Genomic DNA, 72,089 nt, shown 5'->3' on the forward strand with positions numbered 1-72,089 from the left:
TGCCGTCGAAACATGCACTGTCTAGCTTTAAATTCAGTGATTCAGAACACACACACACACACACACATAGGGAGCAATGCAGTGTGGTGTCTGGCTGCATTACTGACACACTCTCAAGATAAGGATGTGAATGGAGCCCAGGAAAGGAAGGAGCTGATATCGCCTGTCTAACAGCAAGACTCGTATTCTGAAACGTTTTGCTCTCTCATGACTATTTTCCAAGGCCACAGAGATGATTAGCCAAGTTCTCAAGAGTGTTTCAGCTACTAATAATGTAGAAATCTTGTTAATTCGTTACTTGAATCATAAAAACACCCTTAAAACCCGCATCAATTCAACTATAGCCTTTTGAATGTGATGTAGGTGCAGCGCAGACGTGTCTGCTTAGACTCGTATCCTGTTTGACATTATACCACGTCATTTCATAGTAACTCTCTTCAGGAGCCACAGGGATGACCAGTTAGGTTTTGATAGGTATTTATCTCACTAATGGCGTACAACCCTTGATAAACTACCACTACAATCATTAAACCTTCAAAGCATTGTTCTGGTAAGTGCACGGTTGTTATGTCATTAGCCTGTGTTCCTTGTACTGCTGTCTGGACCTTCACCGTTAAATGAAACTTTTCTCTTACAGCTTCGTGTGAGATGACTGTTAACGAGATTTCTGTGAGGCGACGCTGATACCGAAGCACGCAAAGTTACAAGCTCAAGCTCAAGGGAATGCTGCTAAAGCTGCACAGCCGTGGCTGTTGAGATGCATGCACAGGTGCAGACTTGTGTCTAGTCCAGCCACTGATCGATCTCACCTCAGACTCTCACGCATCACTCTCCCAGAATCCACAGACCACGTATCCACACATCCACCTTATAAACTTCCCTCCCCCATCCACTCTGCCTCTCTCTCTCTCTCTCTCTCTCTCTCTCTCTCTCTCTCTCTCTCTCTCTCTCTCTCTCTCTCTCTCTCTCTCTCTCTCTCTCTCTTTCCCTCTTCTTTCCTGCTTGCTTATCTGTTTTCCTGTTCACCTCCTTCATGATTTCTTCCTCCCGTTTCTCTCTGTTTCTCTGTGTATCCTTCCTTCATGTGTCCTTCCTGTTTCTCTCTCTTTCCTTGCGATCTCCCACGTGGTGCATCTTCCTGTGTCACCCTGCGGTACCTCCTATGATCCCACTCCTCCTCTCTCGTTCCCACGCCTCCTCCCATGTTCTCAAACCCCTCTCCCATTGTTTTTTCCCTCTCTTTCATGTTCCTACGCCCTCTCCCGTGTCACCACTATCTCCCATGCCCCGATTCCATGTTCCCACGCCCCCTCCCTTGTTCCCACGCCCCCCCTCCCAGTTAATTAGCGCGCGTAAGACAGGTGGCGGGTAACAGGATTAATGTTGGTGAAGCAGCCCCCTGGTGTTATTTTATTAATGACCTCTCGGTGATTACTGAGTGGGTAAAAACAATCATGATGGTTCCCGCTTCAGTATTAATTACACGTTGACCTCCCCACCCTCCCCCCACGCCCACCCCACTCGTAAGCCTCGCGAGGGTGTTTACTGTTTCACTTGTGTCTTCATTGCCCTTCGGTACTGATTGACGTATTCGCTGCAACCTCATGTACGTGTAGCGCTTAGAACCTTATTCCACAATACTTGAGCGCCGCACCTACACCACTTTTAAATGGGTGTGCTATATTTAAAGCTTCACAGGTTCTTGAGGGTGTTTTTACGGTGCTAGTGACAGATGAACAAAGTTTTCCCATTATCAACGGGAGGAACAATCTTGAGAACCTGCCTAGTCATCTCTGTGGCCTTTGAAAATAGTCGTGGTGAGAGAACAAAGCGTTTCTGAATACGGGGAAGGTCCTGTCCCTGGCATGGAATAGACGGGTAAGTCACAGAAACAGGAGAAAAGTTGAGGATTTTTTTTTTCTTTTTTGTTCTGGTGTAGGCTTAAGGGGTGGTAATGCTGATAGGATAATGCAGCAAGGGTGTGTGTGTGTGTGTGTGTTGCAAGAGATGCTGCGGCGCCTTGATTGCCTCGCCAGTGCAACACACAGGTGGGGCCGGCCGGTGTCTCGCTCAGGTGTTCGGTGCAGCCTCGCTTTACTACCTGAAGCGTGAAGCGTGAAGCGTGAAGCCTTTTTATGAGGACACGTCGCGCTTACGAATCAGCGAAGCCATCAAGGGGTATTTTCCTACCTCTCTCATCCGCTTCTCCCTCTACCCCCTCTTCGTCCCCTTCTCCCTCCCTCCTTCTTCCCCTCCCATCTCCCTCGTCTTCTCCTTGTCCCCTCCTCCCTCCTTTCTTTTTTCCCTCCTACCTCCCTCGTTCTCTCCTTGTCCCCTCCTCCCTCCTTCCTTTTTCCCTCCTACGTCCCTCGTTCTCTCCTTGTCCCCTCCTCCCTCCCTCTCTCCTTCCCTTCCTCGTTCCCTCGTTCCTCCTACCTCCCTCGACTCCGTTCTTCCCTCACCTGTTCCTCTCCCACTCCTCCCTCCCTCCTTCTAGTGGACGCGATAACGGCCGTGTCGGGAAAACTGTGGTGCGGGGAAAGGGAAAACGTGAATGAAAAAAAAAGTGACAGATGATAAAAAAAAAAAGTTTGGGGGAAATGGTGAGATTACGATATTGTTAGTGAGCATGCCTCGGGTTAATAAAGGGTTTTAAAGGTGTTTGAAGGTGTTTTAAGGATGTTTTAGGGTCATTTGGCATGATTCAAGGGTGTTTTTGGGTGTCGTGAGGTGTTTAAGGATGTTTTAAACACTAAGGGTGTTTTAGGTGTTTTGAGGGTTTTGGTGTTTCAAGATAGTTTTTGGCATGTTTTTAAGGTGTTTAAGGGTGTTTTAGGGTCGTTTGGCATGAGTTAAGGGTGTTTTAAGGATGTTTTAGGATGCCTTAGGGTGTTTTTGAGTGTTTTAAGGATGTTTTAAGGTTTTGGCATGATTTAAGGGTGTTTTCAGGGTGTTTAAGGATGCTTATGGGTGTTTTAAGGTGTTTAAAGGTGTTTTTAGGGTGTCTTAGCACTCGATCTGGTAACTGAGGGTAATAAAGACGGGACAGAGAGACAGAGACAGAGAGAGAGACACACAGGGACAGACAGTAGGCGAGTGAGGAGGAAATGAAAAAAAGATAAGCCAGATAAAGATTAGCCAAGGTAATTAGTCTTGTGATGAGTCATGATTGTCTAGACTGATCCATCTGTGTCCTGTTCTAACCTGCCTTATCCTACGTCATCCTAACCCAACTTAATGTAAGCTTAACCTTATCTCACCTAACCTAACCTTATCTGACCTAACCTTACCTAACCTAACTTGTCTTATCCTACGTCATACTAATCCAATTTAATGTAAGCTTAACCTTATCTCACCTAACCTAACCTTATCTGACATAACCTTACCTAGTCTAACCTTATCTGACCTAACCTGCAACATCTCTGCGCCGCACCTCCACTACTTTCAAAATTCTTTAGTTCAAATGACACGGGTTTTCAAAGGTACCTTTTTATTATTCTAGCGACACGTTAACATGATTTCTACATTATTAAAACACCCTTGAAAACACAGCTAAGTGTCTCTGTCGTGTTGGAAAACACTAGTGAGGGAGCAGAGCGCTTCTAAACACGGGTATAAGGAGAAAGGGCGTCAGCGTGTCCTTGCGTCCTTCTTTTTTAACTTACACTGCTGAATATTTGACGCTGGTGGGTGACAGTCGCTGCGAGGGGTGTGTGTGTGTGTGTGTGTGTGTGTGTGTGTGTGTGTGTGTGGGTGGGTGGTTGTGTGTGTGTGGCGGGGGTGGGTGTGGATGTAGAGGATATTACTGCCACTGACCTTGACTTCAATACCAGAAAACCCTGTATTCGTACTTTACTGTCTCATTAGTTTTTTTTATTTATTTATTTATTTTTTTTTTTTTTTGAAAGGCCAGGGGATGGTTAATCGGATTCTTAAAGCGTGTTTTTCTCATTAGTGGTATTGAATGCTTGTTTAACTATTACTAGAATCGTGAAAACACTCTAATAACTTCCTTGTTAAACCGCCATTAGAAGCTTGAGGACACCTTTAAAAATTCTTAGTTGAACTGTTATCACAATCATGAAAACGTCCTTGAAAACTAATAACTCCCTCTGGATTCTTGATAAATTGTCACTAGAATCATGAAAAGCCCTTGAAAACTTATAACTTCCTTGAATCATAAAAAAACCCATGAAAACCAATGATATCTTTTCAATCTTACTAAACTATCACTATAATCATAAAAACACCCTTGAAAACTCCAGTAAGGTCCTTTAAAGCCTGGCAAAAGTAACTGACTAAACATACTAAACACCTAAGTCTACAGAACTAAAACCCCCAGTGGTGACTCCCTCCACACGTGAGAGAAGCAAACGAATCAAGTCAGTGGTATTCATTACATTTTACGCTAAGTCCAAATTGCAAGGGTTTACCGGCGTCAGTTGGACCAGTGCGGTGTGCTCACTCGTGCGGAGGAGATACTGAGGCTTAGGACGGCTTGAAAATCGTGTAATTTTGGCAGCTTAATCCTTTCACAATGCTTGAGTCTCCCCCGCCAAGTAATCCACTCCTGCAAATCGGCTTGGGTCGTGGTGCTCCAAAGACTCCACTACTCCGCACTCCACACTGCTCCCCCGTCCCTCCCGCCAATAGAATCACGGGCTGAGGAAACCACACTGCAAGGTGAGATGAAAGGCTGATCTTAAAGATGCCAGTGTTCCTCCCACCCCCACCCCCACCCCACCCTTCCCGCGCGCGCTGCGAGGTGTGGGCTGCACCGCTGAATGGAAATGGTACCTTCTGATATTCAACTCGCTAACTGTGCATGTCTGGCTAGTTTGACCTGACATACATACATACATACATACATACATAGGTAGATAAACAGACACAGACAGGCAGATAGATAGACAAACAGACAGACAAACAGACTGGAGGACAGACAGAAAGGCAGGATAAACAGATATAGATCAATATGCAGACACAGATAGATAGATAGATAGATAGATAGATAGATAGACAGACAAACAAACAAACAAACAAACAAACAGGTATCAGGTGCAATCATATACTGAACTAACACCCCCCCAAAAAAAAAAAGAAAGAAAAGAAAAGAAAAAAAATTACAAACTTGTGCCTTGTAGGAGAAGAAAACGTATTATTTATTTGACTTCTCCACCGGCGGGACGTGACGGAGGAGACAATGTGCCGTCCATGGGATGCTGGTGCCGAGTAGAGGGCGCCTTTGTGTAAATCCTCTCTAGACAATCATTTATCCTATCATCTATACGTTCCTTGGCTTCTGTTTAGCCGAAACCCCTTGAATTATTACCGTTGTTGTTTCTTGTTTACCTGAAGAATTCCAAGCAGCGGCTGAGAAGTGTATTAAAAAGATGCTAATTTTGTCAGGTTTTAAATGTTCTTTCTCCAAAATGTGTAAGTATAAATGTGTTCCAAATAAATGTTATGCAAGTTTTTTTTTTTTTTTCTTAGGTATTTTTCCTTCACCACACCACAACACCACAACACAACCCAGCCTGTGAGGTCCAACCTTCGCTCAGCCCCTCACTCCTGCACCCCAGTATTTCCCATTCATCCGAGGTTCATTTGCAGCCTTGATGATGGACGGGACAAAGTCATTACCGTAAGTGTGTGCCACTAACAGGGACAGTATCAGCAGTCTGTCACTGGTATAACGCCTGTCTATCGCCCTTTGCTCTCTATTTCTCTCTCACCACGACTATTTTCAAAGGCCAGAGATGATTAGCTTAGCCTGGTTCTCAAGAATATTTCACCTTTAAAAATGTAGAAACCTTATTAATGAGTAGTTAATGGCCCAGGAGGAGGAGGACATCTGGTTTGAGAAATCTGAGTTACACTGGACACGTTTCGTTAAGCACAGCAAGGTTGGGTGAACGGAGGAAGGCTACCCCGCGTCTCCAACAAGCTGCCAAGTAGAGAGGTAGTTTTGGTGGTGTATTCTTAGGCACAAAGTAAAACCAGCTCGTGTTTCTCGGTTTTCAGTGCCAAGGAATAGAGATTGCAGCCCAAAGTGGAAAGTGAAACCGGTTTTATACTTCTCTATTTTCAAAACTAAAGAATAGAGGAGATTATGAAGCTGCAATCTACGGTCTCAAAGTGGAACCAGCTTCATGTCCCCCCCTCTATTTTCAGCGCTAAAGAACAGAGGTAAAATAGAACCGGCCCCACGTTTCTCTACTTTCACTGGTAATAAAATGGATTAATTCACTATTACATTCCTAACTGTAAACAGTGGCTGGCTTTATATTTCCACATATTCAATCAAAGCTGATTTTGTGTCGCCCATTTTGCTGCTGTTACTCTTAAACACACACACACACACACACACACACACACACACACACACACACACACGGTAATCTCTTTAAAAAACAGATCCTGTGAGAGAAATGTGTTTAAGAGTACCGGCGTCAGTGTTTGATGCGTGGAGATGGCCTGGAACAGACAGACAGACAGACAGACAGACAGACAGACAGAGGAAGAAGACAGACTGAATGGAGAAGGCCGGAGTGGAGTCACATGAATGAGGAGAGTAATAATAATGAAGACGGTAATATAAAAACGCAACATTATACCACATTTACCGTAGGATAACCATTATATAATCCTATTTCCTATAAATGACGTTCTTTGTCAAGCATCGTCTGCCCCCACTCACCTGCTGCCACGATTTACGGAGGAGGAGGAGGAGGTGGGGGGCGGAAGCAGCGAGTTGGCCTCTTATCGAAAATTTGTCAGTTCCCCATTAAATTTTATTATTGGGGAACGAGTGGCGGAGGAGCAGCAGGAGGAAGGGAGGTAGTGGTGGTCGTGGTGGTGGTTATTCCAAGGCTCAGTTCGGAAAGTTCAGATTGCCTCTCTCTCTCTCTCTCTCTCTCTCTCTCTCTCTCTCTCTCTCTCTCTCTCTCTTCCTGCGCCTTCTCTCACTGTATCATCGCACGTTTCTTCTTTCCTTCCTCTCTCTCTCTCTCTCTCTCTCTCTCTCTCTCTCTCTCTCTCTCTCTCTCTCTCTCTCTCTCTCTCTCTCTCTCTCTCTCCTTCCTCTCTTCCTCCTTCAATTCCTTCTTTTTCCTCTTTCTGGTTCCCGTCTTCCTTCTGTCACTACTTCCTTCTTAATCTATCTTCCCCTCCTCCCTTCCATTCCTCCATCTCTCCTTATCTAACTCTTTCATCCTTTCTTCCTTCTTTCCCTCTCTCTCCTTCAGTTCCTTCATTACATCCTTTCCTTCACTCCCTTCTACCGTTCATCGAACTTCCCTTTCTCTCCCAACGTTCATTCATTTTGTGGTGGTGGTGGTGGTGGTGGTTTGACGTATGAGAATGGTAGGTTGAAATTATGATGATGGTGGTAGTGATGGCGGTGGTGATGATAGTGATAGATCTCGTGAGTGATGGTTGTAGTAGTAGTAGTAGTAGTAGTAGTAGTAGTAGTAGTAGTAGTAGTAGTAGTAACAGCAGTAGTAGTAGTAGTAGTGAAGATGGTAGTGGTATAGGTGATGACGATAATAGTTGTTAGTGGTGGTGTTGCAGTAGTAATAGTGGTTGTTAAAGTACTATGTTTTTGCTGTGGTGGTGGTGGTGGTGGTGGTGGTGGTGCTGCATGACCTGCAGTGTTTGTTTAGACAGACGAGTCAAGGTGAGGGAGGATGGACTTTCTCACCTCCAGCTCCTCCTCCACCACTTCCTCTTCCTTCTCCTCCTCCTTCTCCACCACCACCACCACCACCTCCTCCTCCTCCTCCTCCTCCTCCTCCTCCTCCTCCACCTCTTCCTCCTTCTCCTCCTCCTCCTCCACCACCACCAACACCACAACCACTGTGTGTGTGTGTGTGTGTGTGTGACCTGACAACTCTCTCTCTCTCTCTCTCTCTCTCTCTCTCTCTCTCTCTCTCTCTCTCTCTCTCTCTCTCTCTCTCTCTCTCTCTCTCTCTCTCTCTCTGTATGTGGTATGTTTAACATAAACCATACTAAAAAGGAAATAAAGTTGAGAGAGAGAGAGAGAGAGAGAGACTGCCTGCCTGCCTGCCTGCCTGCCTGCCTTCCCACGGTACCTGGCAAGATCCAGGAGACCAAAGACAAGGACATGAGAGTTACGTTTCTATATCGGACACATTATTTATTTTCAGACTGAGATCCACACACACTCCTATGGTTTTGTTGTCACGGCCTTGAGTGATGTTGAGTCATAGAGTAATGGATTAATGACAACATCAGCATTTTCCTCTAAATCCTTCGTGTGTCGTGCAAGCGAAGTAAGCGTCAAAATTCACCTCCTCTTACAACCAGTAGGACAACTTGGACTGTACGTCAGCCGTTCAGACATGACACCAACTCGTCACGGTGGTCAGATAGAAATGAAAATTCATTGTGTGTTATTCACCTGCAAGATGGCAGTATGTAACAATAAGTTCATAAATCTCCCACCAGACGGCAGAATACTCACTAAGATAATTTGCAAGGCTATATATCACTCCAGCTAACAGATGGCATGACAAACCGATACACCGTCTGATTCACTAATTGACTGGCTGACTACCTAGCTGAGGAACCAAACAGGTACTACACATAATAAGATCATTAACCAACGAGCCAATGGGCAAATAAAACAGAGCTACTTCAAAACTTAAAAATAAGACACTCAGAATGAAAAATATGTGAAATATCAATAAAACTGGAAGAGAGACTACTTCAAGTCACCATCTATGAGAAAGAAAGCATATCTAGTACATACCTGCAGCCACACTAATGACCAAGCCACACCTGTCCTTCGCTTACCTGTGGAGAGGCGGAAATTAATTACTGAAGAAGGGGAGCACTTCATGAGGGGGAGAAGGGAGGGAGGGAAGGTGGGAGGAGGGTTGGGAAGGAGGTAAGCACCAGTCTGTTTAGAGGTCTCTCTCTCTCTCTCTCTCTCTCTCTCTCTCTCTCTCTCTCTCTCTCTCTCTCTCTCTCTCTCTCTCTGTCTCAACACAAAAAGGTCACAGCAATAAACTTAACAAGAGAAAAAGGAGATAAGGACATGCAGAAACAATTTTCCAAATAGACCAACAGATCAGTGGAGTTCATTACCATATATATATATATATATATATATATATATATATATATATATATATATATATATATATATATATATATATATATATATATATATATATATATATATATATATATATATATATATATATATATATATATATATATATATATTACAGCATAGTCATCCCTGTTATCCATGATTTCAGCCTCCATGGTTTCACTGTACATGGATTCCTGCAAAGCACAAATTCAAATAACAGAGGAGGAGATGAGAGGCAACTTACCAGTGTTAATTGTCTTTCTCTATCTATTTAGTTAATTGATAAATAAAATGTTTGTAAGCATGTACATGCAGTTTTTCTTTACTTAAACAAGGTTTTCATGGCTCAGGGGTGTTAACTAGTTTTCCTTAGTTAGAATGACTACTGCTTCCATGTACAAGACTTGCCTCTGTGAGCTGAACACACAGCAGGGGTGAGGATGTCTGTCTTCATGTCTGTCTTTCTCTCACCCTAAACCTTCCAAACCTTGGTTTTTGTGTTATACATGATAGAGAGGTGGCCCATAAAATGTACTTCAGCCTTCCATCACCTGAATCTAATGCACTTTATATTTCTGTCCAGAATTATGCCAAGTCTGTCCTCCAACTAGCCAAAACCTCCTTCATCAGGCAGTAATAGCCCCCTTATTTGTCTTCCAGGGCCACCCACACCATTTTTTAGTTTCAGACAGCACAATTCCCTTCCTCCCTGAACCACCTTGACCAATGCTTCACTTGTCCTGGATGCTGCAACTGTTCACTTATTTCTTTAACTCAATTATACACATACACATTCTTACTCCCCTATAAATATTGCAACACACAAAATGACAAAAGAAAAGAAAAAAAAAAATGCACAGAAAGTAGAGAATCGGAATGATACGAGCTACACTGCAGGTCACTGGTTAAAATTACAAGTGCTTTCAAGTGTGTGTTTAAGGTTCCAGTGGCAGATTAACAACATGTCTACAGTATTTGCAGAAGAAGCACTAAAAATACAATATTTCCCATATTATGCATACATAATGGTGTTTTTGTATGTGTGTGTGTGTGTGTGTGTGTATGTGTGTGTGTGTGTGTGTGTGTGTGTTTGTTATATATATGTTGTAATAGATTGAGCTTGGGTAATTTATGTAATATCAACGCCAATAAATAATTAGAGTCGATTCATATAACAGTAAATGTTAACACTATCGTAAAACTGCTATAATTTATTAATAGTTAGATTATATCAATTTTTTTTTTTTTTAGTTGGCTAAAATAAAAAAAAAAAAAAAACGTTTTTTCTAATGCTTAAATTTCCAAGATGGCCGCCGTTCACTCCCTGGAAATCATGGGATCGAAAGTCTTGCAAATATACGTGTTAATGGCATTCATATTGATCTTACCTATATAAATTAGTTTTCTCTTTTTCCTCTTTTCTTTAACTTCTTGCACTAAAAACTGACAATTAATAAAACAAAACATTACGAAATAATAGATACAATGGAAGAGACGCTTACACTATCCTAAAAACTATTTAGAAATAGTAGTAGAGATTAATTCAATTTTTTAGTTTATGTTAATTTTTTTTTCGTTTTCTCTAATGCAAGACATCCGCCGTTCTCTTTTATCTCCCTAATTTACAAAGAGTAAGGTCAAATTTTTGCAAGTTTACGTGTTTACATAGACCTTATTGACATTACACGTATTGCTAGACAGAGAGAGAGAGAGAGAGAGGAGAGAGAGAATGCTAACGAAAATAAGAGGAGGAAGAGGAGGAGGAAGAAGAAAAGAAGAGGAAGAAGAAAAAGAAGAAGAAAAGAGAAGAAAGAGGAGGAGGAGGAGGAACAAACAAACAACAATAACCTCTTCCACCTCCTCCTCCTCCCCCTTTATACCCTTCTCTCTCTCTCTCTCTCTCTCTCTCTCTCTCTCTCTCTCTCTCTCTCTCTCTCTCTCTCTCTCTCTTTCTCTCTACTACTACTACTACTACTACTACTACTACTACTACTACTACAACAACTACTACTACTACTACTAACCTTGCAGTTGGGCAGGTCCAATTGGATAACACCGTCCCCAACACCAAAATGGCCGCCGGGGTAAGCCTTCCCCACGCCCCCTTCATAACCCATGCTTCTACACGCCACCTCAGACAGACAGAGAGAGAGAGAGAGAGAGAGAGAGAGAGAGAGAGAGAGAGAGAGAGAGAGAGAGAGAGAGAGAGAGAGAGAGAGAGATTTAATAAAAGTGATTAATAGAAATAATAATAATAATAACAATAATAATAATAATAATGATAATAATAATAATAATAATAATAATAATAATAATAATAATAATAATAATAATAATAGAAGGAAGAGAAGGAAAAGGAAGAAGAAGAAGAAGAAGAAGAAGAAGAAGAAGAAGAAGAAGAAGAAGAAGAAGAAGAAGAAGAAGAAGAAGAAGAATGAGAAGACGAAGGAGAAGAAGAAAAAAAGAAGAAGAAGAAGAAGAAGAAGAAGAAGAAGAAGAAGAAGAAGAAGAAGAGGAAGGAAGAAGAAGAAGAAGAAGAAGAAGAAGACGAAGGAGAAGAAGAAGAAGAAGAAGAAGAAGAAGAAGAAGAAGAAGAAGAAGAAGAAGAAGAAGAATGAGAAGACGAAGAAGGAGAAGAAAAAGAAGAAGAAGAAGAAGAAGAAAAGAAGAAAGAAAGAAAGAAAGAAAAAATATATCTATATAAATAAAATAGTAGTAGTAGTAGTAGTAGTAGTAGTAGTAGTAAAAACACTCACAAAAATTCCAACAACAACTACTACTACTACTACTGCTACTACTATTACTATTACTACTACTACTACTACTACTACTACTACTAATAATAATAATAATAATAATAATATCATCTTACCTGAGCCTCCGCGTGACCGAAACTCTCGTCACAGATAGTTCCCCACACACTATTTTTACCTTTGCAGAGATCTCCATTCTTGGAGACTTCAATGTTCACCACCAGCTTTGGCTTTCCTCTCCCTTCACTGACCATCCTGGTGAACTAGCCTACAACTTTGCTATCCTCCACGACCTAGAGTAATTGGTGCAACACCCTACTCGTATTCCTGACCATCGTGGAGATACGCCCAACATTCTTGACCTTTTTCTGACTTCTAATCTTGCTTATGCTGTCACCCTTTCTTCTCTGCTGGGCTCCTCCGATCACAATCTCATATCTGTATCATCTCAGGATCCCCTAAGTGAAGGTGCCTCTGGCGTTTTGCCTCTGCTAGTTGGGGGGACCTGAGGAGGTATTTTGCTGGTTTTCCTTGGAATGACTACTGCTTCCGTGTCAGAGACCCGTCTTTGTGTGCTGAGCGCATAACAGAGGTGATAGTGTCTGGCATGGAGGCGTACATTCCTCACTCTTTTTCTCGACCTAAACCTTCCAAACCTTGGTTTAACACAGCTTGTTCTCATGCTATACATGATAGAGAGGTGGCCCACAAAAGGTACTTAAGCCTTCCATCACCAGAATCTCATGCACTTTATATTTCTGCCCGGAACCATGCCAAGTCTGTTCTCCAACTAGCCAAAAACTCCTTCATTAACAGAAAGTGTCAAAACCTTTCAAGATCTAACTCTCCTCGTGACTTCTGGCATTTAGTCAAAAATATCTCCAATAACTCTGCTTCTTCTTCTTTCCCTCCTCTACTTCAACCAGATGGCACCACTGCTATCACATCTATTTTTAAAGCTGAACTCTTCGCTCGAACCTTTGCTAAAAACTCTACCTCGGACGATTCTGGGCTTGTTCCTCCCTCTCCTCCACCCTCTGACTACTTCATGCCACGTATTAAAATTCTTCGCAATGATGTTTTCCATGCCCTCGCTGGCCTAGATCCTCAGAAGGCTTATGGACCTGATGGGATCCCTCCTATTGTTCTCCGAAACACTATTGTTTCTCCGAAACGACTAAGCAAGGTGCTTGCACCTTGCTTAGTCAAACCCTTTCTGCTCTATCTGTCAACATCTACCTTTCCTTCTTGCTGGAAGTTTGCCTACATTCAGCCTGTTCCTAAAAAGGGTGACCGTTCTAATCCCTCAAACTACCGTTCTATTGCTTTAATTTCCTGCCTATCTAAAGTTTTTGAATCTATCCTCAACAGGAAGATTCTTAAACATCTATCACTTCACAACCTTCTATCTGATCGCCAGTATGGGTTCCGTCAAGGCCGCTCTACTGGTAATCTTCTGGCTTTCCTTACTGAGTCTTGGTCATCCTCTTTTAGAGATTTTGGTGACTTTTGCTGTTGCCTTGGACAACAGATAGAGTCTGGCACAAACCTTTGATTTCCAAACTAACCTCCTACGGTTTCTATTCTCTCTGTAACTTCATCTCAAGTTTCCTTTCTGACCGTTCTATTGCTGCTGTGGTAGACGGTCACTGTTCTTCTCCTAAATCTATTAACAGTGGTGTTCCTCAGGGTTCCGTCCTGTCACCCACTCTCTTCTTATTATTCATTAATGATCTTCTAAACCAAACTTCTTGTCCTATCCACTCCTACGCTGATGATACCACCCTGCATTTTTCCACTTCTTTTCATAGACGTCCAACCCTTCAGGAGGTAAACATTTCACGCAGGGAAGCCACAGAACGCTTGACTTCTGATCTTTCTAAAATTTCTGATTGGGGCAGAGCAAACTTGGTATTGTTCAATGCCTCAAAAACTCAATTCCTCCATCTATCAACTCGACACAACCTTCCAGACAACTATCCCCTCTTCTTCAATGACACTCAACTGTCCCCCTCTTCTACAATGAACATCCTCGGTCTGTCCTTTACTTATAATCTGAACTGGAAACTTTACATCTCATCTCTAGCTAAAACAGCTTCTATGAAGTTAAGTGTTCTGAGACGTCTCCGCCAGTTTTCTCACCCCCCCCCCCAAACTGCTAGCTCTGTACAAGGGCCTTATCCGTCCATGTATGGAGTATGCTTCACATGTCTGGGGGGGTTCCACTCATACTGCTCTTCTAGACAGGGTGGAATCAAAAGCTTTTCGTCTCATCAACTCCTCTCCTCTAACTGACTGTCTTCAGCCTCTCTCTCACCGCCACAATGTTGCATATCTAGCTGTCTTCTACCGCTATTTTCATGCTAACTGCTCTTCTGATCTCGCTAACTGCATGCCTCCGCTCCTCCCGCGGCCTCGCTGCACAAGACTTTCTTCTTTCTCTCACCCCTATTCTGTCCACCTCTCTAACGCAAGAGTTAACCAGTATTCTCAATCATTCATCCCTTTCTCTGGTAAACTCTGGAACTCCCTGCCTGCTTCTGTATTTCCACCTTCCTATGACTTGAATTCCTTCAAGAGGGAGGTTTCAAGACACTTATTCATAAATTTTTGACCACTGCTTTGACCCTTTTATGGGACTGGCATTTCAGTGGGCATTTTTTTTATTGGATTTTTGTTACCCTCGGCCAGTGTCCTTTATAGGAGATTTTATAACACATTCTCTCTCTCTCTCTCTCTCTCTCTCTCTCTCTCTCTCTCTCTCTCTCTCTCTCTCTCTCTCTCTCTCTCTCTCTCTCTCTCTCTCTCTCTCTCTCTCTCATCTCGATAGATACACAGTCATGTACACCAAGTCCTCCGTGTGTACAAAATCTTTTGTGCGTTTCTTGCCCCTCACACAAGACATCATTGAACAGAAAACGGGATCCTGACCTACGTAATGCTAGAATTAAATAATTCATGTTAGTTTCCCTTAAAATCAGTCTTTCACCATTATTCTGTCCACCTCCCAGATGCAAGAGTTAACCAGTATTCTCAGTCTTTCACCATTATTCTGTCCACCTCCCAGATGCAAGAGTTAACCAGTATTCTCAGTCTTTCACCATTAATCTGTCCACCTCCCAGATGCAAGAGTTAACCAGTTTTCTCAGTCTTTCACCGCTATTCTATCCACCTCCCTAATGCAAGAGTTAACCAGTATTCTCAGTCTTTCACCATTATTCTGTCCACCTCCCAGATGCCAGAGTTAACCAGTATTCTCAGTCTTTCACCACTATTCTGTCCACCTCCCTAATGCTAATTAGGTAATTAGCTAATGGTATTCTCAGTCTTTCACTACTATACTGTCCACCTCCCTGATGCAAGAGTTAACCAGTATTCTCAGTCATTCACCACTATTCTGTCCACCTCCCTGATGCAAGAGTTAACCAGTAGAAAATTTAACTACTACTTCTACTACTACTATTACTACTACTACTACTACCACTATTGCTTACCACTATTACTATCACCGAAATAGTTATTCCTAGTAAATTTTACGGCTCCTTTAAGACGATAGTCCGACACACAACATCGGCCGCCTGATAGTCAAAATAGTCATCACATATGTATGACCATTCACTACTACTGCTACTACTGCCATCATTGTTGTTGTTGTTGTTGTTGTTGTTGATGATACGAATCTGAATAAGAGTAAAGGGTTAGGCTAGTAACAGTAGTAGTAGTAGTAGTAATAGTAACCACAATTCTTAATTAAAATATCTTAAACTTCAACAATTGTAACTACCACAATTGTAGCTACCACAATTGTAACTACCACAATTGTAACTACCACAATTGTAACTACCACAATTGTAACTACCACAATTGTAACCACCAAAATTGTAACTACCAAAATTGTAACTACCACAATTGTAGCTACCACAATTGTAACTACCACAATTGTAACTACCACAATTGTAGCCACCAAAATTGTAACTACCACAATTGTAACTACCACAATTGTAACCACCAAAATTGTAACTACCACAATTGTAACTACCACAATTATAACTACCACAATTGTACATACCATAGCATTTCCACTGTAGTCATGTTTTCCACCTACCAACATTACTTCCCAGCCACCATCACCACCACCACCACTACTACCACAATCCATCTCATCACTGCCATCACCACAGTGGTCATAATCATCACATTTAAATTGTGGTAAGATGCACTTGTGGTTGTGGCAGACGAACTGTGGTGGCGAACAATGTTGGTGGTGGTGGTAGTTGTAGTAGTAATAGTGGTTACTGTGGTGGTAGTCAAGACGGTGGTCAGTCAGTCTATAGGTAGTAAGGAGGCACCTGCAAGGATAATAATAATAATAATTGTGATTGTGATAGTAGTAGTAGTAGTAGTAGTAGTAGTAGTAGTAGTAGTAGTAGTAGTAGTAGTAGTAGTAAGAAGAAGAAGAAGAAGAAGAAGAACTGTAGATAATATCTCTCTCTCTCTCTCTCTCTCTCTCTCTCTCTCTCTCTCTCTCTCTCTCTCTCTCTCTCTCTCTCTCTCTCTCTCTAATAATAATAATAATAATAATAATAATAATAATAATAATAATAATAATAATATGATAACAATTGAAAACCATAATAATTCTCTCTCTCTCTCTCTCTCTCTCTCTCTCTCTCTCTCTCTCTCTCTCTCTCTCTACCTGGTGTGCGGCTGGCTGAGGCAGCATGCGGGATAGCCTTGTGTACAGCCTTCCCTCAGGGATGCAGTTCTTTGATCTAGAATTATCTACAAAAATAAGGAATAAAACGAGTAATTAGCCAATATATACGAAGGAATCGTGTTTCAAGATGCAAGCGATGAGCAGCACACGTTATAGGCAGAGATTTGCTTGTGTGGGTGTCATGGCACAAAATACCAATAGTAAAAAAAAAAAAAAAAAAAAGAGAAGACAATACCATCCAAATAATAACAATGCCATGAAATATTTTTTTATAGCCTAAAGGAACGGTCATAAATATAAAAATTTACTTCTTGGTTGTGTAAACAAAATTTTGTATACACTTTTGGAATCAATAAAATTTTAGAACAAGAAAATTAAATGAAATTATAAGCTAGAAATTGTTAAATTAATTGTTGATATTTTGAAATGGTACAGAGTAATATCCCTTAGTTTACAAGGCACTGGAAAATAACCATATTCCCGGGTTCTCCTGGGCCAGCCACAGGAAAATCAAAATCACTAAACATTGTAGATTAAGAGAAAATATGCCAGTACTGATAATATTCTTTATTTTGAAAGAAATTCTTTGTTAATATTTAGATCCAAAAATTATCATTAGACAGTGTTATAATCCAGGAGTACGTGGGACCATTAGCAGAAATGTTCAAGAATAATTTGTGAATATAGAATGGGTGTAAACTATCAAGGACATTGCAAAATTATGCCTTATCATTAGGCGGAGGGCTTGTTCCGTGGGTGTCAGGCGGCCAGTACAAAGTGTGGCGTGGACACTGTTTAGTTGGGTTCTACTTGTTATACGGAACAATAAATAAATAATCAAAGGCAACCTCTTAGGCAGGGTAAAAATGCTTAAATTAACACAGAATACGAGCTGGCGCCTTCCCAATATTAGTCAACAAAAGAAAAATAACAATGTGCTCTGCCCACAAACATTCATTCTCTTACTGTCTTTCATTTTCCCTTCTTTTTATCTTCTTCTATCCAAGCTCTTTACCCTTCACCAACTTTCTATCTGTTCTGTTCTGTTGAGGTGCGTCTTCTGTGCATCCCCGGCCCGGCAGCACACGACGCCAGGACTTGTTGAAACCTTCTTTGGTGAGGCGTGGCGGCTTACAGCGGGAATATGGAGGTGTGCATGCTTAGTGTGCACAGTTACTAGCAATGTATGTATCGCAATGTTGTATATGCAGTAAAAAATATTGTGTGCAGAGAAAAGTAAGCAAATATGAAGTATTACACGTATATTTGGTCCTTAAATAGTGATGGCCATGACTGACCGGGAAAGAAGCTCATTTTGGCGTTATGGCGTATTGAGATATTGTTAGTGTGTAAATAGATGGAAAATTTAATGTTTCTTATACCTTGCTACTGAAAGTGCAGTAAACATAGCGAGTTATGCTATAATGGACATGTATCCGGTCCTCAACACAACGTACTCTGGGTAAGTCAGGGAACAAGCCCAAATTGACGTTATTGTGCCATACTGATATATTGTTTGTGAGTAAATGAATAGGGGATTGAGTGCTGCATATATTTAATTCCTTTATGTGCAGCAGAGAGAGCGAGTCATGTTACAATGAACAAACTTGTGGTGGGATAGTTACGTATGCATGGATTTGAGGGTTGTGTGCTAAAAAACCTTCCACCATAGTGATCCACAGGTTCACGTGGAGGAGATATCGAGATTAAAATGGTGAACAGAAAAGTCTGACTGAGTGTTTAGCAGTGGATGAGAGATGAATTAAGGAAATGGTTGGCATGCCAAGGAATGTTTGATGGGCGTGTCCCACAGAATTAAATGGAGGTGCTCCTTTGTGAAGGGTCACACCATATCACTCCCCGTGATGTTCTCCTTTGTAAAGGATCGCACCATATGACTTCCCTGCCTCTCACCACTGTCAGTAAGGAATACATTTCAGGTATTGTAAAAGTCCCCAGGTATGTAATGTGTACTGCAATTACCTAGGTCTGTGCTGTGCCCTGTAAACACCATCATCCAACTCTTCTTTGCACTCCTATCCTTCTCTGTAACTTAACGTCAAGTTTCTTTTCTAACTGTTCTATTGCTCCAGTGACAGACAGTCACCATTCTTCTAAGTCATGTTCCTCGGGGATCTGTCCTGTCACCCACTCTCTCTGGTATTCATCAATAATCTTCTAACTGGTCACCATTCTTCTCCTCCCAGGGATCTGTCCTGTCACCCACTCTTTCTGGTATTCATCAATAATTTTCTAACCAAAAATCGTTGTCACGTTCACTCCTATGCTGATGATATCACTCTGCATCTTTCCACATCTTTTTGTAGATGTCCAAGCATTCAGGAATGTAACAGTTCACTCAAAGAAGCCACAGAATGCCTGATTTCTGACCTTTCTAAAACCTGTGATTGGGAGAGAGCAAAATTAAGTGTTGTTTAGTGCCTCAAGAATCCAAGTTTTACATCTAACAAATAAACACAAGCTTCCAGACAACTATCCCTTCCTCTTCATTGACCTTCAACTGTCCCCTCTATTACACTGAACATCCTCAGGTCTGTCCTTTACTAGTAACCTAAACTGGAAATTTCACATCTCATCTCTAGCTAAAACAGTTAAGCACTTCGAGTTGTCTCCGCCAGTTTTCCTCACCCCCACTGAAGCTAACTCTGTACAGGGGCCTTATCCATCCATGTCGGCCTCGCTGCACAAGACTTTCTTCTTTCTCTCACTTCTGTTCTGTCCACCTCTCTAATGCAAGAGTTAACCAGTATTCTCAATCATTCATTCCTTTCTCTGGTAAATTCTGGAACTCCTTGCCTGCTTCTGTATTTCCACCTTCCTATGACTTGAATTCCTTCAAGAGGGAGGTTTCAAGACACTTATCCATAAATTTCTGACTACTGCTTTGACCCTTTTATGGGACTGGCATTTCAGTGGGCTTTTTTTTTTTTTATTGGATTTTTGTTTGCCCTTGGCAACAAAAAAAAAAAAAATAAATAAATAAATGTATGGTGTATGCCTCACATGTATGGGGGTACTCCACTCGTGTTGCTCAGCTGGTTAGGGTGGAATCAAAAGCATTTCATCTCATCAACTCCTCTGACTGACTGTCTACAGACTGCCTGCCCCCCCCCCCTCTCTCTCTCTCTCTCTCTCTCTCTCTCTCTCTCTCTCTCTCTCTCTCTCTCTCTCTCTCTCTCTCTCTCTCTCTCTCTCTCTCTCTCTCTCTCTCTCTCTCTCTCTCTCTCTCTCTCTCTCTCTCTCTCTCTCTCTCTCTCTCTCTCTGCTGCAGTGTTGCATCTCTTGTTATCTTCTGTAGTTTCTTGCATGGCAGCTGGTCTTCTGATCATCTTAACTGTCTGCCTCTCCTCCTGTTGTGGTCTCGTGGCACAAGGCTTGCTACTATTCTGTCCACCTCCCAGTATTCTCAGTCTTACATTCCTTTAACTGTTAAACTTAAGAACTCCCTGCCTGATCCTGTATTTCCCCCTGCCTGTAACTTCAGTTCTTTCATGAAGATGGTCTCATGACACTTATCAAATTTTGATTATTTTTTTCTTCATAATCATATTCTATTGAGATTGGCACCTTAATGTAGTCTTCTCTATATAAGTTAGTTGTCTTTGTCTTTCCAGAATCCTCTGCATCTGGGGAGGAGCCTGGAGTGGACACTTCCCCAGCCACAGACCATGCTGGTGTGAGGCAGCAGCCTGAGGTGCTCCTTTGTGAAGGGTCACAGTGTATCACTCCCCTGCCTCTCACCACTGTTGGGAAGGAATGCATTTCAGGTATTGTAAAAGTCCCTGTGTACAGTCTACAGGCCATCTAGGGAGGAGCCCTGAGGTGGCACTTGTAGATAACTGGATCCTTATTAAGGGGATAAAGATTTTCCAGAAGTGTTAGTGTGATGTGGATCAAGAAAACTTAAAATATTATAAACCTTTCTTTTATTTGTTTGATTATTTTGCTGAGTATTATTTTGTTCATGACTGAGTGGTAAGGAGGGGAGTGATCTCATAGTATCTCGTCTCTATGCCTATCTAGTTTGGTCTTAAAAGCGTGGACAGTTACGGCATTGACAATGTCTTCACTGAGTTCATTCCATTTGTTCACACTTCTGTGAGGAAAACTATACTTCTTAATGTCTCTTCTACAGTTAACTTTCTTCAACTTCTTATTGTGTCCCCTTGTACTCTGTGTGTCTAAAGTTATAAAATACATTTTCCATACCATTTACCATTCTATAGATGTTTATTAAATCTCCTCTCTCTCTCTCTCTCTCTCTCTCTCTCTCTCTCTCTCTCTCTCTCTCTCTCTCTCTCTCTCTCTCTCTCTCTCTCTCTCTCTCTCTCTCTCTCTCTCTCTCTCTCTCTCTCTCTCTCTCTCTCTCTCTCTCTCTCTCTTATTTTCAAGGGTAGGAATTTCCAACATTCTTAATTTCTCTTCCTAGGTTGACTTGCTCAACTCTGGAACCATCTTAGTGACTACTCTTTGTACTCTTCCTAATTTTATAATATTCCTCCTTGTATGAGGAGACCATATTTCCAGTCTTGGTCTTATCATGGAAATCAACAACTTTTTTATAATTTCTTTATCCAAATGTGAGAATGCCATTCTCATTCTTTTTAACAAATTCATCATCTTTCCAGTAATTTTATCAATGTGTCTGTATGGAGTCAAATTTTCAGTAACTGTTACTCCCAAATCCATTTCCTCTTTTGATTTCTGTAACTTCACACCATCCATCTCATAATGATATTGTAATCTTTTCTTACTCTTACCAAACTCCATTACTTTACATTTACTTAAATTGAATTCCATTTGCCAAGATTTACTCCATCTGTTTATCTTATTTAAATCATCTTGCAGTACCAGTACTGGTACCGGTACAGAAACCGTGCGATTCCCACCATGGTGCGAGCCATCAATCAGTAGTCCCTTCTAGATTAGACTTACCTTTAGGATTAATGTTAAGTATTTCTCCACCCCCTATATACATTTCCAGTTTGTTAACTGCCTAAATAATAAACCGTTTATTATTATTATTATTATTATTATTATTATTATTATTATTATTATTATTATTATTATTATTATTATTATTATTATTAGTCATTTACATTTTCTATCCTTCTCATCAGCTTAGCATCATCTGCAAATAAGTTCATATAACTGTCTATTTCTTCATTTATGTCATTCACATACATTACAAACATTATCAGTCCCAACACTGACCCCTGTGGGACACCACTAATTACTTTCAGCCAAGATGAATTCTGGTCTTGTATTACAGTTCTCATCTCTCTATCATCCAGATAGTCCTCCATCCACTCCAGCAGTCTTCCTCCAATTTTTCCACATTTTTTTATCTTCCATAGCAATCTTTGGTGTGGTACTTTTGTCAAACGCTTTCTTCAAGTCTGAGTAGACACCATCCACCCATCTGTCTCTCTCCTGCACAATGTCGACTACTCTTGAATAAAAGGACAGTAAGTTCATGGAGCATGATCTTCCCCTCCTAAATCCAAATTGACAATTTACCAAAACTTTATCTCTTTCCAAGTGTTCCATCTATCTCTCCTTTATTTTTCTTTCACAGTTTTCCTACAACACTAGTCAAGGACACTGGTCTATAATTTATTGGGTCTTCTTTATTTCCTCCTTTGAATATTGGTGTAATATTTGCTCTCTTCCAATCTTTTGGTACTCTTCCCTGTGATAGTGGTGTCACCACTAGACTGTGAATTTTATAAGCCAGTTGTTCTCTACATTCCTTCAATATCCAGTTTTATGGGACAAGAGGTATGCTGGTGCTATCCCATCTCCATATCTTTTAATATACAGTTTAGCCTTGAATCCATGTATACTCCTTGCATTTACTATTTCCTTATCCAGACTGTTCTATACATCTGTACTTCTTTGTGGGAAACTATATTTTTTTTATGTCTCTTTTACAAGTACTCTTCTTCAGCCTCTTTCCATGTCCTCTAATATCTCACGTATCCTAAACCATCAAGTCACTCTGGTCCACCTCCTCCACTTCCTCCTGTGCTTTGTATATAGCAGTCAAGTCTCCCCTTTCTCTCCTTTTTTCCAGTATTGGTGGGTGCAACTCTGCCAGTCTCTCTTTGTATGAAAAACGACTCTTGGTACCATCTCTCAGCTTTCTCCAACTTCATTACATCCTTTTTTCATGTAGAATGAGCACACTACAGCTGCATATTTCAGTCTAGTTCAAATCAGTGATGTAATCATCTTCCTGATCATCTTTTCATTGTTATACTCAAAAGATGGCCTTATTCCTCTCAACAAATTATAGGCTTAACAAATTATAGGTTTCTCCTGTAGTTCTGCTAATGTGTTTCTCTGGGATCAAATTTCCACTGACCGTAACACCCAGATCGTTTTCCTCCTCTGCTTTACTCAACCTCTCACCATTCAACACATAATTTCCTTTTACTCTTCTCTCACTCTTTCCAAATTCCATTACTTTACATTTCTCTGGATTAAACTCCATTTCCCATCTATGACTCCACTCCAATATCTTGTTCAGATCCTCTTGCAACACTCCACAATCTTCCTCACTCTCAACTCTTTCAGGAACTTGGCATCATCTGCACAGAAGGCTCATGTAGCTATTCACACTCTGTATCATATCATTCATATATGACTGGTGCCAGCACTGAGCTTTTGGGTACTCCACTTTCAGTTTTCCTCTGTGATGACTCCCAATCTTTTACCACAGTTCTCATCTCTCTCTCTCAGTCAAGAAATTCTCCATCCATCCCAGCAGGTCACCTCTCAGACCATCATCATGCTCCATCTTCCATGGCAGTCTCCTGTGTGGCACTTTATCAAAAGCTTTCTTCAGGTCTAAATATACACAGTCTGCCCACCCATTCCTCTCTTGTATTGTATCCACCACTTTTGAATAAAAACTCATCAGGTTTATAATACATGACCTCTGTCTTCTAAATCCAAATTGTTTTATCATCACTTCATTTTCTAGGTAATGCATTAATTTATCCTTCTTTAATCTTTCAAACATTTTACATACCACACTTGTTAGAGACACTGGTCTGTAGTTCATCGCCTCTTCTTGTTACCACCTTTATAAATTGGAATTATTTTTTAGTCTCTTTCATTTAAGCAGGACTCTTCTTTCATTTAAGGAACTCTCAGTAATACTGTGCACCACCCATGTCACCTGCTGATTGCATTCTTTCAGTATCCATCCCAACACTTTTTTGGGTCCAGGGGCCTTTCTAACATCTAGTCCCTCACACTGTTTCCACATGTCTTCCTCAGTCACCTGGATTTTCCCTGGACCCATTTTTTCACTCATCTCACTTTGCCCCACAAATATCCTCTCATTGTGAACGCTAAATGAAAACTCTTATTCATCATCTCTGCCATGTCAGCCAGATCCTCACACATTTGACCATTCACCTTCTTTGTTTTTCATTTTGCTCCTCACACACCTGAAGAATAGTTTTGGTTCCTCTTTACATTTGTCCATAACATCGTTCTCATAACTTGTCCTTTCTTCTGTAATAACCCTTACACAGTCATTTCTTGTAGTGGTGTAGTTTTGCCACATCTTTGCATTTTTCACCTCCATCTATTCCATGCCTTCTTCCTCTCCTCCCTCACTACTTCACATATTCTTTTATAGCAGTCTTTGTGTTTTTATTTTCTTCTTATTGTGTTTATATCTTTCATATCAATCTTCAGTGTGGTACTTTGTCAAACGCATCCTTTAACTTTAACTTCACATCTTCTGTTATACCAGTCTTTGTTATATCTTATCTTTGTGTTTCCTTTTCGTACACATCTTTTCACTCCCTTCTTATATATACCTAGTGACTAATGCTTCCTACTTCTGCACATCTTTTGCTGTAATAAAGGCATTCCAGTCCATCTTACCAAAGTATCTCCTCATTTATTTGAAGCTAGTTTTACCATAGCTAAATATTTCATCCTTATAATTTTCCCATCTACTTTCCTCTTCTTTTTCTTTGATATGAAACCTTACCATCACACAATCACTTTTCCTACAGGATGATTGTAGTTCATGTGTTCAACAATGTCCACTTCTCTTAATAATACCAAATTTAGTCTTTGTAGTGCCTCTCCTCCTCTGTGTGTAGTGTTTTCCTTGGGCTGTCTGGCTTTCTGGCTTTCTGGTTGGCTGGCTGGCTAACTAACTGACTGGTTGGATGCCTGGCTAACTGGCTGACCGGCTGGCTGGTTGGTTTTCCTGCTGACTAGCTGACTGGCTGGCTATCTGGCTGACTAGTCCACTGTGGGATAGCTCGCTGGTTGGCTGGGTGACTCCTCAAGGGTGGCTGTCCCATCTCTCAAGTGGCCACATTTTGCAGGCGTCCCCAACCCCTCCCGCCCTGAGTGAACACACCCCCAGACAAAACCTCTAAGGGGGCCAAGGGGAAGGAAGCAGCCCAGGCCCTTTCCAATGCTGAGAGAGGTATGTCACTTCACTGCCAAGAAGGAAAGTTTCAGCTTCATTTTGCATGTTGTTTGTGTTGCTTTATGAATTTTTTTTTTTTTTTTTTTTAATATATATATATATTTTTTATACCGTTGGTTCAGATATCCTACATGTCAATTGTTTTTGCTTTATTTATCAGTGTGTTCCTATCTTATATCTCTAGTTTTACATTGTTGTAGTTGACAGTGAGCAATTGTGTTACATCTGCACTGTTTTACTTTTATTTGTCAGCAAGCCTCTTCATCTGATACAGTTCCTGCCAGTTTGAACTCATTTTGACTCTGCAAGGGAAGTATCCATAACTCCTCATTACTTTGAGTATGAGGAGGACAGTTTCAACTTCATCTTTATCTTTTTGCTTTATCTTTCATTCAACAGTTTTTTAACTTAATTTGTTCGTAAATGTCGTTCCAAATCCAAAATGTTTGAAAACCGATACATTCAAACTTCGATACATTCTAAAATAGATTAATCCATTCTCAGACTCGCATCCACCATGTCTTAGTGGGTAATGACCAACACTCATGCTGCTAAGATGGCTGCTCCACAGCATCTCCAGCTTAGAATTTTTTTTATTCAGAAAAGCTGTATTGAATGAACTTAGTGATACAGAACTCATCAAAAGATATTGTTTAGACCATGCTGGCATTCTCTTTGTCACCCATGAAGTGAGGGAAGCCTTACAGAGACAGAGAGGAGCAACCCACTCGCTGCCAAAGTGAAGGTGATCATAACACTTAGACATCTTGCTGCTGGGAAAAGCTACTGGAAAAATGCAGTTGTGCAGTAGTGATGGCATTGTGGGTCATCAGGAGAGCCACAGGAGGCTTGGGATTACTCCTGAGCCCCGAACCTTGTTTGTTTACGTTGAGGTTCTTCAGTAGGATCACATTTAACTTATTTCAAAGATTGAATTACTGTCTTACCCTCTGTCTCTCCTCCAAAGGAAATATTTATAGAAACTATAAATTAGTAATAAATAGGAGCTTTTGTTATGTGTTGTAGTATTTGAAATCGAGTAACTTTGTTTTGAAAACCAAATTATGGTACAGTAATCAAAGCAATTAGGAGTCAAAGTTTTTGTTAAAAAACAGAGTTGTTCGGAGAGGGAGGCATTCAGTAACTGAGGTTCCACTGTATACATTTCTTGGATTCATTTTATCACTGAGAAGGAAGTGTACATAATGACCTCATGTCTTCCACAAGTGGTGCAGTGTCGTGTGGTAATGCAGCAGCCAGCTGTGGACGTCATGAGTGTTATCACCCCAGAGGTACTCATGGGGCATCACAGTGCATATTTACAGTGTAAGAGCACAGAGACCTGTGGTCATAACACGCTGCTATATTCATCCCAGGCTTTGCCAGATTCTTGATAGATGACTGTGTGTGCCAGAAAAAGCTGAAACTGTTGCTTATCTTAGCTTTTATTATACATCATTCATTTGAGAGAAGCACAGAGTGAGTGTCCCAGCAACATAATACACATTCCTTGTAACTAAAGGAATCTATACACAAGAATGAGATTACCTCAGCTACCACTGACATGTTGGGATTGAAGGGTAAAATGAAGTGTGAGGTGGTATCAAAGCTCCAAGACTAATTCCATAGTACACCAACAGGTGGCTGTACAAGGATGCATGTCTGATGGGACTGGACAGTGACAGTTATCAAGCAGTCTGCCAATTGGTGTCTTTCTGTGAACTTTGTGAGCCATGTCACATGAGTTTTGTGGCCTCATGCTGAACTTCATATTTCATCATGAACTGCAAACAAGAGCAGAGTTAACACCAAATTGTGTGTCAAATTCAGCAAAGACCTTTGACATGATTTAGCACATGTGTGGCAAGGAAGCAGTGAGTTATGTGAGGTGCGTCAAGTGCCATGTATTCTTCAAGAGCAGCGGAATATCTCTGGAAGATGACAAGAGGTCAGGATGATATTCCATGAGCTCAGCCACTGAAAACATGGAAACGGTTGAGTGACGTGCAAGGGAATTGTTGGAGATCAGCGAAGGGAGTTGGTGTCAGGGTTGGTGCATCATACAGAACAGCTGAGGCAATCCCCATGTTTGATTTGAATATGACCACATAGCTGAAAAATGTGTGCCCAGGCTTCTGATCTCCAAACAGAAGGTGCCCCAGATGACCCAACCTTCACATTGAGGGTCTCCACTGGGGACAAGACCTGGATCCACACTTCATTTGTAACTTCTTCCTCTTCCTAAAGATAAAGGAAGTTGTGCGTGAAAAGGATGCCATCTTGACACCATGAAACGAGAAAGGATGGATCTAAGTTTGAAAAGTCAGACTTAAAAGGGAGATAGGAAGGAATTGGTTTTCAGATGGAGTGGTGGATGAATGGAATGGACTCAGTAATCAGGTTGTTAGTGTTGGTTCTTTAGGATTTTTAAAAGATTTATGGATGGGGATGGTAGATGGAAATAGGTAGGTATATTTTGTGCAGGGACTGCCACGGGTAAGCCTGATGACTTCTGGCACCCTTTCTGATTTCCATATGTTGTTATGCTGTGTTCCATGGAAGAGGTTGAGCCTTAGTCACAGAAGGTGCTTAACATGCTTTGAGGACAAGACTTACTGAACACGTGTGAGCAGTGACAGCAGGACTGGGACCACTTTATTGGTGGTGAAGGTGACTGTTTTGAAGGAGTGATGCCCAAACTTAATACATGGATAAGTCTTGTAACATTTTGATATCAGTCGTCTTGTATTCTAAATCTATCAGTTAGTATTGCAGTGCCATACACTGTACATGTTCCTCCACACTCATCTCTTTTCCTGCACAGAGTAGTGATGTGTGGAGTAGGATGGGGGTTTCGAGAGAATAGTTAATGACATCATCATCTGTTCTGCTGTAATAATCTGAAATACAGTAAGGTGGTGTGGACAAATGGTAACAATGAAAGTGAATGAGTTTGTAAATGTTTATGGTTTCTCCAAATGTTGGTGCCACAAATTCCAGTGAATTTCATGTGAAATAAATTATTGGTATGTGGACTAATAAACTGCTTTTTATGAGGAGTTCCACATAGACCAAGATTTGGGAATGTGATCTTTGGAGGAAGTTGTCTGATCTTTTTTACTACTCTGGGCAAGTTTGTATGAATGTAATGAAGGAATGCTAGAGGGAGCCAGCCAGTGAGGTGGATACTTGCTCTCAGTGGGTGAGTACTGGGGGAGAGATGACAGGGAAGGCTCTCACCACACTATTTTACAACAACAGAACAAGTGGAGATGAATAGGTAAGATGCATGCATGGAGGCACAGTTTCAGAGAACAATACGAGGGACCCATCAGGTCCATAAGCCTTCTGAGGGCAGCAAGGGCATGGAAAACATCACTGGGAAGGATCTTAATGGGTAGCATGAAGTAGTTGGAGGGTAGAGGAGAGGGAGGAACAAGCCCTGGATCTTAATGGGTAGCACGAAGTAATTGCTGCTGTTGCTCTTTGGGCCAATCACAGTGTTTCCTGCCTCTGGTCTCATCTCGAGTACCAGCTCACTCCTTCCTGATTTCAGTGCTGCCAATGCCCATCTTCACTACCCACGGCACAGTGCTACTAACGTCATCCCCCTGTCGTAACATAGTTTTAGGAACATGAGCACGTTGAAGTTGTTAACTTTCAAAATCAAATATAGTTATTTTAATTAAAACAGTACTTTTCATTAGTGAAGAGACAGGATAAACATTGAATTAGAAGTTTTTGAAGATGTTTCTAAGTTTTCTAAGATCAAGATTAAAATAAAGATTTGGATTTTTAATTTTTTTTTTACTTAAAATATCAATATTGTTATCACTAGTATCAGAATCTTGGATTTATAGATTTATTGGTTATCAGTTATCGGCGATAAATCTATCACCAGTTACTGAATTATCAGTTATCACTGATAACATTATCATCATTGATTTATCATTTATTGTGATAAGTTTTCATTATCATCGCCAGCTATGCAATTGAGTGATTGCTTTATAAGGTTTACCACTGTTTCTTTATAGCAGATATATAGTACTGTGCCTTCACTTGATGATGCAGGTAATGCAAACTTGAAAAGTCAGTAAACAAGTAATGTAATGAAGGTTGGGAACCAATGGTTTAGGACAAGAGAAAGAGTGAGGATTGTATGTCTCCATAGCACATACTATCACCTTTGTTATGCACTCAGCACACAGAGATGGGTACCCTATGACACAGAAACAGTAGTCATTCCAAGGCAAATCAGCATAATACCTACTCAGCTCCAGTAGGGGCAAAATGACAAAGGCACCTCCACTTTGGGGAATCTTGGGGACAGATTGGAAGGATAGGACAAGATGCAGATTGTGATTGGAGGAGCCCAATGGAGATGATAGGATGATAGCATAAGCAGAAGGGTTAGAGGTGAGGAAAAGGTCAAGAATATTGGGCATATCTCCAAGACAATCAGGAATACAAGTAGAGTGTTGTACCAGTTGCTCTAGGTCATGGATGATAGCAGAGTTAAAGGCTAGTTCACCAAGATGGTCAGTGAAGGGAGAGGAAAGCCAAAATTAGTAATGACCATTGAAGTCTCCAAGAATGGAGATCTCTGCAAAAGAGAAGAGAAACAGAATGTGCTCACTTTAGAAGTTAAGTAGTCAAAGAATTTTTCTAGCAAGAGGAGCTACTTGTAGGTGAGAGGTATACAGCAGAGATAAATTTTGTTTGAGAGTGACTGTAGTCATAGCCAGACGGTGAAAAATCCAGAAGATTCAAGAGTGTGGGCACAAGAGCAAGTTAAGTTGTTGTATGCATAGTTGCAACATCCAGCTTTGGGCAGAAAATGAGGATAGAGAAAGTAGGGGGGAACAAAGAAGGGGGTACTGTCAGTTGCCTCAGACACCTGTGTTTTGGGGAGGAAAAGATGAAGTTTAGTAGAGAGGTTGTGTTCTACAGATTGAAAAGAAGATGTAAGGCCACAAATGTTGCAGAAGTTATTGAAGAAAAAGTTGAGGGTGGTGTCAAGACACTCACCAGAGGAGCAGTCTGATCTGGGGACATTTGTCCTGGGGACTCCGAGGCTGGTGTAGGAGTCGCCATGATAATTTTGAATTTTGAGTGAAGGATGTATTAGGTGCTTGTAGAGTTGTGTGAAAGAACAGAATTTTTAAAAGGCAGGTTGTGAAATGTTCAGTGAGGTCACAGCTGGCTGTTCCATCTCTTTTGTCTTTCCTTTTTGGAACAGCTTTGTGGTGTGAAGGGATAGAGTGAAGATAAAAAGATTTGTCCATCTGTATACCAGGCCAAAAATCTGACACAGGATGGTCTAAACAAAGCCCCACACACACATGCACACATCATTCACACTCTTAACCCTGTTGGTCCCTGGAAGAAAGGGTTATTCTTGTGGACCACCGTGCTACACCCTAAGACCAGAGTAAAAAAGATAAATGAATGAAAAGCGATAGTTGTTAGTGCGGTGATGGTCAGAAGTCAAGCTTCCTGTGCCTTGACATTTCCTTCAGTCTGGAGTTCTCTACTGACAGTCTCCTCACAAAGCCTGGGAATAGATGGGTCCTTAGACTTGAGACTAGAGGAAAACACACAATCAGGAAAGTGAGTGCAAGAGGACACTCAGCTAATGACCTCAGCTGTACAAAGATGACCAGTGTGCAGGACTCTCTTGTCATGACACAGCCTCTGCTCACACTGGCTGCCTGTGGGACTGCTGCCTCATTTACAAACACCCACTATATTTGATTTTTGACCTTGTTTTATTTATTTATTTGTTTGGATTTTAATGCATTTATTTATCTTTATTATTATTGTTATTATCATTATTATTGTTGTTGTTGTTGTTGTTGTTGTTGTTGTTGTTGTTGTTGTTGTTATTTATTTTATTTTATTTATTTCATTTACTGGGTTTGTTAGTGTGTCTGTTGCTAGCAGTGCTAGTAGTTCCTTTTATGGTTATTTGATTGATTTTCTTCTCCTGACCTCTGCTTTTCCTTATTATTTCATGGTTCCATTTAGATTTGCAGTTATAGGAGTATTATTTGTATCAATAATGGTGATAATGAAAATAGTTATGATAGAGAGTCCCAATTAATGACCATAACAAGCTCTCTGTTATAAATATTTCATGCCATTAATAAAAAAAATAAAGTGTGCATTATTTTTTGTTTGTTATTCATAATTGCATTGAAACTAGGACACACAGAATGTACACCAGCATGCACACAAATGCTTACAGTCAGTGAGTCAGTCAGTCAGTGTTTGATGCAGGAGTACCAAAGTGAAATATCAGCAAAATAAGTCATGTACAATAATACACAGTGCACAATAGATAATACATGCTACATAATGAAATGATACATAACACTAAATACATATAAAAATACATAATACAAAAGACAATACATAAACAATACATAATAAAAATAAGTGACACACAGTGCATATCTACCTTCAGCCCAAATAAAACAACAACACTACCAATACAAGATACCTAATTAAATAAAGGATACCTAATTAACACACCGGGTCCAATAGGGGGTACCTAATTAACACACTGGGTCCAATAGAGGATACCTAATTAACACACTGGGTCCAATAGAGGGTACCTAATTGACACACTGGGTCCAATAGAGGGTACCTAATTAACACACTGGGTCCAATAGAGGGTACCTAATTGACACACTGGGTCCAATAGAGGGTACCTAATTGACACACCAGGTCCAATAGAGGGTACCTAATTAACACACCTGATCCAATAGAGCAGTGGTTTCCAACCTGTGGGGCGCACCCCCCTAAGAGGGCACGAAGGACTGCCAGGGGGGGCGTAAGCACTTCATAAAGTGGAAAAGTTACTTAGTAGATGATTATATATCAACATTATTGATTTTGATGGAATACATAATTGGTTAAGTATTGAGAAAACATTTCAGATATGAATTATGAAATGTTATTGTCTTAATACAATTATAAATTATTTCAAATGCTACTAAGTAACTAAGGAATTAAACAACTATAAAAGATAGAGAGAGAAACGTGCTGTAAATATAAATATTGTAATGATTACCAGAAACAACGCATCGTTTGTATGGTTCCCATTCGGTTCACGTCTCGGACACGTCAGTACTCCAGCTTTGGGAGCTGGCTGTGTGGCCACACCGCCACAGTAGTATGAGGGTGCGGTGGTAAGACGGTAGCTCTGTGACCGTTCTGGACGTAACAAGTGCCTCGTAAATATAACTGTTAATTGCAAAATTACAAAGCTAAGGAATAGTTTTGAGCGTGTGCGTTTGTTTATTTCACTAAAATTTTGAAATATGGAAAAGTATTTGATTAAAGGCAAAAGGAAAGAAACTGAAAGTGAACCTCACTCCAGTAAATGTGATGAAAGTAGCAAGCATACGAAAACCAGAAAGTATGACAACAGCTATCTCTCGCTTGGATTTACATCTACGGTTGTTAGTGGAACGGAGAGACATCAATGTGTGTTGTGTTTAAATATTTTGGCCATGGACAGCATGAAACCAAGCAAATTGAAGCGCCACCTTGAAACACAGCACCCTGAACATGTTGGCAAATCTCTGGAATTTTTTAAAAGGAGACTTGATGAATTTAATAAACAGAGGCGGGCTTTCACGAAGACATCTACCACAGCTGCAAGTGCTTTGCTTGCTTCTTATAAAGTTTCCTACATAATTGCAAGATGCAAAAAAGCTCACAACATAGCAGAAACCTTGGTATTACCCGCTGCTATTGACATGGTGGAAATAATGCTCGATGAACAAAGTGCCAACAAGTTACGCAGCATTCCTCTTGCAGATAATACAGTTGGCAGAAGAATTTCAGACATTAGTGATGATTTATGTGATCAGTTGACAGATGTACTTAAATATTCGCATTTTGGGTTGCAAATAGATGAGGCTACTGATGTAGTGAAAGATGCTCATTTAATAACTTATGTGTGCTATATATCTGCCAATGAAATTAAGGAAGATCTGTTGTTTTGTAAACCTATTGTTGGTAGAGCCACAGCTGTAAAAGTGTTCAACATGATTGACAATTTTTTCAATGAACATGGAATAAGCTGGGAAAATTGTGTTGGACTGTGCACTGATGGAGCCCAGTCAATGGCAGGACGACATGCTGGACTGCAAGCTTTGGTGAGGGAAAAGGCTCCACACACTTCATGGACGCACTGCATGCTTCATAGACAGGCACTTGCATCAGGCAGTATGAATGAAGAGTTAGGTAATTTGCTCAAAGATGTTGTCAGGGTTGTAAATTACATAAAGAACAGTCCATTGAAAGGAAGACTGCACAGTTATGTAAAGATTTTGGTGCTGAACACACTGCTCTACTGTATTACTGTGAATCACGCTGGCTATCCCATGGAAAAGTACTCCATAGAGTGTATGAACTTAGAAATGAAATTGCTACATTCATTTGTGAAAATAAAAACAAAGATGAAGACTTTTTTTCACAGATGATTATTTCATTAAAAAACTTGCTTACATGGTTGATATCTTTGAGAAACTTAACCAACTGAATCAGTCTATGCAGGGGCTCCACATGAATATTTTCGCACAGAGTGACAAAATACGTGCATTTATGAAGAAAATTGAGTTATGGAAAAGGAATGTAGAAAATAACAGTTTTGACATGTTACCAAACTTGCAAGAGTTTCTCAAACATGCTAGCGTACTAGGTGGAAATTAATTGTTTGCTGAGCACTCTCCTGGGGAAGTGCTCATTTTACTTTAAAGATGTAGACACAAGTGATTACGAATGGATAAGAAACCCATTTGGTGATAACTCTACAAGCACACTGTCTACAGCTGACCAGGAGCAACTTATTGATTTGTCATGTGACGGTTCGCTGAAACTTGTGTTTGATGCAGGACCTTTGGAAAAATTTTGGTTGCAAGTTAAAGATGAGTACCCTTCCTTGTCAACTAAGGCCATTGGCATTTTATTACGTTTTGTGACATCATACTTGTGTGAATCAGGATTTAGTTCAGTTGCTGTCCTCAAAACAAAATACCGTTCTTGCTTAGTAATAGAAAAGGAATTACGGGTCTCAATTTCATCACATTCTCCGAGATTTGAGAAACTCTGCTCAGAGAAGCAAGCGCAACCATCACACTAGTAAAGGTAAGCCAATACATTCAGTCATACATAATTATGTATTGTATAATTTTTTTTTTATCGCTGATTTGTGCCGACTATGACAGTAAATAGCAGTATTTAAACCAGAGTGGAGGGGGCGCAGGGAACTTGTCATTTAACGAAGGGGGACGAGAATTCGAAAAGGTTGGAAACCACTGCAATAGAGGGTACCTAATTAACACACCTGGTCTAAGTCAAAGCCTTACCACACCTGTACTATCCTCAGATGCAGCCAGCAAGGAGGCAAGCGGCTCATCTGTCAGTGTGCGCCTACCATACCCACAGCCATACCAACGGAGGGCCAACGACACCCAAGTCTAGCCGCAGGAACAAATGTAGTAGGTGGTGTGGCTGGGAGGTGCAGCTGAGAGTGGTGGTGTGACAAGTGTGGAGGCTTAAGGCTTATAGGTGATGTAAGAGATTAGCTAAGATGTGGCTGGTGCAAAACAGTGTTGAGGTGGTAGGTGGTGTGGCTGGGTGGTGTTGCCAGGGTGGGGGGGGAGGGGTGATGCTGTGGCAGGGAGTGATGGCATGGTAATGGAGTGCTGTGATGGAGTGTTAAGCAAAAGTGCACTCATGTTTATTCATTGACTAAAGGTGATGCTGGGAGTGTGGGAGGAGGACCCCTTAGGGAACAGTAAGAGAGAGAGAGAGAGAGAGAGAGAGAGAGAGAGAGAGAGAGAGAGAGAGAGAGAGAGAGAGAGAGAGAGAGAGATAATGTAAAATTATTTGTCATTTCATGTGATTTCTTGTGATTTATGACTGCAAAATTTACACCTAAGAATTATAAAAAAGGAAAATCATGAATCTTGAGAAATGCATTGAAAAGGAAAAAAATTACAGATTACAGTTCATTGCAGTGCAGAAGTTTTGATGTATAAATATTTCTGAACATTCAACAATTATCTTCAAATATTTTCTTAATATTTTAATGTTTGATGACGTATGACCCTTACTGTGGTGCCTTGAAAGCAATTAGTCAATTCACTCGTTCATAAATTGTAACCCATCTTTTTATACTGTGCCACTTTTCACTATATAGAGGACAGACAGCCATCACCACCATACATCTGCTCCTTTCTCCCTGCAGATGTGGTGACAAGTAGTGAGGTCACCACTGAATCTGACACACCTGCTGAGCCTGACCTGGTGTCTTTCTGTGCTACCCTGGGCAACAACCGAGCCCTGCGAGTCCCTACCCTCTTCAAGCCAGGTCAGTCATGGTCAGGGGAAGCTCAAAAAATATTTCAGAACAGTGCAGGGATTATCTCCAACACAAATGGAGACCTGCAAAATGTACCTGTCTCCCTCTATATACCAGACAGGCAATCCCTCATAGGGTGGCCCAGGCAAAGCACTACACTCTCATACACGCATCATTCATACTCTTAGTTCTGTCACCTCCTGGTGGTTAGCAGTCATCTCGAAGACCACTCTGCTACACCCCAGGAACTTAGGCATAGCACATCAGGTCATATACTTGGAAAATAAAGTGAAAATACTTGCTCCTGACAAGCTTACAAAACCAATAGTGCACTTGTGAACTCCTCCTAAACTAAGGATAAAACACTGTTATATTAGGTGCCTAAGATTGAAAAGTAGATAGACTAAAGCACTTACTGTTTTGTGCCAGTTAGTGTGGAGTTAACACTTGGAGATTGAGAAAAGTACAAAGGGAAGAGACAGTTCACTTCTTAGCCTGGTCTGAGTGTACCATTGTTTGAGGCAGGTGTTAGGCTGGCATGTATATGGGATGGACAGGAGAGACAAAGCACCAGGAATATGGCTAGATTTAAAAACCATGAGGATTAAGATTGTTTTCAAATTGAGTGGTAATTGAATGATAATGAGGTTGTTAATGCCAAGTAAATAGTGAGTTTCAAAAGATTACACAAATTTATGAACCAGGGTGATTGATCAAAATAGGTAGGCATGTTCAGGGACTGACTGCCCTATGTAGGGCTGATGGCTTCTTGCAGCTTTTGTTGTTTTTGTGCTCTTATGTTCTTATAAGGGAATAAAGTCTTAATGAGTAATGATGGAAGAAAAAGACAAGGTTAGTCATCAGGACCAATAAACTGGCATTGGCACTGGTGGCTCTTGGTTTGCATAAGTTGTTTTACATTAATTAGTTTAATGTGACTTAAAATATAATAAATTAAGCCCTTTCACTGCAATAAGCAACAATTTGCAGCACTAAGAAGTATGTATGAAATCTTTATAAGCATGTGCAAAAAAGAAGAGCATGAAAAAGAATAGATTTTGCAATTTTTGGTGTAGTGTAGTGTAGTGTTTGGGGTAGATCAGCAACAGACATGCCAGAGTGCTGAGTGACTGAGGAAAGATTTGACAGACAGCAGGGAAAGGGTTCATTGAATTTACGTGATCTTTTCACCTCGGCACGACCCGTCGCTGTGCTTACATAAATATTAAGGAAATTTGTTTCCTCTTTTTTTCTGCATTTTTGTTGTTTCAGCTTTTACATTTAAGGTTGGGGTTAATAAACAAAGATAAACCATATGAATTAGCATTATTCAATTATAGGTTAGGTTAGGTAAGGTTATCACAGTGAAAGGGTTAAAAGAAATCCATCCATCCATACATATGTTCCCTTATTTACCCATATGTTTGCACCCCAAGCTGACTAACCACCACCCTGCCCACCAGACGGGGACTACCAGACTGTGGCTGACATGGTGGGTGGCAGTCACTCCATTACAGAGTCAACCACCAGTCACGAGGAAAGTTTGGACGAGGCCAGAAGTGCGTCATCCCACCGCAGGTCACGGGGACAGGAACTGCAGGCCAGGCAGGGTCACCGTCCCTCCCACGGCGACCCGGATTATAGCTATGCTCACCCTGTGAAAAAGCAGTACCTTCCCCCACCCCTCCACTGTCCTCCACTGACAGCAACAGGTGTATGAGTTAGTGATAGTGAGGTCACTGACAGACAGACTCGCCAAATTGTTCATTAGTAAAAGTTCCATGGCCACTAAGTTTGTAATCTGCTTCTGTGTTTGTATCTTTCCAGCCTTTTTATTCATTGATGTACACTTTTGCCTTTTACTGCTTCCTCCTGTAATCCATTCTATATCTTTAAATATTTACATGGAAAGATATGTTTGCATTATTTGGACATTCTCTCTCTCTCTCTCTCTCTCTCTCTCTCTCTCTCTCTCTCTCTCTCTCTCTCTCTCTCTCTCTCTCTCTCTCTCTCTCTCTCTCTCTCTCTCTCTCTCTCTCTCTCTCTCTCTAATATTGAGGTTCATCTCTTGTCCATAACAAAAGGGCATTTCTGTCTGGTTCCTCAGGTTGGTTGACTAACCCTAAAGCTGCAGGGGTTTTCACACATTTCTCCATTCCATATGTCTCTACTCCTTTGTGGAAAGATGTGTGTTATTTAGGCAGCTCTCTTCTGTCCAAGTTTCTTTTCATCTTTATCATCATGTGTCAAGTCATCCAGTTCTGGCACTATCTTAGTGGCTGTTCTTTGTATTCTTTCCAATCTCTACATGAAACATCACCGAATTAATTAAGCTTAGCAGAAATTATGTGATGTGCCCTACTGATGCTGGTGTGAAGGCGAGGTGTTTGTAGTGAGCCGTGTGATGCCTTCCCCAGTGCTGAATATGGAGAGAGCAGCCAGGCGACACCATACACTGGAGTTTTCTGAGGAGGAGTGCGACCACCCCTCCATCAAGCAAGGTTAGTGTATGGGACAGCCTGTACAGTGTGGATGGATGGATGGATATTGGGATGCATGTACAGGTGGGATATACTGTATGTTCATGTGTGGTTCAAATTCACAAATAGTATTAAGAAATTGATAGATGCTCTCACACACTGGTTGGTCTACAGTATGTACAAAATATTGTCAGCTGCAAGACCTTCTTTTTTGGCCATTTCCTTACAGTTAGGGGTTGGCACCATGTACAAGTTTCTGTCCCTTGCATCTTCCTCAGTGCCTCCCATCCTTTGTAGCTCTGCCACATTTCCATAGCTCCATTTCACTCTTTCTTTCCCTCCATCTTCTTCCCTTGACTGTCTTTTTTCAAGCTCTTTCAATCAGGTCCTGGTCTTCTCTTCTTACTGTATGTTCATGCATGCTTCAAAATTCACAGCATGATAGCCACAAGCATGGTAACACTAGTGGTGACTGATGCTCTCACTCCCTGATTGGTGGACAGTAATTGCAAGATATTGTTAACTGCAAGACCACAGGTGAATGAAAGCAATTCAGATGAAGAGAACAAAACCATTATATTACTTACAGAGAAACTAGGAACGGACTGGCTTCTTCCTTCTTGCACCTTTCCCAAGACATGAAGGAGACGGATCAGCAAGTTCCATGAGTGTCTGTGGCTTTGAATCATTTCATTCCTCCCTGATACCTGTCTGCAGTTTTGTGGTGTCCAGGCTTTCCTCCTCTGCCTGTGCTTCTCAGTGATCGGTTAAAAATCAGGGGAATGGGGTGGCCAGTGCTCTTATGAGTCCAGCAGGCAGTTGTGATTTTTTGGTGTGTGTGACAGTGCACATTTCAAATGGCCCAAGGAACAAGTCATGCAAAAACTCTAAATGATTGTTTTGATTTTTTTTTTTTCATTTCTAGTTGAAAACACTGAATTTCCTACACCATAATTAACTAAAGGAATCATTCCTTGTCCATGGCACACATGTTTACCATGACTACAGGACACAGACACAGTGGTCCAAGACACTTGTTGCCAGCTTGTCATACCCATTGTAGTTATTTCTTGGCAGGTGTACCAAAGCTTTTGATGTGTACAGGTAGTGAGGGATTTTTTTGGGAGAATGGCATCTGTGAAAGTGAGGGAGGGATGTTGTGTAGGCAGCGGTGGGCCACTCTGGTAGACACGTGTATGTGGGTGTTTTGTTCTCACAGTCCTCCTGCTGTTATTTGAGGATGGGCATCCTCTCAATGTTTCATAACATTTAGTATGCATCTTGATGCCTTGTGCCCTCACTCTGGCCTCTTCTTGTGTTAGTGTCCCCTCCCCAACACTTTGTCAGCCACTTCAGCACACATCTCCTAACACCTGTAATCCTTGCTGTTCCCTCCACTGCAGTCTGTCTTGTGTAAAGTCACAGTACTCCAGTGTGCCCTTCAGTTAATTCTTTTCTGCCATCCATTGCAAAGATAATGTAATCCATACCAGTGCACATCTGTTTAAATTATTGGAAAGAAATGAGATGATGCTTTTCAAAATGCTTTATCTTTAATTGAGAGATGAGTGTTGGTCAGTGGTTCTGGTGGATGGCCTCAACTTTGAGTGAGTTGCTGGATGCATGACACTGCTCTCAACAGTCACCAGGCTGCCACTGAGCAAACTTTTACAATTCTGTCATGAAGCACCAAACATTATTTTGGCACTTGCCATTTGTATTCCTGTATTGTTTTGATTGCAACTCCTACCCTTGTGATTTTGCCTGTGTTAAGTAGTTTTTTCTCTCTTCTTCTCTCCATTTGCATAAAGATCATATATGAATTCTAAAACATGAAAAATAACAATAATACTCATAATGCAGTGGGAAGTGGACTGGTGCTGGTCCCTGTGTTGCACCGTCACCCAGACCAGCTGTCACCTGGCAGTACAGGCAGTGCCACGTAGTGTGTCACTCAGCCTGTTATGTACTGCCCTTGGCACAGTGTGTGATATCAGACTGGCAAGTATGGGTCTTGTCACCACTCAGTGCTGCTACTGTGTCACCCCTCTCTCTGTGGTCATGGGTTTGCTGTGGGTAGTTCACTAAGTAGTGGCAGGGATGTGGAAACACTTGGTGATTACAGTTTATCTCCTATGTTTACTAAATGTGCAATATGACACTCCCATACAATATCGCTATGGAACGTGTCACTTATGCTGCAGCCACTAAGAAACTGTTGCTCTGCACCACCCAAGCACACTGACTGTGGCAAGGTTAAAACTTGACAAAATGATAACACTTATTGAAGCCACCACCGTCTGGCCTGTTTACTGACCTGTGTAGTCATTGTGTGGCCAGGACAGGCTGGCTGAAATGCTGCTGCAGTGTGATGGCATGCATTCCCCCACAGGAGCAGTGGAGCTCTCCCACCACCATATGCAAAAAAAGGATTAAAATACATAAATATTTTACACTCCATTGACTTGGCAGGAGGTGCATTAGATTTAAGCATTCAGTGCTGTTCAGATTAGAATCCCCAGCAAAAGTTGCTTTATTTCTACCAAAAACTATCAGATAATGTAGAATACATGATTATTGTAAGTTGTATATTCAGAAACATTATAGTCAAGTAAGGGCTTCAGTAGAAATATGTAAGTTTAGCTACACTTTTCAAAACAAGACAGGCAATGAACTGACCAGTGACAGCGTCGGTCAGTGGCCGTGTTACCATGTTCTTGTTTCCTCAGCTGGCAAAACTATTATTACAGACTTAGTGAAGCAGTGTCATATGATAGTCCCCTGCCAGGTAACCTACATTATTGCTTCCCCCTTACAGCAGGAGTGGAGCCTCTGGAGCAGCTGATGGCTGACCTGGAGCTGGAGAAGATTGTTCAGGATGCCAGCAAGACAGCTCTTTGACACTTCCAGTAGTGGTAGAAGCCTCCCATCACAACCCTCACTCCTCTGCCATTGCTGACCACAACACTGAGGCTGTATTCTTCAGGACCTGATTGTTGATTGGACTTGAGGCTTCCCTGCTTGGTAACACTACTCTTAAACACAGTGGGCTTTCACTGCAACAATCTCCAAGGTTTACAGAAATGATTAGTCAGGTTCCCCCTGGATATTTTTCTCACTAGTGGAAAATCCTTTTTTAAAGTATCATTAGAATCATGAAAATCCAATAACTTCTACTTCATCCAGTTAAGTGTTATTAAGATACAACACCAAAGTGTTTGAGAATACAGAGCCACAGTTGGCTTATTGCTTTGATCTGTGGCTGAGTGTGTGAACTGGTGTCCTGAGTTCTGCATCAGGCTGTTGGTGCTTCACAGAGAGGTGGCAGCTGCTGGGTGATGAAGGTTGAGGCTTCCAGCCATGCATACACCCCTCAGCTTCATGCAGGGAGGTGCACTATGGTGTTCTTGTCAAGCTTGCTTACACAAGTTGCTGTTGTTGTGTCCACACTTGCCTCATACAAGTAATAAGTGATTCTCAGTGAGTGTTGTGTTGTGGTGGTGCAAGATGCTGCTGAGGCTGGAGTTTTGTCCCATTGTGTTGTTGGTTGGTTAACTTCCAAAGTAGAGCACTTTCTGACTCTCTTCCCTTTTGCAGAGACCTGCATTCTCGGAGTCTTCAGTGTTCACCACCAGCTTTGGCTTTCCTCTCCCTTCACTGACCATCCTGGCAAACTGGCCTTTAATTAACTTTGATATCCTCCATGACCAAGAGCAGTCGGTGCAACACCCTACTTGTATTCCTGACCATCTTGGAGATACGCCCAACATTCTTGACCTCTAATCCTTATGCTGTCACCTTATTTTCTCCATTGGGCTCCTCTGATCACAATCTCATATCTGTATCTTGTCCTGTCACTCCACTCCCTCCTCAGGATCCCCCTAAGTGAAAGTGGCTCTGGCATTTTGCCAGAGGCATTTTGCCTCTGTTATGTGCTGAGCACATAACAGAGGTGATAGTGTCTGGCATGGAGGCGAACATTCCTCACTTTTTTTCTTGACCTAAACCTTCCAAACCTTGGTTTAACACAGCTTGTTCTTGTGCTGTACATGATAGAGAGGTGGCTCACAAAAGGTACTTGAGCCTTCCATCACCAGAATCTCATGCACTTTATATTTCTGCCCTGAACCATACCAACTCTGTTCTTCAAAAATCAAAATCTTTAAAGATCTAACTCCCTTCATGACTTCTTGCATCTAGCCAAAAAACTTCTCTAATAACTTTGCTTCTTCATCTTTCCCTCCTTCATTTCAACCTGATGGCATCACTGCCATCTCATCTATTTCTAAAGCTGACCATTTGCTCAAATCTTTGCTAAAAACTCTACCTTGGATGATTCAGGCCTTGTTCCTCCCTCTCTTCAACCTTCTGATTACTTCATGCTACTTATTAAAATCCTTCGCAGTGATATTTTCCATGCCCTCACTGGCCTAAACCCTCGGTAGGCTTATGGACCTGATGGGGTCCTTACTTTTGTTCTTCAAAACTGTACCTCCATGTTTGCACCTTGCCTAGTCAAAGTCTTTCAGCTCTGTCTGTCAACATCTACCTTTTCTTCTTGCTGGAAGTTTACCTACATTCAGCCTGTTCCCTAAAAAGAGTGACCATTCTAATCCTGCAAACTACCATTCTATTGCTTTAATTTCCTACCTATCTAAAGTTTTTTTAATCTATCCTCAACAGGAAGATTCTTAAACGTCTATCACTTCACAACCTTCTATCTGATCACCAGTATGGGTTCCATCAAGGCTGCTCTGCTGGTGATCTTCTCCCTTTCCTTACTGAATCTTGGTCATACTCTTTAAAGAATTTTGGTGAAACTTTTGCTGTTGCCTTAGACATATCAAAAGCTTTTGATCAAGTCTGGCACAAAGCTTTGATTTCCAAACTACCTTCCTACAGCTTCTATCCTCTGTAACTTCATCCCAAGTTTCTTTTCTGACTGTTCTATTGCTCCTGTGGTAGAGGGTCACTGTTGTTCTAAATCTACTAACAGAGGTGTTCCCCAGGGTTCTGTCCTGTCACCCACTCTTTTCCTATTATCCATCAATGATCTAAATCAAACTTCTTGTCCTCTCCACTCCTAAGCTGATGATACCACCCTGCACTTTTGGACATCTTTTCATAGACATCCAACCCTTCAGGAAGTAAACATTTCACACTGGGAAGCTAGAGACTATCTGACTTCTGATTTTTCAAAAATGTTTCTGATTGGGGCAGAGCAAACTTGGTATTGTTCAATGCCTCAAAAACTTAATTCCTCCAACTGTCAACTCAACACAGCCTTCCAGACAACTATCTCCTCTTCTTCAGTGACACTCAACTGTCCCCCCCTTCTACACTGAACATCCTCGGTCTGTCCTTTACTTAAAATCTAAACTGGAAACTTCACATCTCATCTCTAGCTAGGACAGCTTCTATGAATCTAGCCATTCTGAGACATCTCTGCCAGTTTTTCTCACCCTCCAGCTGCTAACTCTGTACTGGGCCTTTATCTGTCTATGTATGTAGTATGCTTCACATTACTGGGGGGGGGGGGTTCCACTCATACCACTATTTTAGACAGGGTGGAATCAAAAGTTTTTTGTGTTATCAATTTTTCTCTTACTGACTGTCTTCAGCCTCTTTTTCATCACCACAATGTTGCATCTCTTGCTATCTTTTACTGCTGTTTTCATGCTAACTGCTCTTCTAATCTTGCGAACTGCATGCCTCCCCTCCTCTTGCCCCTCCTCCTGCAACCTTGCAGCACAAGACTTTCTTCTTTCTTTCATCCCTATTCTGTCCATCTCTCTAATGCAAGAGTTAACCAGTATTCTCAATCATTCATTCGCTTTTCTGGTAAATTCTAGAACTTCCTGCTTGCTTCTGTATTTCCTCCTTTCTGTGACTTCAACTCTTTCAAGCAGGAGGTTTTAAGACACCTATCCTTCAAATTTCAATGATTCTCTTGACATCTCTTTCAGGACTGACCCCTCAGTGGGATCTTTTTTCCTCTTGTTTCCCTTGGCCAGTGAGCCTTAAAAAAAAAAAGTCATGTGTACAGTCCTTGCCTTACACCTCTTCTTGTATTCTATTCTAGGAGTTATGAAGCAGTCCTAGCAAGTCTTAGTTATGAAATATGTCATAGCTAGGACAGAATGGAGCATTCTTGTCTTAAATCCACATGGGATGGTAAGACTGAGTCCACCCTGTCTTAGCAGCTTATGACAGATGCTCCTGCTACCAAGATGGCCACCCACAACCACCCCAGCTTAGGAATTATTTACCCAGATAGGATATATTGTATGAATTTATGACACAGAACTCATCAAAAGATACTGTGTAGATCATGCAGGTATTCTCTCTGTCACCGATCTAGTAAGAGAAGCCTTATAGAGTGACGCAGAAAGGAGCAACCCACTTACCTCTGAAATGAAGGTGACCATAACACTTAGATATCTTTCTGCTAGGAAGATACAGGTGTGCAGCAGTGATGGCCTTGGGGATTGTTGAGAGAGCCAGCCTTGCCACCAAACCACTTGAAAACTGTTTACATTGAGGCACTGCTACGGGATCATATTTGCCACATTTCACACGTCTCAAAGACTGAATTACATTGAGGCACTCCTACGGGATCATGTTTGCCACATTTCACACGTCTCAAAGACTGAATTACATTGAGGCACTCCTACGGGATCATGTTTGCCACATTTCACACGTCTCAAAGACTGAATTACATTGAGGCACTCCTACGGGATCATGTTTGCCACATTTCACACATCTCAAAGACTGAATTACTATTTTACCCACTATTCAGTGTCTCTTCCTCCAATACATAAAAACACAGGAAATATTTATAGAAGCTGTTAATTAGCAGTACTAAATGGCAGATTTTGCTTCATCTTTTAGTATTTGAAATGAAGTAGCACTACACATAGCAGACGGTGATGATTGATGGTGTGTCAAGTTACATGTCTTGCTATCCTGCTGTGTCCTTTTTCCTCATTTGCTCCTTGGACCTTTCCACTATACCCAAGGTGGTGTCAAGATACACTTTTGGAATCAGTATTTTAAATACCTGAGAGATGTATTCCTCAAAAAATAAGCCAAAGTAGCCTTCTGCTGCAGTTTTGCTGGGCAGCTGAAGTAACACCATACAAATGAGGGTTAAACAAATTGTCCACTAATAATGTACTGCACAAATAAGGCATTTAATTACCATATTAATCAACTGTAATACAAACCATTGAAAAGTATGGCTCATATGCTAAATGTACATACAATGTTCATAGGTATGTACAGGAGAACAAAACTGAATACATGTTAACATGAATGAGTGGCAACAGTTATTCACCAATGGGTGATGTCATCTGTAAGATGCATGAGTTCAGAAACTAATGCCCACTGCTAAAACTTCACATAATGCACCCACAGCACCAATGAATCCAGAGGCCCCAGCAACACCAGCAGATGAGGGCTGGATGACTGTAACACCACTGCTGGTGGGTGGATGGCTATGGTCCTCACAGAGGGCCAGACTCTCCTGGAAAGTGGGAAAAAAAGAAATACAGGGAGGGCTTTTTTTTTTTTTATGTAGGAGGGACACCACGGAAAAAAAATAATGATAAAAAAAAAAAAAAAACAAACTGAGATGCCAAAAAAACAAAAACAAACAAACTGAAATGCCAATCCCTGAACAAGATCCGAAGTAGTAGTCAAAAAATTGAAGCACAAGCATGTTAAAACCTCCCTCTTGAAGGAATTCAAGTCACAGGAAGGTGGAAATACAGAAGCAGGAAGGGAGTTCCAGATTTTACCAAAGAAAGTGATGAATGATTGAGAATACTGGTTAACTCCTGCATTAGAGAGATGGACAGAATAGGAGAGAGAGAAAGAAGAAAGTTTTGTGCAGTGAGGCCGTGGGAGGAGGGGAAGGCATGCAGTTGGCAAGACCAGAAAAGCAGTTAGCATGAAAATAGTGGTAGAAGACAGCTAGAGATGTAACACTGTGGCAATGAGAAAAGAGGCTGAAGACAGTCAGTTAGAGGAGAGGAGTTGATGAGATGAAAAGCTTTTGATTCCACCCTGTCTAGAAGAGCAGTATGAGTGGAACCACCTTAGTCATGTGAAGCATACTCCATACATGGATGGATAAGGCCCCAGTACAGAGTTAGCAGCTGGAAGGGTGAGAAAACTAGTGATGTCTCAGAACACCTAACTTCATAGCTGTTTTAGCTAGAGATGAGATGTGAAGTTTTCAGTTTAGATTGTAACTAAAAGACAGGATGTTCAGTGTAGAAGAGAGGGACAGTTGAGTGTCACTGAAGAAGAGGGGATAGTTGTCTGGAAGGTTGTTTTAAATTGATAGATGGAGGAATTAAGTTTTTGAGTTACTGAACAATACCAAGTTTGTTCTGCCCCAATCAGAAATTTTGGAGATATTAGAAGTCAGGCGCTCTGTGGCTTCCCTGTGTGAACTGAAGGGTTGGATGTCTAGAGACATGGAAAAGTGCAGGGTGGTATCATCAGCTTAGGAGTGGATAGGACAAGAAGTTTGGTTTAGAAGATTATAGATGAATAATAGGAAGAGAGTGGGTGACAGGACAGAACCATGAGGAACACCATTACTAATAGATTTAGAAGAACAGTGACCATCTACCACAGCAGCAATAGAATGGTCAGAAAGGAAACTTGAGATGAAGTTACAGAGAGAAGAATAGAAGCCATAGGAGGGTAGTTTGGAAATCAAAGCTTTGTGCCAGACTCTATCAAAAGCTTTCGATATGTCCAAGGCAACAACAAAAGTTTCACCAAAATCTCTAAAAGAGGATGACCAAGACTCAGTAAGGAAAGCCAAAGTATCACCAGTATAGCAGCCTTGACAGAACCCATACTGGTGATCAGATAGAAGGTTGTGAAGTGATGAATGTTTAAGAATCTTCCTGTTGAGGATAGATTCAAAAACTTTAGACAGGCAGGAAATTAAAGCAATAGGATGGTAGTTTGAGGGATTAGAATGGTCACCCTTTTTAGGAATGTAGGCAAACTTCCAACAAGAAGGAAGGTAGATGTTGACAGACAGAGTTGAAAGAGTTTGACTAAACAAGAGCAAGCACAGAGGTGCAGTTTCAGAGAACAATAGGAGGGACTCGTATAAGGTCCATAAGCCTTGTGAGGGTTATGCCAGTGAAGGCATGAAGTAGTCAGAGGGTGGAAGAGAGGAAGGAACAAGGCCTACAGTAGTGCTTTTAACAAAGGTGAAGAGTTCAGCTTTAGAGATGGATGTGATAGTAGTGCCATCTGGCTGAAATAAAGGAGGTAAAAAAGAAGAAAAGTTATTGGAGATATCTTTGATTAGATGCGAGAAGTCACGAGGGGAGTTAGATCTTGAAAGACTGACACTTTCTATCAATGAAGAAGTTTTTGGCTAGTCAGAGAATACACTTGGCATGGTTTTTAGCAGAAATATAAAGCACACAAAATTTTGGTGATGGAAGGCTCGAGTAATTTTTGTGGGCCACCTCTCTATCATGTATTGCACAAGAACAAGCTGTGTTAAACCAAGGTTTGGAAGGTTTAGGTCAAGAAAAACAGTGAGGAACGTACGCCTCCATACCAGACACTATCACCTCTGTTATGCAATCAGCACACAGACACAGGTCTCTGACAAGGAAGCAGTGGTCATTCCAAGGAAAATCAACAAAATACCTCCTTAGGTCCCCCCAACTAGCCGAGACAAAATGCCAGAGGCACCTACACTTATGGGTATCCTGAGGAGAGACTGGAGCAATAGAACAAGATACAGATATGAGATTGTGATTGGAGGACTCCAACGGAGAAGAGAGGGTGACAGCATAAGCAGAAGGATTAGAGGTTAGGAAAAGGTCAAGAATGTTAGGCATATCTCCAAGATGGTAAGGAACACAAGTAGGGTGTTGTACCAATTGCTCTAGGTTGTGGAGGATAGCAAAGTTGAAGGCTAGTTCACCAGGATGGTCAGTGAAGGGAGAGGAAAGTCAAAGCTGGTGGTGAACATTGAAGTCTCCAAGAATGGAGATCTCTGCAAAAGGGAAGAGAGACAGAATGTGCTCCACTTTGGAAGCTAAGTAGTCAAAAAATTTCTTATAGTCAGAGGAATTACGTGAGAGGTATACAGTACAGATAAATTTAGAGAGTGACTCTGTAGCCAGATGGTGGAAAACTCAGAAGATTCAAGAGCACATAGACACCCTCCCTCCCACCACCTTTCCCTCCCTGTCAGGGACTGGCAGTTCTGCAAATGCTGTTAGTGACAGCATCCGTAGGACAACAGTGTAGGTGGTGTCCTCTGGAGGTCCTTCACCTGCATGGAGCTAAGTCCACCTGTTGCAATACTTGAATGCGTAAGTGCTCATCTTGAAGATTTTAATCACTGCAGTGGTCACCATCTCAGACCTGACTGCCACAGGTACTTACTGTACACACTGCTATCTATAATCCAGTGCTTAGCAGGTTCTTGGTTATGGTTATCAACTATCTGGGTAAATTTTACACAGCATCAACCTTAAATTACAACATGTACACAACAGCAAACTTTGGAGGGGTTTTAAGCATTGCTACCATCAGTCCAACCTACCTGACCAACCTAACAACCTACCCTAACCTAACTCTTCCTCAACAATGTAGAACATTTATTTAACCTCAACAGTGTAGAACATATTTAAAATAATATTTTTTTCTAGAAGTTTGGGTCCCAAAGGGTGAGCAGAAAGAAACAATTTTTATCTCCCATTATGCAACAAAGTCATTTAGGGAATTTGGTCATATTACTTAAAGCAGTGTCCAAAACATTAGTTAACTAAATTCCATATGCAGTTTACAGTTTGGTCAAGATAAAATAATATGCAAATATGCTGCTAGTGGGCAAATTTTTACTCTCTCCAGTTTTCTAATGTGGATGAAACTATTTATTTCTCGTATTTTTTTGCCTGTTTTGAATCAATATGGTTCTTGTTTTTTATGGAAATCATGAGCCATTACTTTTTACTCCCTGACCACCATCCCCTCAGAAACTAATTATTTGCAGTAAACAAAAGCAGTTAATACAAAACAGACTGATATGTACAAAAAAAAGGTAGATTGGCCCTCACAAATAAGCAGCCACTCACTGTGGCCACCAGCCAGCTGTCATACACCACCACCTAATCCAACCAAGTTAACCAAACTAACCTATGTAATGTAACAGAGCGAAATAACATAACCTAACCAAACAAACCTAAACTAACTTGCCTCCCAAAAATAGATGTTTAAAAATTGCCATCAGCATTATAAATAATTTGCAGTGGGTAAATATGGGTTTAAATTACTCAATGACAATCTCTATCTGATGAGAAAAGTAAGAAAAGCCATGTTGAGACTGGTGAAAGAGTGAAAGAATTCCCTACTGTGTGGCCTGGAACCATAAGCCATAACTTCACTCACTGGCAGGAGCACTCACACCTGTTTGGTTATATCACAGCAATTCCATCCCTATAGCTCTCTAGGCCCCTGATGTGTCAACCACACCATGCTAGGTTCGCAACTATGCTAACAAGAGTGTGATAGGCAAAGCTGATGAACTCACTAGTGCCTGTAGCATGATGATGTTCTGCAGCAGCCTTGCTCTTCACGTGGCTCCGTAGGTCCTTAAACTTCCTCAGAGCTACCCACTCGGCTGACTGCGTTCACACGTGCAGCCACCTCCTCCCAAGTCTTGTTCTTTTCTGTGGTGATTCTATTGTCCAGCCTTTCCAGAATCACTGCAGCCTGATTTTACACCTCCTCCACCAAGGCTAAGGTCTCGGTGTCAGTGAACCAAGGTCTTATTTTCTTAGGAGGTTTGCTGGCCATGACTGGAATACTATGATTGGTGGCTGTGGGCACATAACAGTTTGTAAACAATGTCTCATGGCATTCTTGGTGATAACACAAAACCTTCCTGTGATTGGCTGCCTTGTGTGTTACGTTGAATCAGTGACATATCGCCTCCGGCAGCCAACGAGCACTCTTAGATGCATCCTGATGCTTCCTCCTCTGGGCAGCAATGACTGCTGCCACTGCTGCTGCTTGATCAAGGAGTGAGGATCCACACCTCCAGATTCTAACAATGCAACACCAGACATCCCTGTAAAGGATTGACATTGATGATTGACAAATTTAAAACCCTTTGAGGGAATGAAATGCAATAAAACTCAAGTGAAGACATGATCATCTTTATATTTGACCTTATAACTCTCCTTAACAAATGTTCCTTTGTCAAAACCTTAAATTACTGAAAGACATGTGATGGGAATATAGAAAAATGGGTATGTAAAATCTTTAGGAAGTAAAAAAAACTTCATATGAAAGAACAAGATCTTCCAAATGAATTTATGAGTATGTTATGTTAACTTATGAAGTAATAATAATAATAATAATAATAATAACTATTCTCATTAAAAAAGTTATTGAAAACCCCAATACCTAAATCCCAATACCTAACATTATAGCACTTAAAGGATACATCAATACTTATACTACGATTGCAATGATGCTAATAACATACTGTACACCATGTTACAAGTGCAGATTGCTCCTTAAGAAATTAGAAAAACTATTGGGCTGTTTTGCACACTATTTACCTAAACATGTGTAGCACCATCCTCAAAAACAAAGATAATTTCTTCATCACACCTGAACTTGTACTTTGCATGAACAAAACATATTTGAATTGTGTTGATCTATTTATGTAATAATTTGCTATATACATATTATGTAACCTAACAATTTCCACATCCGTACATTCTAAAAGAACATGAAATTCTTCTCCTACTACCTCAGCATTACACTTGTTATATACCCTATCTTCCCTACTGATACCTTGATACCTACCAACATTTACAGGAAGTCCATTATTACAAGTTTTAAATTTAGTCACTAATAATCTGTCACCCTTTGTTAACTTTTCTAAATATTGTTCTCTGCCAAAATCTGTCTTAAACACCCTGTAATTACTACTTAATGATTTTGTTTCAAAATTATGATGCCAAGTTACAAGCCACTGATCTTTCAATCTCTGTTCCACAGCTTTCTTCACCCATCTTGAATTAGGAACATCTTGCAACAACCACATACCAGACATTCCACAGTCATTACAAATATTCTTTATACAAGCTAACCATGGAGAAGTATAAAGCCCTAACCTATCCAGCTGCAATAGACATTGGTACATTACATAACACAATTTAGTATTTTTACCTGAAATTAGCCTAGACCAATAACCTATCATTTTTTTCTTTATATAAATATCAAGTGGAAATACACCCAGTTCACCATACACCATGTCATTACAAGTATTCTTATGAACACCCAAAACCTGTTTTAGAAATTTCATGTACATATACTCTAACTCCCTAGCAATATGGTAACCCCAAATTTCAGATGCATAAGTCAATATAGGTAACACCGTGGCGGTAAATAATTTGAGTTGTATATCCACTGGCAAGTCAAACTTCCTACACTTACTTATTTATTAATGAGTACATTGCTCCTGTGGTTGTCTCTTTTAGCTCCAGCTCACCTTTGTGAAACCTCCAATTATAATTTAATAACACTCCAATATACTTATACTCTGTCACTACTTCATTGTTTTTACCACCAAATTCCAATTCATAGATAAATTTTCTCTTCCCTACTTTTGTTTTGTTACAATTTAGCTTCAATTTCCATTCATTACAATATAAATTCAGAGCAACCAGTGCCTGCTTCATTCCATCCTCACTGTCACACAAAATAACTGTATCATCTGCATACATAATAACAAATAGTTTAAGGTACATGTTTAAGAAATCATCACCAAAATTTACATAACTGCAATTATATTCAATTAATTTACTTTCAATATCATTCAAATAAAAAGCAAAAAGCACTGGTGATAAATTTTCCCCCTGTCTTAACCCTACATTGCAAACAAAGGTGTCTGAAATCTCCTGGTTAAGCATGACACATGATCTGATATTATCATACTTATTTTTTATTACATTTGGAATTTTCCCTTGCACCTTTTCCTTCACAAGCTTACACCATAAACCTTCACGCCATACCATATCAAAGAATTTCTTGTGATCAACAAATAAACAAAATAGCTTTCTCTTTTTCCAGTTAAATAATCAATTACACATTTCAACAAAAATATATGATCCAGAGTGGAATATCCATGTCTAAAGCCCGCTCGTGTTTCATTAATGATAGATAAGGTGTTTGAATAATCATAAGTCTTTCATTAAGTATGGAGGTGAAGAGCTTCCCCATGCAGCTAAGTAAGGTGATGCCCCTGTAATTACTAACGTCCTGGATGTCTCCCTTGTTTTTATAGAGTGGCACGATTGTACCCTATTTACAACAGGAAGTGTACTTTGTATCTTACATTTAATTCTTGCATGTAGTCCACAGTGTACATCAGTGTGTGTGTATTAACCTAGCCGTATTGTACAGGGCACGAGCCAAAGCTCATTTTGTCCTTTCTCCATAACCATATTTATCTGGTTTGTCTTTAAACACTGTTAACCACAACTACTTTTTCCTTCAAATCATTCCCGATTTCAATAGTTCTATATGGGAAGCTGTATTTCTTGACGTTGCTTGAACATACACTCCTTTATTTTCTTCCCATGCCTCCTTGTCTGTCTCTCTCCCTGCTCCATCTGTGGTACCAAGTCATTTCTGTCTGTTCTTTCTGTATTGTTTACTATTACTAATTTGTACATTGTTATCAGGTCTCCTCTTTCTCTTCTCCCTTGTAGTGTTGGTAATCCCATCTCTTCAAGTCTTTCTTCATAGCTTAAGTCTTTTAATTCTGGTACCATCTTTGTCGCTATCCTCTGTATTCTTTCCAGTCTCCGTATGTCTTTTTTTCTACGTGGAGCTCAAACTACTGCTGCATGTTCAATTTAGGATGTATCATGCTTATTATAACTTGCTTCATAATTTCTTTATCTAAATAGTTAAACACCACCCTAATGTCTATCAACAAGCTGTATATAGAGCTAAATATTCTGATTATGTGCCTTTCAGGTGATAGTGTGTCCTGAATCATCACTCAAAAATCTTTTTCCTCATTACTTTTTGTTATTATTTCTCCTCCCATTTTGTAATTCCATGGTCTCTTTTCACTTTTTCTATTTCCATCATGTGATATTTTCTGGCATTAAATTCTAGTTTCCATCTTTGGCTCCATGCATGTATCTTGCCAATATCCTTTTGTAATTCCTTGCTGTCAGTTTCATTCTTTATTTTCATTATTTTTGCATCATCAGCAAAAAGATTTATATAACTATATAGATGCCCTGTCATATCATCTACATATATCTGAAACATAATAGGGCCAACAAAGACCCTTGCGGTACCCCACTTGTCACTTTCTGCTAACTTGAATTAGCATCTCTAATTACTGTTCTCACTTCCCTCCCTTGTAAATAATCCTCCATCCATCTCAATGTTGCTCCCTTTAGTCCTTCTCCATTCTCTAGCTTCCACATAAGACTCTTAAGGGGAACTTTATCAGATGCTTTTTAGAGATCCTGGTGTACCGGATCGACCCATCTCTCACTTCCCTCCCTTGTAAATAGTCCTCCATCCATTTCAATGTTGCTCCCTTTAGCCCTCCTCCATTCTCTGGCTTCCACATACGACTTTTGTGGGGAGCTTTATCGGATGCTTTTTTGAGATTCAGGTATACCACATCAACCCATCCGTCCCTCTCTTGCACTCCATCTATTACTCTCATGTAGAAGCTCAGTAGATTTGTGACACTGGATCTTCCTTTCCTGAATCCAAATTGCTTTTCTGTAATAATCTTTTCATCTTCTCAATACTGCACCAATCTGTTTTTAATTACTATTTCACAAAGCTTGCTTCCAATACTTGTTAGTGACACTGATCCATAATTTAATGTTTACATTTTATTTCTCCCTTTGTGTATTGGCACTACATTAGCTCTTTTCCATTGCCTTGGTTCCTGAGACATTACTAGTGTTGTGATTAACAAGTAGTTTATCCACATGAAGATTTGTATGTTGAGGTATAAGAACTGGACATGGAGATGAGTACAGCAAATGTTGGAGTTGCAAGGGATGTGCGTTCTGGAAGGTTCCTTGCAACTCGTTTTGCTCAAAACTCATCATAATTTTTTGGTAACATTAAAAAAATTGCATATTCCACAATGTAACGCCACACCAGATCTTTTTCATACATGAAGTGTTTCTCCCTCGTTGTCCTACAAGATAATGGAAATGTAAAGGTATTGCTGGAAAGAGGAAACAACGGGATATTTTTCCCCAAAGAGATTTTCAAAGAAGGCTCGTCATACTGTGCTAGGTTTTTTTTTTTTTTTTGTGAAAAAAAAAAAAAAGTTTGAAGAAAAAAATCTTAGTTTTTATTTCAGAACGAAATGTCTAATAAAAATCTATCTTTGGGGAAGTGAAGATACATGTATGTATATTATCGACACTAAATTTTATAGGAATTGGTTGAAAAACAAGTGAGAAGAAATTTTATCGGTCACTTTTTTTTGGGGGGGGTAAAAAAAAAAAACTACAAAAACTAATCGGCGAATTTCAGCGAAAATTGGGAATTTGCTTTTGTAGGTACTAAGGTACACACACACACACACACACACACACACACACACACACACACACACACACACCAAAATCATGAAGATCAGACAAATATGAACGTCAGCTCTAAGAGTAAGAGGCGTCCACTCCCCTTAACTCGGCAGTCCGCTACACTCCCACATGCAAGGCTCACCCTCCCGTCCTGCAGAAACACCTAGCACTGGAAGCCATAGCGACTGTCTCCACTACCATCGATTCACTGCACCACATGTACAGTACACGGATGGGTCTGTGCGGGCAGACAGGATGGCAGGATGTGCAATCTTTTCTCCTGACACGGAACCACCAGAAGCGTGCTGGATTGGCCATCGGCTGCCGCCTCACTCCAGCTCCACATTGTGCAAGCTGCGCGATGTCTTGGATGCTGTGAGTCTCCTCTGTCAGAGAAGCCTCAGCGGTGTTGTCATGTGCGACTCACAGGCAGCTCTTTTTATGACTTAAGAACATAAGAACAAAAGAAATATGGGAAGCTGCAAGAAGCCACCTGGCTTACACGTGGCAGTCCCAGTATGAAATATACCTACCTATTTCCACCTATCATCCCCGTCCATCAACCCGTCTAATCTTCTCTTAAAGCTCCCTAATGTCTTAGCACTAACAACATGATTGCTGAGTCCGTTCCACTCATCTACCACTCTATTTGAGAACACCTACACTATATAGGCACACGACATTGCAACACCATTCACAGACAGCACAAATATCCAATACGTAGACGACATCACACATATCATCACATATGCAGGTAAATCATAAAACATCTTCGCAAACAGAATATAAAGAGAAATGAAAAAAAATATCAACAACCACGAAAACAAATGAAAAATCAAAACAAACACACAAAAATTCACATTACTGCCTATAACAATGAAAAAGATGAGACCAGTCACCATAGACGGGAACAACATACCATACACAAAAGACGCTGAAATATTGGGGCTTAAGCTGGGCACACACGGATACTCAAAACACATAAAGGACATCACTAAATGCACTAAACACTAACATCAAACTACACCTTGTAAAAACGTGCGTACTACCATTACTTACCTACCCAGCACATGCTCTAAACGCAATCTCTACATCACATTCACTATCGTTACAACGACAACAGAACAAAGCACTACGCTTCGTTTATAATGAAAAATACACATACACCAAAAATTCCAAAGAACTGCACGCACTCGCAAAACTAGACCCAGTCATTAAAACACTATACGCAAGAGGAAACCAAATCAAACACAAACTAATGCACACACTCACTCAAGGCCTTCACGTACACAAGCACAAGACACGAGCACGAACAGGGAAGGCAACACGCCTGGTTCAAGACACCAGTCAACACTATGTCAAAGGCATCACCGAGATCATTATACACATAAACCTTTCAAAATTGATACTATTCATACACTCACATGAGTATCAGACATTGCTCATACATTTTATTTATTTATGAATTAACTCAATTTGTAACGGTGTCACATAATCAATAATAATAAGTATTGTATTTATAATGCCTTGCCTGGTTAGCAATATAAGTGTATGTATATATATATGCATAAGTGTAGCTAGTGGCTGTTGGCGGATAAGGGTGGGGCCGACATGATCACGCCACCCTACGTCACACACACACACACACAAACACACACCATGGAACTTTCCATACTCCTTTTATTGCCATGGATAAGTAATCTGTAGCACCTACATTACAGTATCTAAGTATTCTCCATAATTAATCTCTCCCTAATGTATTTTGGCATGTATTACTCTTAGCTATAAGTAGCTTTTCCCTTGCCTTATTTATGTAATTAGAGAGTTATAATTATGAATATATTCATGTACTGTGAGTGCGGTCAACCCGCCCCTATTTCTACTGTCAACCCTTTTTGAAGGCGCGAAGCGTCCCTTGTGCCGGCTCCGGCAGTCTCTTGCCAGGGTGTAACGCTGCACCACGCAGAGGACATCCGTTGTCCCGTAGCGCCACACCCTTCTCCACAACTCTGTACATATATCTAAATATACATATTTTTATACGTTCACCTTTGACATTCACCTGAAAACCACAGAAACTCACCACGAGTGACTTTACCTATTATACAAAGGTAAGAAACTAATGAACAGTGTCCAGCGGCAATTGATAATTAAAACCACTCTGGAACAAGTTAAAGACACAAACGCCACTCAATTAATTCACGCTAACTCTCAAAACTTATATCAAAATATATATTATCATTCAACATTGACGGTTATTCCGTCATTTTTCGCTCTACGACTTTCCTTCATATTTTCACCCAACCTTAATCTTGTACTCTTTACCGTCTTCTCTCACCCTCACTGTCTATTCCCTCCACAACACCAACACTAACAAAAAAGTTGTATATAGCAAACATCCGCCAAATTGGGGGTGACAGAGTGGCACAGGGGACAGGAGGTGTAGTGAGGCTTGTCTGTCAAACCCACAACTTGCCACAGCGGTCGGTGGCCAAGTCTCAGCAACGCCGACGCCACATTGTGTTTTGGGACCCACAGCTAGGTCCCGATGGCGGTACTTGAAGCGACGGTGACGCAATGCATCAGGTTACTATTACCATCTTCAGGAGGATCAAATTGATGCCTTCGTCAGAAACATAGCCAAGTTATTTTTCCCCTCCGTTGCTGCTGTTACCATTAGTATTGTCATAGTCCTGTGAAATGACGAAATATAAATGCAAAAACTTGTAGAAAGCTGAAGGTTGGAGAGCTTTATAAATAATATGTAAAGAAAAAAAAACATTAAATGTAACATTCTTGCTTTTTCCCTCGGACGTTCAGTTGGTTTAGTGGTGGTTAGCCTGATACTTCCTTCACTTGCACCTGAATTACTGGGGTTCTCAGGGGTAATAATTTGAGGTATCATGATGAACTTCCTGTAATTCATAGCCAGTGTTGTGCTGCTTATCCTCAATGTGTTTATCAGTGTCTTCAGTCTCACTGTTATCCTTACCGACAACTGGTATTTCTGCGTCACCCACTAACACCTCCCTCCCTCTCTCTCCCACGTGTCAGTCACCTCATAGACCAAAATATTCCCGAAAACATAAGTACTCACAAAATTAAAAAGGTTCTAGTTGAAGTTATGAGTGTTTTTACGTGTGCTCTTACGGTTCTAGTGACATATTAATAAGTTTGTACACTATTAACAGGAGAAACATTCTTGGGAACCGGGCTAATTACCTCCTTGGATTAGAAAATAGTCGTGGTGAGACAGCAAAGCGTTTCAGAATAGCTGTGTCTCCCAGACTCGGCACCAATTCCTCGGTAGAAGAACAAGGCGTTAACAAAAGACTAGAAAATCTTAAGTCAAAACACTCAACATCCCATTGACCTTCCAGTTAGATTGTACGAGAAATTCTACCCAGCAGAACTTGTCATCCCCCTCTCCTCCATCATTAGCGTGTCCCTCAGACAAAGAAAATGTCACTGTGTGGAAGACACCTTATTGTAAGTCTGCCCCATCCCTAAGACCAGGAATCTCACCACTCTGAATCAGCCTCGGCTCACAGCTATCACTCATGCCCAGCCACCCCCATACTGGGAACCGCCTTGTCGTGGTCGGGGAGGGGGGTGAGTGCGTGTCCCTATGAGCTGACGAGCAAAGCTAGAGGGGGCCTCGGCCCCTGCTCTGTCCTACTTAAGGGGTGAGGGCCACCCATGCTAGCAAGGTCGCCACTGAGGAACCAGACTAAATGGTTCTCGGAGTTGGGCTGCCAGTACGGGTCAACGGTGCCGCTGTAGCAGTCCACCAGCCAGAGAGGCCACCTTTTGAGGTCGTCCTGTGTTGGATGGTTGGGTGTCTGGGCTGGGATGCGTTGCTCGGGGTAGGTCTTAGCTCTGTCGTGGACAAACTTTTGAGTCATGAGGGGCCACTTTTTCAAATGAGTGGCCCCCATGGGGACGAGGTACCCTTTCGCGGCTGCCAGCGCTCGCTCCCCTCGTAGTCCCAGTAGGTGGTTTTCCTTGGCCTCTAGAGCCATTTCATTTTTGTAATATTCTTATGGGTACAGTTAAAAGTTCATCTGTTCCACGAGGGGCGGCCTCGAGACGTGTTCCCTGGACACGAGGTAACCATGCGTGAGTGAGACGCATGCATGTGACCGTCCGGAGACAGGCCTGTGCAGTCTTTTGTTTTTAGTATCAGTATTTTAATTTTTAACCTGCCATCTTTGCTGCTTGGAACGTTTTGCAACAGTGCAATCACGATGTTGCGGCGCGATAAATAAAAAATCAATCAAACAGTCATCCCCAGCCTCATCTGTGAAGGCCCTGTGTTCAAGAGGGCTCATGATGCCGTAACCTCCCATCTAGACCCACAGCAGTTTGGCAGCGTCAGATCCTCCTCTATCGCTCACTGCCCGATCGGCTAACTGGACTGTGTTTACCAACTGATCAGAGGAAGGTAGATGCGGGTGACTCTCTCCTTCGCTGACTTCACAAAAGCCTTTGGTCTTAATTGTTAGCCACACATTCACTCTACAGCAAGCAATCAACACAGGCGGGTAACCTCCTCTCACTTCCCGGCTATCGGACTTCCTTAGTGACAGCCACCAAATTGTGCGCTATCGCTCTGTCTTATCACCCTGCTTGTCCTGACACGTGGTGTTCCCCAGGCTACCAATGTGGGCCCTCTCTGTTTCCTCATCCTGATTCATGACGCTCTTAGGAACACAGGTCACAAATGGAAGTACGTGGATGACTCCACACCTCACTCCAGAACTAACTGTCCTTGACGACTTCCTTCACTGGGCAGGAGAGAGTGATGTCACACTCAACCCCACTAATATGACCTTGTAGTCTGGCAGGAATGGCAACTCGTGATCTGCCACCGTGTGTGTGTGTGTGTGTGTGTGTGTGTGTGTTGTGAAGCAGTAAATGTGCCCCCTTGAGGGGTAAAAATGTGGAGTGTGGCAAGTAAACGCGCAGGTGTTGGTCTGAATAACAATTGATCATCTGGTCAGCCTCCCTGGCTCAGTGATGAGACGGTCATTCTGCGTTAACTCCGTGTCACGATAGAGTAAATAAGAGGAAATGGTACTTCTTTGATTATTAGGTGTGTGTGTGTGTGTGTGTGTGTGTGTGTGTGTGGGTGTGGAGGTTTGTGTGTGAGGGTATCTGTGTGCGTCTGTGTGTGCTCAAGTGTGCTCGAAGTCTATAATATTCAGGTGGTAAATCTCTCTCTCTCTCTCTCTCTCTCTCTCTCTCTCTCTCTCTCTCTCTCTCTCTCTCTCTCTCTCTCTCTCGAGAGAGAGAGAGAGAGAGAGAGAGAGAGAGAGAGAGAGAGAGAGAGAAAGAGAGTTTACACATACACACACACATTAGCGGCATGGTGTTCACACTCCTGGGTAATGACACCAATGCTCATGTCAGCAACTGTTTAGATCAATGACGCTGACACAAACTCATTCCTTGAACCTTTGCACTCATGCTGACGCCACCACTTCCTTTCTTCGACGCGTCAGTATATATATATATATATATATATATATATATATATATATATATATATATATATATATATATATATATATATATATATATATATATATATATATATATATACATATATATGGTGTAAAAGGACGTGTATGGACAACGCAGGTGTGGAGTTAGAGCAAGTTTGGCGGAGTGAGGTTTATTGTTGCAACGTTTCGCCGTATGACTGACGGCATTTTCAAGCTAAAATATAAGAACGAAGATATAATACAAGGTAAAAGAACACATACAAGTATAATACGTAAAAAACGAATAAAAAACTTATATAAAAAAGTAACAATGGATAAAATGTAAAATAGATGAAAAGATAAAGAAAAGAGGAAAAGAAAATATTTGAGAACTACATATAAAAAAATAAAATAGGAAAGAGAGAGTGGTTACCTGATGTGGAAGCGTGTTGGAGGTGGACTGAGGGAAGAAGAGACGAGAAAGGAAGAGGAAAACAAAGAATACTGCTTCGAAGCGCTATATGAAAAACCGAGAGGGCAAGATGTTGGATTCGTCCTTTTTATGATTAATGATTCAAGTATTTTGGTGTCACTATTTGAGTTTCCTCTGGCTAGAATTTTGAAATTATCCACAGGAAACTGCTCATTTAAAGTACTAAAATCTTCACTTGTGTATATATATATATATATATATATATATATATATATATATATATATATATATATATATATATATATATATATATATATATATATATATATATATATATATACTCATTAGAAGCGCATCTTTTTTTCACTGCACCTAAAGATTTTCTTTTCTGCCGGAGAGATCCATCTCTAGCATCCTCCTTCCAACTTACCGCCACCCTCCCCTCACCCCCCGTCCCGTCTCTTTTCCTGACATGACCAAACCACCTCAGTCTCGCTTCTGGAACTTTGTCCCCAAACTTCAATACCTCACACAGGAGTGTACGTGTAGGTGCAGGATTCTTGTTAAACTATCAGTAACATCACTGAAACGCTCATAAAAAAAAAGTAGCATCCTCTGGAGCCTGTTCAAAATTATATTCCTTATTTAGACTATCAACACAGTTATGAAAACTTCCTTGGGAATCCACAATCCTGCAGTGCTGCTTGATATTGGTATGGGATTTTTTAAATCACCCCCGGATCATGGAAGCATCCTTCAAACTCCAAATAACTTCCACTACAATTTGCTGAGGTCGAAGAATCCTTGTTAAATATAAGATCTAATGATATTTCTTTGAGACTGCTAAACTATCACTAACGTTATCAAAACACACTTGAAAACTCAACTACAGTTTATTAGAAGTAACTGAAATAAGACCAGTAAGACAAGAATGCGGCTGGAGATCAGAAAGACTCAACCGGAAAACTATGGGACTCTGAGCTTCTATTAAGCGTGTCATTATCTGTGGATGTCCTTCCTGCGGTCCTCAGCACTCTGCCACCACCGGCGACACCCGCTGCCCCGCACGAACCACGAATGAATGTCTGGGTAGCTGCCATTCCCGTCCCGGTCCCGCACTGCCCCGAGCACCCCAGCCTGCTCCATGGGGCTCCTGCCAACACATGCAAGATGAAAAGATCGTAAAAAAAGAGAGCATGTACCAAGATTTTGTAATGCTTTGTTCTCTCATAAGAAAAATATTCAAATTTTCCAAGTGAACATATATCAGTTGTGTTTTGATGGATGCTTTCTCAGGCTGATGGTGCGAAATTCCTGCCTATGTATCACCAGAGCCATGAAAACACCCCCTCTCACCCACACCCAACAGCAGCAGCTGGACAGTGTGCAGAAGAGGGTGTGCAGGGTCACCCTTGGCCCTGCCTACACGAACTGCGATGACGCCCTGGCCACCCTGAGTCTGCCCAAACTGTCGGCAAGAAACCGAAAAGCCCTGGAGAAATTTGGGAAGAGCGTGGTGCGCCACCCACGCCTACATGCTGCGGCCAGACGCGCCTCGCCCGGTCCGTGCCACGGGACACCACAACCTGATAACGCCCCTAAAGGCGGCGCGCACGGACCGATACCGCCTCTGCGCGATTCCCGCCATGGTGCGTCACATTAAAAGTTAGTTCATATCTGTACATTAACCTTATGTTTGATGTTTAACCTCCCCAACAAACCATTGTGGATTTTCTGTACAAATACTGCAATATCAATAAACCGTCCAATATTATTATTATTATTATTATTATTATTATTATTATTATTATTATTATTATTAGACACACACACACACACACACACATACAGGATCACAAACAAACAAACAGACAAACGAACAAACAAGTTCATGAAGTTCTGATTTGTGCACGTAGATTGGCTTACAAACACACACACACACAAACACACATAAAAAAAAAAAAAATGGCAGTTTAAGGGTTAAATTCCAACTATACAGCTCTGTGACTCGTCTCTGATCGGCGACACACACACACACACACACACACACACACAGGTCTGTGACTCCTCTCTGATCGGCGACACACACACACACACTCACATACACACACACACACACACACACACACAGGTCTGTGACTCCTCTCTGATCGGCGACACACACACACACACTCACATACACACACACACACACACACACACACACACACACACACACACACACACACAGGTCTGTGACTCGTCTCTGATCGGCGACACACACACACACACACACACACACACACACACACACACACACACACACACACACACACACACACACACACAGGTCTGTGACTCCTTTCTGATCGGCGACACACACACACACACACACACACACACACACACACACACACACACACACACACACACACACACAGGTCTGTGACTCCTCTCTGATCGGCGACACACACACACACACACACACACACACACACACACACACACACACACACACACACACACACACACACACACACACACACACACACACAGGTCTGTGACTCCTCTCTGATCGGCGACACACACAAACACACACACACACACACACACACACAGGTCTGTGACTCATCTAAGATCGGCGACACACACACACACACACACACACACACACACACACACACACACACACACACACACACACACACCTGTGACTCCTCTCTGATCGGCGACACACACACACATACACACACACACACACACAAGTACGTGTAATTTTTCCCCCTGCTGCAGTGCCTGGTGTTGTGAGAGGCAGGCGGTGTTATCACGGAAACAATTCGCAGTACACATAGGTGTCATCATTCACATTTTTGAGGGGTTACGTATCTAATTTTCTTGTTAATTCTGGTTTTCCTTCACGTCTGAGTCTGGAAAAAACTCGGAGGTTTGACTAAACATTGATGCACAGGCGGGGAGGGAGGCAGGAAAAACGTTTGTCTCGGCCCTTTATTTTGCGTACCTACGACAATTCATTTTGAAACTCTGGAGAAGAAAGACGCCCAGACTGGACTGCACTGTGTATTCTGTCCTGCCATATACTTCAACTAGCACACTGAGCATTGACGCAGAGACTGGAAAGGAGGGACGGCCCGTCCCTCAGTATCCTGATGACGTCACTGATGATGTCATAGCTTAACTTAGTTCGTTAGTCCATTATGAAATCGATCCCAAGGAAAAACGGAGTTAGACTGTTATGACCTATATATTCTGACTTGATAAATACTTTGATAAGTATCTGGAATATAAAAACATTTCCAGTCTTAATAATAATAATTAAGAAAAAATCAAGAAACGATCTGTAAATTTTACGAACGGGGCCACAAAAACCTTATAATATCGAGATGAAAAACACAGCTAGACTAGATCATATTACATATTCTGAATAAAAAAAAAAAAGTACTTTCCGGATAAATAAAGAAAACACGAATTCCGCGCCGTATAAAGAAAAAAAATTCAAATGTATCAACGGTCTCAATTTAAATTTGAAAATACGACTAGTTAGACTAGATCTTATTAAATATTATTAGTCGTGATACATTTTTTATATATTTTAAGTCTTTAACCAATCACCAAAACAAACCTAGGCGTGCTAATAAAAAAAAAAATGAAAATTTATAAACTGACGAAAGTGTTATTTTGACGGGAAAGAAAACATAGCTAGACAACATTTTATTACGTATTATGACTTATTTTACTTTTCTGTCAACAAATTAAATATCAAAACAATGCAAACTTTACTAATAAAAGAGAAAAAAAAAATCGTGGTACAGAGCCGAAGTAGTTTTTTTTCCATCAATCCTCCCTACGTGTTCCTCCTCTCCCCTCCCCCATCACTCTCCTCCTGTCCCCTCCACCTTCACCTCCTTCACCTACTCCTACACAACGAGTCTTTAAATCATCTGGAAACACTTGCAAAACACTCGAAATTACGCAAAAAATGTGACGGGAAATGGTTACCCAAGCCGCGCGGGACGAGGCGGGGGTCGCAGGGACTTGGCGGGGCTCGGCGATGCTGGGCAGGTCGGGGCGACAAGGATACCGTGGTGTGGTGGTGTGGTGTGCTGTGGTGTGCTGTGGTGTGGTGTGGTATGTTGTGTGGTGGTGGTGGTGGTGTTGGTGGTTTTGGTGATGTGGTGTGGTAATGAGTGGTCGTGGTGTGGTGTGTGATATTAGGTGGTGATGTGATGTGTGGTGTAGTGTGTTGTGGTATGATAATATCATACCACAACACACTACACCACACATCACATCACCACCTAATATCACACACCACACCACGACCATATTATGGTGTGGTGGTGTGGTGTTAATACTACACTTTCACAAGCTTAACTCTCCTTTATGTGTGTGTGTGTGTGTGTGTGTGTGTGTGTGTCGCAGATCAGAGACGAGTCATAGAGTTGTATAATTAGGCTTTAACTCTTAAACTCCCATTTAATGTGTGTGTGTGTGTGTGTGTGTGTGTCGCCGATCCTTTCCCCTCCACCTCCACCTCCTCGACCTACTCCTGAACAGCGAGCCTTTAAATCACCTGGAAACACCTACAAAACCCTCGAAATTATGCTAAATATGTGAGGGGAAATGGTTACCTTAGCCGCGGCGGGACGTGGCGGGGATCGGAGGGGCTTGACGCACCTAGGCGGTGCTGGACAGGTCGGGGTTGATCCTATTATGTTCACCTCCCTAATGCAAGAGTCAACCAGTATTTTCAATCTTTCATCCCTTGTACTGGTAAACTGTAGAACTTTCTGCCTGCTTTTGCATTTCCTCATGCCTTTGACTTGAACTGTTTCAAGAAACTTGTTCTCAAATTTTGGAAACATGACCACACTTTTTTTGGACTATCACGTTGAGTGGGAGTTTCCTTGATAGCTTTTTCACTAGCCTAGGCCAAAGTCCCTCCCTAACATAAAGAAGCGTCTTAAATCAGTCTTGAAGCAGTTTTGCTGAAGAACTCATTTTCCATTTTGAGCAACTTTTCTTATGTTTTGTTATGTTCTTATGTTCGAGTGATGGCCAGTTAACCTCTGAAGTGTCTTGATACTCTTCGTTTCAAACAGGAAAGACGAAAAAACAAAAACAGGAAGATAGTTTCAGAGCTTACCACTGAAAAGAATGAAAGAATGAAGATAATGTCTACTCTTGTCTTAGAAAGATGGCCAGAATGAAGGGGAAAAGAGGTATAAAGTCTTGTGCAGCGAGAACATATATATGAAATTTTCAGTCAAGGTTTTCAGTAGAGGACTGTCCAAGTATGTTCAGTGTGGGAGACAGGAAGAGTTGAGTGTGATTGAAGACAATGCCTGGAATGTTGCGTCGAGTGGATAGATAAAGGAATTAAGTGCTCGAGGACCAGTTTGTTGTTTGTACAGTTTGTCGTATTGCAGCAACAGCTGAGGAAAGCACGTGGAGGACATTCTGTACATGGAGCATAGTGTATGGTACCAGGTAGGCTACAGTATGCGTTCATCAGCAAAGCATGTCTGCCATTTGTTTGATTACTATGTTATTAAATAAGACAAACGTGATCTTTCGTATTGCTGAATGTTATGTACAGTACCTGCGCATGTGGAACCTTTGAAAACTTCTTTGCTGTGAGAAAAGGTGGCACCGTGCAGTAGTGAGCAGGGGAAGGCACAGTGTGGGAGCCGCTGCCGTGCACAGATAGGTAGCACATGAGCGACTCGTGGCGCCACGTCCTGGCAGGGATGTAGCTCTCCATAAGTTTCCATTGTTTAGAAGCTGTCCCGCGCACACGAGCATCTGTGGCAAGCGACTGTGGTGAGCTGTCGCTCATCACCGCCACAGTGTGGCGCGACTTTGTGTCGAGGACCCGCGCACACGAACGACTGTGGCTGAGCGACGGACACGTGACGGTACTCGTAAGTTAGGCAAGTCGCTCCTCAATTGGAATGCTCCGCGTCATGCTTGTATTGGCTTTCTGCATGTAGGGACCAAGTAAGGTAAGGAGCTCATTAAAACTTTCTTGAGACATTCTGAAGTAGTTCAAGAATTTTGCAATGTCTGCTCTCAGATCACCCATTATGGTGTAAAACTGTCCATCAGTCAGCCTCGATGAAGCTTTGGCTTTGCCTCTGAGGCGTTGACCACCAGTCGTTGCCAACATAACCATGGCACCAACCTTAGTGTGCGCGCTGTTTTACCAGTGTGCTTCAAAGCTCTTCTCTTGTGAGGTGGTACTCGTATACATAGACAGGTAGGTGAAACATCTGTCAAGAAAATTCAAGAAAGGGAATGTGAGTGATTACCATTGTAAGCAAGGTGTGCACTTTTCCCTGTTTGAGAGTCTAAGCATGATGCCAGAAAATCCCTCTCACGTCAGTGAGGCTTTGGAAAGCCTCAGGAACACTCTTTTGAAGTGTAATGTAAACACTGGGGAATATTATTTCAAGAGACTTTATCAAAGATTTTACTTAAGGTCATGCACAAAAAAAAAAAAAAAAATAATAATAATAATAATCTTACTCTAAAACTGACAAAAAAAAAAAAAAAATGCACATGAATGATGAAGGCATTTCAGAGATGTGGGTGAATCCAGCTGCCCGAGTAGTGGTAAGGCATCAGGCATTCCATTGCAAGCTTATTGCCACAGCGGGCTGTCTGTGCTGTAATGTGTGCTGTAAGTGCATAAACTGCTGCACTGTTTGGGTAGTTTGCCTATTTCATTAATGAAAGAAAAATTTTTGCTGGATTCATTGTAGATTCTTATTATATGGAATTTAGTGAGGAAATTACTAAATGTCTGAAATTATTTGAAGTTTGCACACCGTCCCATGTACACATTCACTGCACCAACTTAGCATTACTTCAAGCTCTGTGGCAGGTCTCCAGGGTCATGAAGAGAAGCACACTTTCTCGCAAGAATACTGAACCAGGATTCTTTGGGAATTTTGCAAATTAAGGCCTAGATTTTGAAAATGTGACCATACGAGAGTATTTAATTTTGGGAAAGCTCTGAAATAATTTGTAAGTATTTATTCTGAAGCATCTCTTCCTGGTTACCTAATGACTCAGAGTTGAAAGACAGCCTTAAACTGGGATTTGGATTTCCCTTCATCCTCTTTTGATTATGACCGTCACACTGAAGATTAGTTTGTTGATAGCTTGCCACTGGCTGAGGTGAATGGGCTGGTGTGTACGGTCACTTGGCCCCACAAGAACATTTTTCAGAAGCTATTATTGTGGAGTTTGTAGGACAGGATTTACTACACGCCAATTACGACTAAAGTAATGGGTGTGTTTATCTCAGAGCAGAGCATAACTCATTTGGGTGCTATGTATAACTTCCACCAGACTCACGTGTGCGGCATCTCAAAAAAGTCAGTTAATGGTGAGATTTTCATTTGATAAAGCCACGTTGGATGGTAAAGCTAATATGTAGTGTCACATTTGCACATTAACACGTGTGAAGCCCACGCAGTTATGCTCCGCCCCACGAGTCAGTGCCAGGCGGCTGTTACATGTAAGGCCGTAGATTAGTTATCAAAATGGAAAATAAATAAATAAATAAATTAATTAATTAATTAAATGAAATAAATAAATAAATAAAAAAATTATAATAAGGAAAACAAAAGGAAAAGGGCGTTTTGCTTTAGCTATTAGTGTACTAACTTCTTTATTATTTATTTATTTTTTTTCTATTGGGGCACCTAAGCCTGATGAGTTTGCTATTTAATCTATCAATCTTTGAGATGCCTTGCTGTCTCCAGGAGCATCTCCTGAAGGGACGAGCACACTACAAGAGCCTGCACCTCTACCTCTCCAAACACTTCTCTTTGCTCAGGTATTCCAAGACTACAAAAATAAAGGCTCGTACATTTTCAGTTCGTTGCACTGGTACGTATAGCTTAGCGGCTCTGTTGTCCATCAAACATTGCAGGTGGGTGTGTAGTGCGGCGTGTGGCACAGCTTTGTAGGCTTGGCTTCACTGTGTTACTGGAAGGCTGTCACTGTTACTCTGCCTTGAACACGGCACGTCAACTAGCATGCACCATGTTGCTTCTTTCATGTCAATTACTGCTATATGTGATCAAGTGATTTTTAGGGAAAAGTGAATGCATGTAGTGTGTGGTGCTTCTGTACCTTTGGATCACTATAATGGCTTGTCTCTTTCCTCTCTCATTTATTAAAGCACTTCCTTTATTTTATTTGTGCTTCTTATCTTTTTATGACATTAAGAAAATAATACTTTCACCTGTTGATGTCATTATAGTATATATATATATATATATATATATATATATATATATATATATATATATATATATATATATATATATATATATATATATATATATATATATATATATATATATATATATATATATATATATATATATATATATATATATATAGATAGATAGATAGATAGATAGATAGATAGATAGATAGATAGATAGATAGATAAATAGATAGATAGATATATATATATATAGATAGATAGATAGATAGATAGATAGATAGATACATATATATATATATATATATATATATATATATATATATATATATATATATATATATATATATATATATATATATATATATATATATATATATATATATATATATATATATATATATATATATATATATATATATATATATATATATATATATATATATATATATATATATATATATATATATATATATATATATATATATATATATATATATATATATATATATATATATATATATATATACTATAATGACATCAACAGGTGAAAGTATTATTTTCTTAATGTCATAAAAAGATAAGAAGCACAAATAAAACAAAGGAAGCGCTTTAATAAATGAGAGAGGAAAGAGACAAGCCATTATAGTGATCCAAAGGTATATATATATATATATATATATATATATATATATATATATATATATATATATATATATATATATATATATATATATATATATATATATATATATGTATGTATTATTATTATTACTTTTTTCTTTTGGTTAGAAAATTTATTTTGCAGCATATTTCATGGAGAGAGTGTGTTAAATGTATGGTTTAAGTGATGCGGGTATGAGAGATGACGTAAGGAGCTTTTGCACACGAGGCCACATGGATTATTTCTCTTAGAAACGTGTTACATTAAAATGTTTATCAACTGGATGTGTGTTTTGCATTGCGTAATGAAAAGTATTGCCAGTAACACTTCACATGTTGGATGAACCCAGCAAGGAGTGTGTTTGCTATTAAGCTTTCAGCTCATATGCGTGGCATATTTACTGACGTTGTCAACTTATGTTATGGGACAAATAAAAAAGAAAAATAAATTAAAACAGACGATAATATCATTCAAATAACGATCATGGAAAATTATTTAGAAGAGCCTAAAGAAACGATCATGAATATAAATATGTGTTTTCTCTTTTTTGTATTCGTAAATAAAACTACATTTTCTTGAGCTCTGTAAGAATTTAGAACGAGAATATATATATATATATATATATATATATATATATATATATATATATATATATATATATATATATATATATATATATATATATATATATATATATATATATATATATATATATATTAAATGTGTTGTTCCCTACCACGCCACGTGCGTAATTAGTAGGTAGTTTAAGTGTGTTATTGTTTGGAGCTGGTGGTCCCGTTAGATTGGACACGCCCGCATACAAGGTGAGTAGGTGTGCCTGGCAGGGGCTGTCTCTCTCTCCTTGTTGCTCATGCTGTGCTGACTGTGTGTCTTTTGACAGGGATTTATAATGGACGTCTGCCAGCCTAGGCTTACGTCCAGTAGGCAGGGTGGTGATAAGTTTTGATTTATGAGCAATGTAATGTTTGTAGGTTAAATTGGATTAATGTAAGTATGTTAAGTTGTACGTGGTGTTTTAACTCTCCTTAATGGTGACATAATCTCATAATCTCCAGATCTATTTAGTGCAGTCTGCACTTGTCGCGCACTCCACCATCATTTTGTGGTTCTAATCATTCCCTTAGGCCGCGCTGCGCTGCGCTATACTCACAGGCGTAGTAGGTCCAGTTCTTTCAGGGGGGCAAGATACCCTTTGCCTGAATTTTATCCATATACCTAATATAGATAAATCAATATTTTTTTTGTTTGATTTATTTTGTATCTTTATTGCAGGTGAACATTTTATAAAAATTAATATAAAGCACTATAAAAAGAAAACATGTAATTGCACATTGATATCAAGATGAACCTCAGAGTAAGTATTTATCTCTACCATGACGTCTACCAAAAATATCAGCTATGGATTCTGTGTTGAACTTGCTCACAAAATTCCTCTCAATATTTAGTATTGCTAGGCTAAATAGTCTTTCCTGTCCCATTGTTGATCGCAGGTATGACTTCAGTCTTCGCAGACATGAGAACGATCTCTCTGGTGAGCATGGTGTTGCTGGGGTGGTGGGTCGTACCTTGGCTGCTGTTGACAAGTGGGGCAAAGTGGAACACAAAGAATTGGAAACTAAGAACTTCACGATTTCACTTGCAGTTTTAGGCCGACAATCAGATGCAAGGTTTTGATAAATACTTTGTTCAGCCTTTAAACTATCCTCTTGCAGAATGTAGAAATCATCTACAACCTTGTATTGTCATCACTGGCATCTTCCATCAACATTTTTGTCAAAGATGTAAGGACAGTTGAGCTCCTACTATTAAATCTTTCTTGCATCTCAGTTACAACCCAGTCAAGTGCATCAATAAATTTCACTTCTTGCTCTCTGTTCGTCTGACAATTTGTCTTCACTTGCCTGGCTCTCCCTGTTAAGGCCAGCAGCCTCCTTGACGGCTTTTTTTTTTCCTGTGGAGTGACGCTGTCACAGGCTGCACATCTGATGTAAACTGGTTAATTTTTTCTGTAGTTGTCTGTGCTTTTTTCCAGAGTGATGAAAAGCTTTCTTCGTCCCTGCATTTCATCAATGTTTTGATGGTAGCTTCGACAGTGACGTTAGCTGACATAACATCCATGTCCTGCCCCTGTATGCAAGATAAATGCAAGATAAAAAATGTGGTGTAGTCATGAGTCAAGTCACTGGTATATTTAAATGAGAGATCAGGCCAGACCAGTATTCTAAAACGCTTTGCTCTCTCACCACGACTGTTTACCAGAGCCACAGAGATGACCACCAGGATTCTTGACAGTGTTTCTCCTCGTAACAATGTACAAATCCAGTTAATCTGTCACTACAACTGTAAAAACACCCTTAAAAACACTCGTGTAACTTCAATTGGAGCCTTTGAATGAAATGTAGTGGAGGTGTGGTGTAGCCCCCTCTCCTTATCTCCCTCCTCCTCCTCCTCCTCCTTTTCTTCCTCCTCCTACTCCTACTACCCCAATAGCTTCCTACCTCCCTCCCCCTCCACCTCCACTACACACCCCCAGCAGATCAAAGAGAGAACCAGCACCCACGCCCCTCCCTCCCCCCTCGCCATATGAGGTACCTGGTGTGGGGGCGAGGCGGTGGAGGGGTGGGGGTGCAGGTGAGAGCTCCAGGGTCATGTGATGCTACAAG

General features: G+C 40.8%; 1 protein-coding gene across 4 annotated transcripts; it reads left to right on the plus strand.

Moving 5' to 3' along the window:
• Window positions 1–17,704: 17,704 nt before the first annotated feature.
• LOC135097979 (uncharacterized) lies at window positions 17,705–48,746 on the plus strand. Of its 4 annotated transcripts, none has more exons than XM_064000145.1 (8): window positions 17,705–18,053; window positions 18,264–18,550; window positions 20,227–20,379; window positions 24,973–25,076; window positions 34,480–34,591; window positions 35,344–35,466; window positions 36,921–37,958; window positions 40,756–48,746. In XM_064000145.1, the coding sequence occupies exons 4-7, from the start codon at window positions 25,065–25,067 to the stop codon at window positions 37,175–37,177; spliced, it is 504 nt and encodes a 167-aa protein (XP_063856215.1). In that variant the 5' UTR covers window positions 17,705–18,053; window positions 18,264–18,550; window positions 20,227–20,379; window positions 24,973–25,064; the 3' UTR covers window positions 37,178–37,958; window positions 40,756–48,746. The 4 variants fall into 4 exon arrangements, with proteins under 4 accessions (XP_063856215.1, XP_063856213.1, XP_063856216.1 ...); XM_064000143.1 differs by having other exon boundaries at window positions 18,264–18,531; XM_064000146.1 differs by having other exon boundaries at window positions 18,264–18,531; window positions 40,759–48,746.
• The last annotated feature ends 23,343 nt before the right edge of the window (window positions 48,747–72,089 follow it).

Source organism: Scylla paramamosain, unplaced genomic scaffold, assembly GCF_035594125.1.
Source record: "Scylla paramamosain isolate STU-SP2022 unplaced genomic scaffold, ASM3559412v1 Contig39, whole genome shotgun sequence".
NCBI classification, from domain to species: Eukaryota; Metazoa; Arthropoda; class Malacostraca; order Decapoda; family Portunidae; genus Scylla; species Scylla paramamosain.

Excerpts from the sequence above, each read along its gene's own strand:
- LOC135097979 (XM_064000145.1), top strand. Across the intron at positions 34,592-35,343 it reads TAGCCGCAGGAACAAATGTA|ATGTGGTGACAAGTAGTGAG; the intron begins GTAGGTGGTGTG and ends TTCTCCCTGCAG. Across the intron at positions 35,467-36,920 it reads CCCTACCCTCTTCAAGCCAG|ACGGGGACTACCAGACTGTG; the intron begins GTCAGTCATGGT and ends CCTGCCCACCAG.